The following is a 72,089-nucleotide window of genomic DNA, read 5'->3' on the forward strand; positions in this document are numbered from 1 at the left end:
CCTACCACTACCAGTACTCCCTACTCATAGGGGGGATGCCTACCACTACCAGTACTCCCAACTCATGAGTGGGATACCTGCCACTACCAGCAGTCACCACCCATAGGGGGGGATACCTACCACTACCAGTACTCCTCACCCATAGGGGGGAATACCTGCCACTACCAGTACTCCTCACCCATAGGGGGGGGGTACCTACCAGTACTCCTCACTCATAGGCGTTGCAGGACAAACACACCACCCCTACCATCACGTCAAGATTGTATATTGTATGTCAACTGCCTGCAACTGTGACATTGAAAGGGAACACATAACGTCCTCCCATCACCGTTGTAACCAACAGGTGAATGTGAAGGTAAAACACACAGTTGTCACCGTAATAGTGTTGTAATGGGGGTCTAAACACCCCCTCACTACAGTGACCAAAAGGTGATTATGGTGTTCAATAATCAAACACATCATAAACATCATGGTAATAGGGTCTAAACACACCATCACTACAGTGTCCAAAAGGTGAGTGTGGTCTCAAATTCTGCTGCCATTTCAACACACCAGGTATCATACATGGCATGTACACAACAAGCAATGTAGTGGCTGTGTTCCAAACACACACAGATCTGTTGACGGATAGTTTGTTGGGTCTCACAAATATACACTCAGACATGTGCAGACAACCAATGCCCATGGGGGCTGCCAATGCTCCTGTGGGCAATAAGACCATGTAAGAAGTGAGGATCAGAATGCACACACATAGATCTGCAGGGACAGAAACACAAATTAAGGTATCCTGTGGAGACTGTAGATGTGAGGTGACACAGGCAGCAATGGGACATACCAACCAGGATGAATGTGCTGACTAATGATGTAGGAGACACAAGGATAGCAGTGGAGAACCACAACACAAGATACAGCTTGCTTATGGCACACAAAAGCCATACCAATGCATTGGTGCAGATGCGCAAACACAAACAGGCTGACTCTGCATCTCAAACACAACATGTATGTGTGTGTGTCAGTGTACACAGGCAGGTATGCAATACATGATGGTGTGCTGCGCTCAAATTACACATATGTCTACACAGTGCCATACAAAAGTAAATCATGAATTGACTATCCCTCTGTGGACAAGAAGGCATCGTCAGATGAGTGGGATCCCAACAGACCCAGGTAACACAAGCTGGGTGGAACAGCAACCAACACATGCAAGCGACAGACCCACTCTATCTGTACCCTCAAGGACCCTACATTGAGGTGACAGTAGCCTGCATCATAACCCCTCTGTGAAGACAATTTGGGATGTTGCCCCTACTGTGGAACCCAGTCACCTATGCACACCGGGTCATGTGTCTTGACACACCAACTACATTCACACTTACACAAACACAAATCACTGGCCATGGCCTGTAATCCAAGGTCAAAATGAAGGTACAGGCATAGCCATGCCACAACTCACATAAGGACACTCCCAACACCACACACCATGAACGGCACCAATGTGCATCTGAAAACCCCACATGGACCGGGGACATTGGACATGCACCATGACAATACCAGGGGTGGTAGGGGGACCCACGGTGCATCAACTCATCACACATGGCCTGTCAAACACCCCTGTGAATGTCTGCCACCCTGCACAGTATGCGGTACATGTGCCTTATGTGAAATGTATATGAATAATTGGGATCCCTGCCACAGTCCCAGAAAATATGAGGAACACATGGACACCCACAAAGAATATATGTTGAGAACTTAAAACCGTGCAGCTTTGCATCTGAGCAGTGGGAGCAGTCACACACACATACAAGTGACCCAGTCACAGAAACATACCAGAAAGGGAAATCAACTTGATGTTAGAAACACTAAACAGCCTTGGCCAATCCTACATATGTCACACTTGTGTATGCTCACCTCCCAGGCCCTAACAACAAACACACTGAGGGCTGACACGCTAATAGCTAGAAGATTCTCATGCACCCACTTTGCCACTGGATTCAAGCGAGCCTGGCTGAAGACGGCTGAAATGCCAGAAACCGGTCCTAGGAAGCTTGTTTCCGGTCCAGGGAAGGCATGGCTTGGCAGTTCGGGCTGGACTGTTCCCATGAGGCACAGGGTCAGACTGATTTGCATATGGCCATGTCTGAACTGGGGTGGCAGAGTGGGCTAAAGAACGGTGATGGATCAAACCCAGATCTGTTGACTGGGGGTGAGTGCTTGATTGGTTCTGATGCTCCGTCCGTCACCACCCCCTTTTGTACCGCCTTGTTCGCCATAAGTTGGCAGGGTATGCTCAGACGTGAGCCCCATGCTCACTTTGCCACTGGATTCAAGCGAGCCTGGCTGAAGACGGCTGAAATGCCAAAAACCAGTCCTAGGAAGCTTGTTTCCGGTCCAGGGAAGGCATGGCTTCGCAGTTTGGGCTGGACTGTTCCCATGAGGCACAGGGTCAGACTGATTTGCATATGGCCATGTGTGAACTGGCGTGGCAGAGTGGGCTAAAGAACGGTGATGGATCAAACCCAGATCTGTTGACTGGGTGTGAGTGCTTGATTGGTTCTGATGCTCCGTCCGTCACCACCCCCTTTTGTACCGCTTTGTTCGCCATAAGTTGGCAGGGTATGCTCAGACGTGAGTCCCTTGCTCACTTTGCCACTGGATTCAAGCGAGCCTGGCTGAAGACGGCTGAAATGCCAGAAACCGGTCCTAGGAAGCTTGTTTCCGGTCCAGGGAAGGCATGGCTTGGCAGTTCGGGCTGGACTGTTCCCATGAGGCACAGGGTCAGACTGATTTGCATATGGCCATGTCTGAACTGGGGTGGCAGAGTGGGCTAAAGAACAGTGATGGATCAAACCCAGATCTGTTGACTGGGTGTGAGTGCTTGATTGGTTCTGATGCTCCGTCCGTCACCACCCCCTTTTGTACCGCTTTGTTCGCCATAAGTTGGCAGGGTATGCTCAGACGTGAGTCCCATGCTCACTTTGCCACTGGATTCAAGCAAGCCTGGCTGAAGACGGCTGAAATGCCAGAAACCGGTCCTAGGAAGCTTGTTTCCGGTCCAGGGAAGGCATGGCTTAGCAGTTCGGGCTGGACTGTTCCCATGAGGCACAGGGCCAGACTGATTTGCATATGGCCATGTCTGAACTGGGGTGGCAGAGTGGGCTAAAGAACGGTGATGGATCAAACCCAGATCTGTTGACTGGGTGTGAGTGCTTGATTGGTTCTGATGCTCCGTCCGTCACCACCCCCTTTTGTACCGCTTTGTTCGCCATAGGTTGGCAGGGTATGCTCAGACGTGATTCCCTTGCTCACTTTGCCACTGGATTCAAGCGAGCCTGGCTGAAGACGGCTGAAATGCCAGAAACCGGTCCTAGGAAGCTTGTTTCCGGTCCAGGGAAGGCATGGCTTGGCAGTTCGGGCTGGACTGTTCCCATGAGGCACAGGGTCAGACTGATTGGCATATGGCCATGTCTGAACTGGGGTGGCAGAGTGGGCTAAAGAACGGTGATGGATCAAACCCAGATCTGTTGACTGGGTGTGAGTGCTTGATTGGTTCTGATGCTCCGTCCGTCACCACCCCCTTTTGTACCGCTTTGTTCGCCATAGGTTGGCAGGGTATGCTCAGACGTGAGTCCCTTGCTCACTTTGCCACTGGATTCAAGCAAGCCTGGCTGAAGACGGCTGAAATGCCAGAAACCGGTCCTAGGAAGCTTGTTTCCGGTCCAGGGAAGGCATGGCTTGGCAGTTCAGGCTGGACTGTTCCCATGAGGCACAGGGTCAGACTGATTTGCATATGGCCATGTCTGAACTGGGGTGGCAGAGTGGCCTAAAGAATGGTGATGGATCAAACCCAGATCTGTTGACTGGGTGTGAGTGCTTGATTGGTTCTGATGCTCCGTCCGTCACCACCCCCTTTTGTACCGCTTTGTTCGCCACAAGTTGGCAGGGTATGCTCAGACGTGAGTCCCTTGCTCACTTTGCCACTGGATTCAAGCGAGCCTGGCTGAAGACGGCTGAAATGCCAGAAACCGGTCCTAGGAAGCTTGTTTCCGGTCCAGGGAAGGCATGGCTTGGCAGTTCGGGCTGGACTGTTCCCATGAGGCACAGGGTCAGACTGATTTGCATATGGCCATGTCTGAACTGGGGTGGCAGAGTGGGATAAAGAACGGTGATGGATCAAACCCAGATCTGTTGACTGGGTGTGAGTGCTTGATTGGTTCTGATGCTCCGTCCGTCACCACCCCCTTTTGTACCGCTTTGTTCGCCATAAGTTGGCAGGGTATGCTCAGACGTGAGTCCCTTGCTCACTTTGCCACTGGATTCAAGCGAGCCTGGCTGAAGACGGCTGAAATGCCAGAAACCGGTCCTAGGAAGCTTGTTTCCGGTCCAGGGAAGGCATTGCTTGGCATTTCGGGCTGGACTGTTCCCATGAGGCACAGGGTCAGACTGATTTGCATATGGCCATGTCTGAACTGGGGTGGCAGAGTGGGCTAAAGAACGGTGATGGATCAAACCCAGATCTGTTGACTGGGTGTGAGTGCTTGATTGGTTCTGATGCTCCGTCCGTCACCACCCCCTTTTGTACCGCTTTGTTCGCCATAGGTTGGCAGGGTATGCTCAGACGTGAGTCCCTTGCTCACTTTGCCACTGGATTCAAGCGAGCCTGGCTGAAGACGGCTGAAATGCCAGAAACCGGTCCTAGGAAGCTTGTTTCCGGTCCAGGGAAGGCATGGCTTGGCAGTTCGGGCTGGACTGTTCCCATGAGGCACAGGGTCAGACTGATTTGCATATGGCCATGTCTGAACTGGGGTGGCAGAGTGGGCTAAAGAACGGTGATGGATCAAACCCAGATCTGTTGACTGGGTGTGAGTGCTTGATTGGTTCTGATGCTCCGTCCGTCACCACCCCCTTTTGTACCGCTTTGTTCGCCATAGGTTGGCAGGGTATGCTCAGACGTGATTCCCTTGCTCACTTTGCCACTGGATTCAAGCGAGCCTGGCTGAAGACGGCTGAAATGCCAGAAACCGGTCCTAGGAAGCTTGTTTCCGGTCCAGGGAAGGCATGGCTTGGCAGTTCGGGCTGGACTGTTCCCATGAGGCACAGGGTCAGACTGATTGGCATATGGCCATGTCTGAACTGGGGTGGCAGAGTGGGCTAAAGAACGGTGATGGATCAAACCCAGATCTGTTGACTGGGTGTGAGTGCTTGATTGGTTCTGATGCTCCGTCCGTCACCACCCCCTTTTGTACCGCTTTGTTCGCCATAGGTTGGCAGGGTATGCTCAGACGTGATTCCCTTGCTCACTTTGCCACTGGATTCAAGCGAGCCTGGCTGAAGACGGCTGAAATGCCAGAAACCGGTCCTAGGAAGCTTGTTTCCAGTCCAGGGAAGGCATGGCTCGGCAGTTCGGGCTGGACTGTTCCCATGAGGCACAGGGTCAGACTGATTGGCATATGGCCATGTCTGAACTGGGGTGGCAGAGTGGGCTAAAGAACGGTGATGGATCAAACCCAGATCTGTTGACTGGGTGTGAGTGCTTGATTGGTTCTGATGCTCCGTCCGTCACCACCCCCTTTTGTACCGCTTTGTTCGCCATAGGTTGGCAGGGTATGCTCAGACGTGAGTCCCTTGCTCACTTTGCCACTGGATTCAAGTGAGCCTGGCTGAAGACGGCTGAAATGCCAGAAACCGGTCCTAGGAAGCTTGTTTCCGGTCCAGGGAAGGCATGGCTTGGCAGTTCGGGCTGGACTGTTCCCATGAGGCACAGGGTCAGACTGATTTGCATATGGCCATGTCTGAACTGGGGTGGCAGAGTGGGCTAAAGAATGGTGATGGATCAAACCCAGATCTGTTGACTGGGTGTGAGTGCTTGATTGGTTCTGATGCTCCGTCCGTCACCACCCCCTTTTGTACCGCTTTGTTCGCCACAAGTTGGCAGGGTATGCTCAGACTTGAGTCCCTTGCTCACTTTGCCACTGGATTCAAGCGAGCCTGGCTGAAGACGGCTGAAATGCCAGAAACCGGTCCTAGGAAGCTTGTTTCCGGTCCAGGGAAGGCATGGCTTGGCAGTTCGGGCTGGACTGTTCCCATGAGGCACAGGGTCAGACTGATTTGCATATGGTCATGTCTGAACTGGGGTGGCAGAGTGGGCTAAAGAACGGTGATGGATCAAACCCAGATCTGTTGACTGGGTGTGAGTGCTTGATTGGTTCTGTTGCTCCGTCCGTCACCACCCCCTTTTGTACCGCTTTGTTCACCATAAGTTGGCAGGGTATGCTCAGACGTGAGTCCCTTGCTCACTTTGCCACTGGATTCAAGCGAGCCTGGCTGAAGACGGCTGAAATGCCAGAAACCGGTCCTAGGAAGCTTGTTTCCGGTCCAGGGAAGGCATGGCTTGGCAGTTCGGGCTGGACTGTTCCCATGAGGCACAGGGTCAGACTGATTTGCATATGGCCATGTCTGAACTGGGGTGGCAGAGTGGGCTAAAGAACGGTGATGGATCAAACCCAGATCTGTTGACCGGGTGTGAGTGCTTGATTGGTTCTGATGCTCCATCCGTCACCACCCCATTTTGTACCGCTTTGTTCGCCATAGGTTGGCAGGGTATGCTCAGACGTGAGTCCCTTGCTAACTTTGCCACTGGATTCAAGCGAGCCTGGCTGAAGACGGCTGAAATGCCAGAAACCGGTCCTAGGAAGCTTGTTTCCGGTCCAGGGAAGGCATGGCTTGGCAGTTCGGGCTGGACTGTTCCCATGAGGCACAGGGTCAGACTGATTTGCATATGGCCATGTCTGAACTGGGGTGGCAGAGTGGGCTAAAGAACGGTGATGGATCAAACCCAGATCTGTTGACTGGGTGTGAGTGCTTGATTGGTTCTGATGCTCCGTCCGTCACCACCCCCTTTTGTACCGCTTTGTTCGCCATAGGTTGGCAGGGTATGCTCAGACGTGAGTCCCTTGCTCACTTTGCCACTGGATTCAAGCGAGCCTGGCTGAAGACAGCTGAAATGCCAGAAACCGGTCCTAGGAAGCTTGTTTCCGGTCCAGGGAAGGCATGGCTTGGCAGTTCGGGCTGGACTGTTCCCATGAGGCACAGGGTCAGACTGATTTGCATATGGCCATGTCTGAACTGGGGTGGCAGAGTGGGCTAAAGAATGGTGATGGATCAAACCCAGATCTGTTGACTGGGTGTGAGTGCTTGATTGGTTCTGATGCTCCGTCCGTCACCACCCGTTTTTGTACCGCTTTGTTCGCCATAAGTTGGCAGGGTATGCTCAGACGTGAGTCCCTTGCTCACTTTGCCACTGGATTCAAGCGAGCCTGGCTGAAGACGGCTGAAATGCCAGAAACCGGTCCTAGGAAGCTTGTTTCCGGTCCAGGGAAGGCATGGCTTGGCAGTTCGGGCTGGACTGTTCCCATGAGGCACAGGGTCAGACTGATTTGCATATGGCCATGTCTGAACTGGGGTGGCAGAGTGGGCTAAAGAACGGTGATGGATCAAACCCAGATCTGTTGACTGGGTGTGAGTGCTTGATTGGTTCTGTTGCTCCGTCCGTCACCACCCCCTTTTGTACCGCAAAGCATCACAGACAGGGACATCTGTAGGGAATACAGGCTGTGTAGAAAAATGGAAAGTAACACACAGAGACATGCACACAGAACATACCCCATGGCCTCTGGCAATTACACAGAATGACACAGTGCCATGAGGTGACTCCACTCCTGTGGAAGGTCAGGTGTGCAAAAAGTAGTCTGTGCAGGACCCTGTCATGTCTGCCTAAATTGTGGTCAGTGAGCCAACAACTACAGCACACTGAAAGGTTAGGTTACATCAGACTGTGTACAGGTTGGTATGTAAGTCCTCTGCACATACTCAATTAACATATATGGCAATTTGCACTGACGCCACAGATGACTTGGTCACCATGTTTTGCAAAAACCTGCATGTCCAGTGTAGAAGTGCCCACTGTTCCAAGAAATGACTTTATGCACAAGTGTCAGCATGACATAGGTGCAACAGTGCAAACCACAGATGTGACACAGCAAAGGAATTGTGAGGCTCCTTGTGCCAAATTGTATGGATCATGACATACTCTAATTGCAGCAAAGAATTACATGGATACATACTGAAATAGGACTCAGATACCAGGGACCACATGGAGTCCATCATTGAAAAACAATTAATAGCTACATTGCAATTATTACAACTGCAACTCAGGATACACATCAACAACATCATGTACAGCAGATGCAAAACAACATTGACATGAAAATATGCTTTATTCATCTTCAAATAATTGATGTGGTGAAAACAAAGAGAACATAAAGGCCCATGGCCAATCCATTAATATTGTCCATTAGGTGTGCCAAAGAAATGAGTGCCCCACATTGCTTGCCTGCACTGCTACAGCCAGGGGACATCTCCCCTTGGAGGGGCATTAATAGGGTCAGGCCAGGCACCGCAGGGACAGGATCAGGGGATAGTAGAATGGGGCAGGTGAGGGGTGGTGGGTGCAGGAGTGTCAGTGGCAATTGCAGTGGAGGTGTCTGACACAGTGGGCACTATCACCACAGCAGTGCCCAAGTCAGACGGGGTGGAGGGGGTCTCCAAAGCAGTGCCAAAGTCAAAGGTAGGGTCTTGGGACAAAGGTGAAGTGGGCAGGACAGATGAGGGGGACACGGACTCCACAGCAGTCGCAGGAACAGGCTGAGGGTGTGAAGTGGGGGGTGAAGTGCATGTGGAAGGGGGAGGGCCTGATCAATTTGGGGATGGTGTATCTGTGTGTGGGGGAACCTGGGGCAGGGTGTGGCAGGGGAACTGTAGGAGTGGAGGGCTTGGGGCTTGGGGACGGAGACTGTGTGGTGGTGGTGTGTGTATGTGGAGGGGTCTTGCTCCTCCTGTTCCTGGGGGATTTGCGGATGGGGGCCTCAGTGTCCTTGCACCTGGGGGAGGGTGTCCGTGTGGCAGGGGAACTACCCTCTGTGCATGGTGACCGGCTCTTCCCCTTGTGAGTGGGATCAGATGGAGCTGTGGGGAAGAGCCAAGGTCACAGAGGAAGAGTTGCTGGGAAGTGGGTGTTGCAGGTGAGGCAAGGGAAGGGCTTTTGGATGGGAGAGGTATCTGAGGACCGTGGAGTGGTTGTGGATGCTTGTCTGTGTGTCTGTGCCCTATCCCCTGTGTGTGTGCTGTCAGTCCCCGGAGTGTGGGTGCTTGTGTGTAGTGATTTTGTCTTGCGTTGCTGTGTGCTGCTTGGATCTGATGATGTGCTTGCCTGTGCGTGTGTGAGTGTGCTCTGGGTAGGTAGGGTAGTGGGCATTGTGGATGTGGCCGATGTGGGAGGTGTGAGGGACTGTTGGAGGAGGGGCACTACTGCCATCAGCGAGGAGGCCATGGACTGAATGATCCGCTGTTGGGCAGACATGTGTGATGAGATGCCCTCCATGAAGGACACCAATTGTGTCAACAGACCGGTGTGAGCATGGAGGACACTCAGCATCAATGTCTGCCCCACATGGATCTGCTTAAGCAGGTCCACAGACTCCAGACAGCAGGGTAAATGGTGGCAGGGGGTGCGGTGCCTGGACTGAAGGAGACATGCCCCCTAATATGGGAGCCTCCCGACATCAGGGATGGGAGCAGCTGGGCAGGTGGAGATGGTGGTGGTAGCAGGGACAGATGTGCTAGCTGTTGTTTTGGGGCTGCTGACACCCGCTTTTGCAAGGGAGTCATCACTGGTACTGGATGCATCCTCGGCTGAGGTGGTTGTAGCTGAATGCTCCTCAGTGTGGCTCCCCTCCGTGCCACTGGGTCCCTCCAGCTCCTCCACGGAAGACACAGTCTGGCTCTGCCACTCCTCTTGGTCCGTGGAGCTGTCTCCTCCTGTAGTCGTTGATGCTGCTGCAAACAAAGAAGAAAAACATATTCACATTTGTGACCTGTATTGAGCTGACACATGACTGTAATCACAGCACATCACAGAGCAGGTCTTGGCATCATCTGATAAGCATAGCAAAACATGACTGACAGATATGTGAACCAGCCACTTGTCATCCTGCCAGGCAAACATGCCCCAAGTACCCATCCTGGGGATGGACACATCCGTCTGGTGCATGTATGATGTCCCTAAGCACATGTGCAAACATACCCCACAAAGGGCCACGTCTCAGATCTGCCAAGTGTAATGTCTCACTATGCCCATATCACATCTCTCTCCAGTGACTCTGTACATGTGTCCGGAAATGGGATGGCCAAAGTCACTGTTAACATGATGGATATTATTCCAATCCCAGATACCATGATGGCCACATGTCCTGATAGTCAATGCTACAACAGAGTGCATGCAGGACAACAGACACTACTGCAGTATCCTGATTTGCATGTGGCACAACATGCCACAGGCCTGTCTGGCCAATTAGTCTGTACTGTCTCCTGTCACCAGGGCAGTGCATACAGAGAACAACTTTGTGCAGTGTGTCACACCAATGCATTTTGCGGGAAATGCTAACTCTGTAGCTCTCAAGTACACATGTACAGCCTCTGCTACCCACATCACCAACAATCAGATGATCACAAGGTATCCACATTAGGCATTTGAGTTTGTACCAACACAAATCAGTAAACATGGACACATCTCAGCCTGTCGGGAATAAAGTGAAGCAGCTTGCACTGTAATTTTACATCCACCATTAGGCACACTCAAGTAATTACACCCCTATGTTTTGCCCCATGTGCTGATACACCAGCCACATATAAGGCTAGCCGTTACGAAGTTTGTAACACTCTGAAGTAAAAGGGGCCATGCCAGATCACAATGACACAGAGGCAGACACCCCATTGCACATGTCAGGATGCTCACATTGTTGGCTGACAGCCAGGATTGGGAGGTACAAGTGTCACATCTGTGCGGAGTTGGCATACCTGTCCTGGTCCATGTGCAACAGGTGATGACCAGTAACAGTAGGCATGTGGCTATGCATGTGTCACAACCATGACATTCCTTCATCAGAGGCACCAACATTCGTATCACATCATGCATGTGTGTCTGCTAAATACCTCCGACACTAACGGTGCCCCAGATCATATAACTTACGGTTGTGTAGCAGTAGGCGGTCCAGGAAAACCAATAGATCCATAGAAGATAAATTGAAAAACAAATGCATTCGAAAAGGGAACCCAAAAAAAAAGCAATAATGCAACTGAACAAAGAATGATCCAACGACGCAATCATCTCAATAACAGAAGCCACAAAATCTCGAAAATTTGTTAAAAGAAAAACGCAAAAATTAAACTATATAAAAAAGGCTCCAATGACACGATCATCTCAATAATGAAACCCTCAAAAGCCCGAAAAATAGTTTTTAAAAAAATGCTCCAAAAAACCCTAAAAATAAAAGGAAAATGTAAAAATTCTTGTTTTAAATAAACAAAATAAATGTTCCTTTTTTGTAAAAAAAAAAAAGGGTCAAGACCACCATCCGTTCACGATCGGGAAAACCTGTAAAAAAAAATAAACCCACCCACAATAACACGTAAAAAACAAACAGACATTAACAATAAACACATAATAACAATTAAACAACACATAACTAACACTGCATAACAATCTACTCTAATCCAACACTACGGCAAACACATAAAACACTAAGGGGCCGATTCCGATTCCGGCCGCAAAACGAACCGACCGACACGGACCCGGACCGAATACTGTACGACCGGTGCAGTACAATGCAACGCGAGTGAATTAAAACCGACACGTACGGAATACAAGCCGTACGACCGAGCCAGAGGGAAAATAGTGATCCGGCCGGAAAACCGACACGATTTGCACCGACTGACACGAACCCGGAATCAACCCGACCGACCTGTACCCGCGATGTACGCTTAGCGCAGTACGATGCAATGCGTGTAAAACTAGACTGACTCGCACGGAGACCAAGCCGCATGACCGACACGTACAGACAACCCGGCACACAAGCAATAGAGACCGCCGCGAACGACGCGTACCAAACACAGAAGACAGGCAGCCTGAACGAGGCGGAGAAGCCTGCACGAGACAACAGCAGCGTCTGTTTCCGTCACATGAACGCCTCCTTCATGCCTACAAAACACAAAGGAAAAAACACACAAAAAGGACCAAACAAGCAATGACTAAGCCAATAAATACCCTAAAAAAATGTATTGGACAAAGACACACCCACAACTCCAACTATATAAAGGACTGCAATCACTACCATCATCCCTTGCAAACAGGAGACACAGCCAGCAGCAAACACCAGTACACAGGAAACCACCGACACACTCACAACTCACCCATCACACAACTCACACACCATCAGCACCTCATACAAAAGCACACACACATACACACAGCAAAACCAACACCAACCCAACATCACTTGCACCCTCATACACACATCCCCCACCACCACCACTCATCACCATGCCTCTAAAGAAGAATCCAAAGTTCACAGATAGTGAGTTAGAAGTGCCGGTAGACGAGATCATCAGAGTAGAGCCACATTTGTTTGGTACATTGGTTCAAAGGACCCCCATCTCACAGAAAACCAAGACGTGGGCGAGGATTGTGGACAAGGTGAATGCACAAGCACTAACGTTGAGCACAAAGGACGATATCCAGAACCGGTGGTATGACGTGCGCAGGAGGGTCAAGAAACTCATCGAGAAAGATCACGCCTTGAATTAGCGTACCGGCGGTGGCCCTCCTGCCAAACCAGTCTACTTCAGGACCTGGGAGGAGAAGGTGCGGGACATTCTACCACCAGAGAGCGTCCATGGCCTAACAGACATCCCAGAGACTGGTGAGTACACAAACAACATACCCAAGATTGTGTGGCAAGGGGACAGTGAAACCATGCACCCCAAGCAAAGCTACACTAACCAACAGATAATCAACCCAAGATGTGTATGCCAGTCACACAAACATAATACCTGCCATCTCATAGTGACTGGGGACTGTGTCATGACATGCGCCAACCTACAAACAAATAGAGCAAGCCAGTGGCACTAAGCCAAATACATCCAGCCAGACAGTTTGCCACCACAAACACACCACCTCACAGTGCAGCTGACTGTCAGGAGGGAATAGTGGGGATGCAGGTGAAGTGAGTGTAGACAAAAGCATGATGGGGCCTGTAGTCACAGATAATGCTCCTCCTCCTGATTGGCCCATCAAGACCCCTCTGAAACATGCCCACATCACAGGGAGTGGAAAATGACTGACAAGATGGCTGACAGTGGCTCCTGCTGTGGGGAGCACAAGGCCCTGCTAGGGCTTGTGTGCCAATCAGAAGCAGGATACCACTGACTGACATCCTGAAAGACAACTTGCACGCCCTACAATGGAAGCACGTTTCATGATGGGAAGGAGGACTGACAGCCCTGACCATATTAATCAGCATGGGGAGACACCCCCCAACACAAACTCTACACAACTCACCGGGTACAATGCATTGACACACACCTCATTGAAATATCAGCAAAAGATACCCGTACTGGGTGCTGCTGTGTGAAGCACAGGGGCTCACTTGGGACTTGTAGCCAAACAAACACCAGGATTTCACAGTCAGCCATCTTGCCATTGAGATATTACCCCCCCTCACACGGAAGCAGAGTCAAGAGGGAGGAAGCATGGGCATGCTGGGAAGGGGGGTGTAGCCAAGAGTATGATGGGACTCGCAGTCACAGACAACCTACGCCCACCCACATGGCCCTGCAAGATCAAACTGAACCATACTCGCCTCACAGGGAGTTGGAAGGGACTGACAAGATGTCTGACACTGGGCTCTGTTGTGGGGAGCACAAGGCCATGCTGGGACTGGTAGCCAAACAAACACTAGGATTTCACAGTCAGCCATCTTGCCATTGATGTCACCCCCCTCACAGGGAAGCAGAGTCAAGAGGGAGGAAGCATGGGCATGCTGAGAAGAGGGGTGTAGCCAAGAGTATGATGGGACTCGCAGTCACAGACAACCTACGCCCACCCACATCGCCCTGCAAGATCAACCTGAACCATACTCGCCTCACAGGGAGTGGGAAGGGACTGACAAGATGTCTGACACTGGGCTCTGTTGTGGGGAGCACAAGGCCATGCTGGCAAATGGCCAACAACAAGATCAAACTCTGTCTGTGACAAGCTGGGAAAAAGCAGTGTACAGGCAGGCATCTGTATGAAAAGTAGAAAATGTCATGTTTGTGAACCAATGATGCATGTAGAAACATAAATCACATTGTGTGTCTCTTCCAAACACAGGTCGTGCTGGGCACCCAGCGCCAAATGACGAGGATACCCAGTCCCAGACTCTGGTGGATACTGCGCTCTCTGGTATGACTCTCTCACTGTCCTCTTCGGATGACGACGACCAACCTGGCCCCTCCGGTGTGAGCCATCATGCAGCACCAGCAGCAGCAACATCTGCCCCCCCTGTACCCACGCCTCCAGCATCTGGACACCGACAGGGCACCCCCGCCAACACGGACAGAACCAAGGCCAATCAACACCCACAGCACAGGGACACAGGACCCCCCTGAAGCTACAGCCAACACCACCAGCAATACCACCCAAGGGGTCCCAGTGTCACCTGTGCGTACTGCCGCTGGTCCTGCCCATGTGGAGAGGGGTGCTGGGAGGGGTGGGAGGCACAGGGCACGCCTTGCAGAGGGGTCTGGACTGCATGATGACCCCCAACTGGCACGCATCTTTAATGCATACCAGGATAGCACCGGAGGATTTGGCCAGGTAGTGGGGATCCTCAAGGACATGCAACACGGGCAGGTCGCCCACCATGTCCACATGGAAGCAAAGTGGGATGCCCTAACTGCGGTTTATTGGGACATACTACAATGCCTCCGCCAGATCAACACCAACCTGTCCCCGCCTCCCTGTGTGCCCACAACATCTGTTGCAACACCATCTGCCAGCACCACAGGGAGGGAGGAGGACTCTGGCGGAGAGTCCCCTGCACCACAGAGGCCTGCACATGAGGATCCCCCCCCGGAAGAAGAGGGGTCGTCCGAAGAAGGACATGTGAGAGGCAGATGTCCTAGCACATCCCCCAGGGCCTCCAAACCTGTTCTGGACAATGTTCTTTGTGCGCAACCCATTCACCTTTTCCAATCGCACACAACTCGCCCCCATTACATGGAGGGATTTATGTTGGGCCAATGTAGCAGACGACTGTGAACTTTACTCTGGACATTTCATCTACCAGCACTTCCAAATCCAATGTGAACTTTGGATTCCCAAATCACTGTACAGCACCCACCATCCTATGCACTTCACTCCCACATGTTTGTAAATAAACTCACCAGTACACCATACTTGCCTCTGTTGTGATTCCAACTTGTCATGTTCAGAGCGAAGTCGATCTGCTACACAACACAGTGCATGCCAATTACTGCAACAATGTGACCAACGTAAGGTGAGTCATGGGGATGTGACACATGTGAGGGAGACACACCACTATGGCAAGACAAAACATACTCACCATGCCCATGTTACTCATCACACACAATGATGTTGACCTGAAACACATTGGCATGCACAGACACAACACCAACCCCAGTCAGTGGTAACAAGTCCACAGGTGAGGTAAGCAGATGTCACTCAGATGTGGGAAGACAGACAACGCACATAGCAAAGCGTAGCACAGGTTCATAACACATCAGCAACACGTTTATTCCACACTAGTTGCACGGTAATTCTACGTAACAGTGGACACACGCTCACAATGTGTTGGAGAATGGAAGTCCAGGGATGTGTGGTACATCAGTTGATGGGAATTGTCAACTTCCACACTGGTGTTGGCTTCTGGGTGTTGCGGGTCAGTGTTGAACATACAACAGGCAAAGGACCCTGGGAAGGACAGACAAGATACAGTCAAAAGCACAGACGAACAGGAGAGAAATGCAATATACATGCACAAAGCATGTTTCAAAACACCTACACAAACACTAGTTAGCAGTACTACCCTATTGTGGAGTACACACCACCTTAATGGACACATCACAGCACGCATCCAGTCAAGTGGCACACAGACACACCCAGACAGCAACAGAGCTGGCTCAACACATTCCAGGCTACCTCCATACATTCACATAACAACACTGGAAACTCACATTCAGGTGAAGAAGTTGTTGATGATCTGGGAGCGGACGTCACCATCATCTTCATCATCACTGGCATCTTGGCCCAGGCCTGGATCCTCCACAGGTGCCGGACGTTGGTCGTGGTCATTGTCATCCTGGATGAGAGGCACCTCCTTCCGCACCACCATGTTGTGTAGCATGCAGCAGACCAGCATTATTTTGCACACCTTTGCAGGCTCATATGGGAGGGCCCCTCCGGTCTTGTCCAGGCAACGAAAGCGGCTTTTCAGGAGGCCGAATGTCTGCTCAATCACCCTCCTGCTCTGACCATGTGCCTCATTGTAGCGCAGCTCGGCTGGTGTCACAGGGTTCCTGAGGGGTGTCAGCAACCACGGCATGTTGGGGTATCCAGAGTCACCTACACACACAAAAATGAACAAGTAGCTGAGTTTTGTAGGAATGCGGAATACAACACTGACAAACACACACAATGAGAAACAGTCAGTACACACCAACAAGCCAGGCACGCTGAGCTGGCATCTGTGACATCAGCGTTGCAATGTGACTACTCCTCATAATGTAGGCATCGTGCGCCGAACCAGGGAACCGTGCACACACATGTGTGATCAAAATGTCAGCAAGACAGACCACCAGAGCATTGATCGAATGGTAGTGCTTCCTGTTCCGGTATGCCTGCTCATGTGCCTGTGGTGGTATCAGGGCAGCATGTGTCCCGTCAATGGATCCAATGATGTTTGGCATCCTCCCCAGTGTATAAAAGGCATCCTTAATTTCAGGGAGTTCATCTTGGCTCGGGATCTTGATATTCAGGTCGAGGAATTGCAACATCCCCTCCAAGACATCGCGTAGCACCCGACTAAACATCGTTTGCGACATACCACCAGCAGTAGCCACAGTGTACTGGAAGGTGCAGGGCTGCCATCACCTTCACCTCTTGGGTCACAGCTGTAGGGTATGTCCGGCCAGGTAGCAGATGTGGCGCCAACTGCTCCGCCAACTCCTCAATCAGTGGCCTGGTGAAGCGGTACCGTCTAATGCTGTTGCGTTCCTGCATGGTTGCAAGGTCTGGGAACGGCCGATGGACAGCTGGTGCCCTGCAGTACAGAGATGCACAAAGGAAGATTGTCAGTACATCCACCCATGTGGCCATGACCACGATCACTATCACATGCTAGTTCATAACATAACACAATGTACTGAGGTGTGTGCTGTTGGGCATGGACACATATGTCACCTACAAGACCACCACCTCACATATCAATTCCACATGTCCACATGAGTTCCATGTAGTGCAATGGGCTAATCATCTGGCTGTGTCACCCAACCTATGTGCTGCTGCAATGTTAAAAAAACCCACACCAGTGACAAATGAGGACTCATGTCTCCCAGGCATCACAGATCATTGCCATGCAGAAACCCAGAGTCCCTGTATTGCCACATCAACACAGCAATGGACATGGCGTAGCGCGTACACACCACAAGGCAAGCGTAAGTCCCACAGGTAGTGGCCACTGTTGTTCCTGCCTGCCCTACATGTACGTCTCTTAGACACACACCCCACCATGGTTGATGCATATACCACATGGATGTGGAGACTGTCACCCATTGGTAACATGTGATCAGACACATCTGAGACACAACATGCAGACAGCCTGTGGGTGCACATAAGTATTTCGGCTACAGGTCCAACTGTGACGTACATGCCATCACCCCCAGGACTCAGGGTGTATGTGACATGTCTTAAACATATCCAACCTGACACTGTGGCCTTCACTCATGCCCATTACTGTCCAATTAAACATCACAGTGCTAATGTGCACAACACACAAAGGACTCTGCCCCCATGTACAAGATAACAGCCTGGGAGTGGCTGTACAAAGTGCCAGACAAAAAAACGGCTGTGGCCCCCTCAAACACCCAGGGAATGCAGCCTCACATGCCGTGGGACACTGTGTGGCCAATGCTATAGTGTGGCAGGTGTGTGCAGGTGTCCATGGCCAGTATATGTGTGTTGTATCCGTATAATAGTCACACTAATGAGGTCCGATGCGGGTGACAATGCGTACGCATTGCACAGGTCATGACCGAGCCGTGCGTACGCCTTGTCATTGAATGCAATGGCGTCCGACGCGGGTGACAATGAGTACGCATTGCACGGGTCATGACCGAGCCATGCGTACGCCTTGTCATTGAATGCAATGGGGTCGGACGCGGGTGACAACGCGTACGCATTGCACGGGTCATGACCGAGCCGTTTGTACGCCTTGTCATTGAATGCAATGGGGTCCGACGCGGGTGACAATGCGTACGCATTGCACGGGTCATGACCGAGCCGTCCGTACACCTTGTCTTTGAATGCAATGGGGTTCGACGCGGGTGACATTGCGTACGCATTGCACGGGTCATGACCGAGCCGTGCGTACGCCTTGTCATTGAATGCAATGAGGTCCGACGCGGGTGACTATCATACACACGCGTCAGACAGGCATGGTCCGAGACAGGCGTACGCCTTGGCCATTGAATCGTATGGAGACGGGTGCATGTGTATATTCAAAATACGCGTTGTACAGTCAGTTGAACGAGCCGGGCGCACCCATTGGCTCAGGACTGTCATGGAGATGGATGTGGATTCAAAACTTGTACGAGTTGTGCACTGGAAATTCAGTTGGATGCCTACAACAATGTTGCAATTTCAAGTGTTCCATGAAGGTGAAGATTTGAACGATGCGGAAGGCGTGTACGAGTCGTACTTTTAAATGGATTGGCCAGATTCATAGGATGCAACCATGTTGGACCTATCACTTGGGACACATGGCACAGAGTCTGCCTCTGCAGCACAGATATAAGGCTGGCTGGCCCCCAGGGAGCTCACTTGCCTGCACTACATGCTACTGGACCACATCCCTGCTACCACTGCTGCTGTCTATGCATCCTCTGGCTCCTGCTATGGCATGTACACTGAAGAGGGCCCCAGCCTTCACTGAGGAGGAGAACCAGGCACTGCTGGACGGGCTCCTTCCAGAGTACAGAAAGCTCTATGGGACACCAGGGGAGCAGGTGAGTGTGCTGTCCACTGCCTTCCTAATTATGCATGTTGTCTGACTAGCAGTACTAGCAATGTGTACACCAGTGGCAAGCATTCTCACTGACTACTTTCATCCACCAAAGTGTGTAGGTACATGTAATGAATAGTTTTCCTGCTGCTAAAGTGCATTGTTGCAAGCTTAAACTATCCAGGCATTGTTAACATGTCAGACATGCATGTGAGTTTTCATTCCCCATGGTTGCAATACCTGTGTAATTTATTTCCCTTTGTGATCATGACAGGTATATCCAATTGTGTGCTGCCCAAATATGGGGCATGTGTGTTAATGTACTTTTCACTTTGTCATCCTCACAGGTTGATGCCCACCAGAAGCTGGAGATCTGGCTGACCATCGCCCGGACTGTTCGGTCTGTGGGGGTCTACAAGCGCTGCATCCGCAACTGCCAGAAGAGGTGGCAGGACCTTCGGGGCTGAACCCGGAGGATAACTAGAGTCCAACTGAAGCTGTCACCTCCACGCAGGAGGAGCGGACACCGGACCCTGACTCCCCACATGCTTCGGATACTGGCGATGGTCTTCCCTGACCTGGATAGGCAGCTGAAGGCCAGACAGCAGCAGGAAGGGGGTAAGTCCATGCCTAATCTGTGTACTATGCCTGACATGCAAATAACAGTCTTTTGTCCGGGTCACACTTCCACATTACGTAGGTCTTGTAGTCCCAAAATCAGGTCCCTCATCTGTGTGATGCACCCTCCTCATCTGTTCCACAGGTGTGGCCCCTACAGTCTGTTGCTAGTGTCACTAAGGCACTGTGTCCCTTCAGTCAGCTATGTTTCAGGTACCAGTCAGCATCAGTTCCCATGACTCTGTTGTGTGTTTCATGGGTGGGTCAATTGTTTACACAATGCCTAAGATCTGACATGTGAACTGTGTGTGCCCTTGAGATGTGTACCAATTGCTGGTCTGACTCGCAACATGTTTCTGGGGTATTCAAAACAAAACCATGCAGCAGAGGACTCCAATTTTTGGCCATCAGGAGTATGTAGATCAAGTATGTCACAATTGCTTAGCCACCTGACTACTGTCCGGGGAAAAACATTGTTTCACTTAGTCCTGCCCAGTCATGCCCCCTCAAGGGCATTCAGAAAAACTCTGTAATCCCACTCCTGTGTATGAAATTGCAGGTTGTGCTTAGTGACATGTGCCCTCAGGTGTGTGCCTCTGTGTCATTAGGGTGTGGCTTGTTGCTACGTACAACTGGGGTGTCCATGATTCAGAGGGTCAGCATGACATCTGCAATGTGACTGTGGGAGACAAGATCTGTGTGACATATAGGTGTGTGATCATCTGACAGCGCACAATGGTGTATGAAACTGTGTCCCTCATTCAGCTGGGTTACATGCATGGCAGACTGTGATGTATTAATGTACATGGATTTGTGTTTGCTGAGACTCATATGAATGATTTGCATGATGTGGGGTCTTCTGGGTCCTGGATATGTTTTTTGCATGGGATGGACAAGTGCGCCGCTCATCTGCAGAGTCAGATTTACCCCTGAGCGAGGATTGTGAGTCAGTGCATATTGTTGTTGTCTGGATGCCCTGCCCCTGTGACAGGAGACAGTGTTGACTGACTTTTAGGGCATCCCAGTGCCATGGCATTGAACTTGCTATGAGTGAACCTGTGTTGTGTTCAAGTGTGACCCATGCACCCCATTGTGGCCTTGCCCATCAGGACATGAGTACATCATAGTGTGTGTTGCTGGCATGCATCCCAAGCATGTGAAATGAGTCTCTGCCCATCCCTTCATCCGGACACCTGTACTGAGTCAGTCACAAGAGATGTGCTGTGTGTCTAGTGACATACTCCTACATGTTCACTTGCATGTATAACTAATGTGTGGGTGGTGCATGTTGGCACATTGGTGTGTTAGCATCCAACATGCAACGGACATATGTGTGAAAGTCAAGGAGGGATATGTGTTCCATAGTTGATGTTGAGAATGACATTTGTCTCATCCTAAACAGTTTTGGCACTTTGAGCTGTGTTCAGCTGATGATGCCAGGGCTTGCCCTGTGATGTGATGTACTCACTGTGGTGTGTGCAGTCGGTGCAGGTGACTGATGTTGTTCTCTTACTTCATATTCCTATCCAGATACATCCACGGCCACAGGAGGGGACAGCTCCACGGACCAGGAGGAGCCACAGAGCCTTCCAGGGACAGAAGGAGAGGAGACAGGTGGACCCAGTGGCACGGAGGGCGAGTTGAGCCACACAGAGGAGCCGTCAGCACCATCCCCCCAGCTGAAGGCCACAGCAGCTCTGAGGATGACTCCCCTGTGGAGGCGGGTGTCAGCAGCCACCAAACACCAACTACTGAGGCTGTCTCCGCCACCACCACCACCACCACCACCCCCCTCCCATCGGCTCCCATCCCAGAGGTCCCTGTGGGCTTCCGTGTTCGTGAGCATGTCTCCTTTGTGGCAGGCACCGCACCCCCTGCCCCTCTGTCCCCTGCTGCCCTGAGTGAGGAGTCTGTGGACTTACTTCGACAGATCCATGTAGGGCAGACGTCGATGCTGAAGGTCCTCATTGCACACACAGGTCTGTTGACACAACTGGTGTCATTCATGGAGGGCATTTCCTCGGGCATGTCTACCCTACAGAGGACCAACCAGTCCGTGGCATCCTCCCTGACGGCAGCAGTGTCCCTCCTCCAACAGTCCCACACCCCACCTACCCCTGCACCACCCACGATTCCTAGCACCCTACCTGTCCCAAGCACAGAAACCCCCAAACCAAGCGCTAGACATGCACACAAGCAAGTGCAAGGGACTGAAGACACGCTCACAGGGGCTTGTTTGCTGACACACACACAGTCATCCACAACCACTCCACGGTCCTCCGAGACCTCTCTCTCCCAGCCCCCTTCCCTTACCTCACCTGCAACCCCATCCCCCCAGAAGCTCTTCCTCTGTGACCTTGGCCTCTTCCCCACCGACCCTGCAGATCCTGATTACAAGGGGAAGAGTAAGTCCCCACACAAAGAAGGGAGTGCCCCTCACACCCGGACACCTTCCCCCATGGGCATTCAGACCGAGACTCCCACCTGCAAGTCCCCCCGGTGCAAGAAGAGCAAGACCCCCCCACCACCAGGCAGCTCCAAGGCAGTCTCCATCCTCCATCCCCCAGGCCACCACTCCAGAGGTTCCCCCGCCACTCCCTGCACCGGGTTCCCCCACACACAGATACACCATCCCCAAAATGCTAAGGCCATCCCCCCCTAGCACTTGCTCCACCACACCTGGTCAGACAGTTGGTGCCACTGATGTGGGGACCGTGTCCCCCCCTCCCCGCCCTGCCGACCTCACCTGTCCCCCATTCTGCTCCCATGGATGTAGGCACTGCTTTGGAGTCCACGACCACCCCGTCTGACTTGGGCACTGCAGTGGTGAGCCAATGCACTCCGTCTGACCTGCCCACTGGAGTTGTGCCGGCACCCACCCCATCTGACTTGTGCCCCACAGTTACTGGATGCATCCTCGGCTGAGGTGGTTGTAGCTGAATGCTCCTCAGTGTGGCTCCCCTCCGTGCCACTGGGTCCCTCCAGCTCCTCCACGGAAGACACAGTCTGGCTCTGCCACTCCTCTTGGTCCGTGGAGCTGTCTCCTCCTGTAGTCGTTGATGCTGCTGCAAACAAAGAAGAAAAACATATTCACATTTGTGACCTGTATTGAGCTGACACATGACTGTAATCACAGCACATCACAGAGCAGGTCTTGGCATCATCTGATAAGCATAGCAAAACATGACTGACAGATATGTGAACCAGCCACTTGTCATCCTGCCAGGCAAACATGCCCCAAGTACCCATCCTGGGGATGGACACATCCGTCTGGTGCATGTATGATGTCCCTAAGCACATGTGCAAACATACCCCACAAAGGGCCACGTCTCAGATCTGCCAAGTGTAATGTCTCACTATGCCCATATCACATCTCTCTCCAGTGACTCTGTACATGTGTCCGGAAATGGGATGGCCAAAGTCACTGTTAACATGATGGATATTATTCCAATCCCAGATACCATGATGGCCACATGTCCTGATAGTCAATGCTACAACAGAGTGCATGCAGGACAACAGACACTACTGCAGTATCCTGATTTGCATGTGGCACAACATGCCACAGGCCTGTCTGGCCAATTAGTCTGTACTGTCTCCTGTCACCAGGGCAGTGCATACAGAGAACAACTTTGTGCAGTGTGTCACACCAATGCATTTTGCGGGAAATGCTAACTCTGTAGCTCTCAAGTACACATGTACAGCCTCTGCTACCCACATCACCAACAATCAGATGATCACAAGGTATCCACATTAGGCATTTGAGTTTGTACCAACACAAATCAGTAAACATGGACACATCTCAGCCTGTCGGGAATAAAGTGAAGCAGCTTGCACTGTAATTTTACATCCACCATTAGGCACACTCAAGTAATTACACCCCTATGTTTTGCCCCATGTGCTGATACACCAGCCACATATCATAAGGCTAGCCGTTACGAAGTTTGTAACACTCTGAAGTAAAAGGGGCCATGCCAGATCACAATGACACAGAGGCAGACACCCCATTGCACATGTCAGGATGCTCACATTGTTGGCTGACAGCCAGGATTGGGAGGTACAAGTGTCACATCTGTGCGGAGTTGGCATACCTGTCCTGGTCCATGTGCAACAGGTGATGACCAGTAACAGTAGGCATGTGGCTATGCATGTGTCACAACCATGACATTCCTTCATCAGAGGCACCAACATTCGTATCACATCATGCATGTGTGTCTGCTAAATACCTCCGACACTAACGGTGCCCCAGATCATATAACTTACGGTTGTGTAGCAGTAGGCGGTCCAGGAAAACCAATAGATCCATAGAAGATAAATTGAAAAACAAATGCATTCGAAAAGGGAACCCAAAAAAAAAGCAATAATGCAACTGAACAAAGAATGATCCAACGACGCAATCATCTCAATAACAGAAGCCACAAAATCTCGAAAATTTGTTAAAAGAAAAACGCAAAAATTAAACTATATAAAAAAGGCTCCAATGACACGATCATCTCAATAATGAAACCCTCAAAAGCCCGAAAAATAGTTTTTAAAAAAATGCTCCAAAAAACCCTAAAAATAAAAGGAAAATGTAAAAATTCTTGTTTTAAATAAACAAAATAAATTTTCCTTTTTTGTAAAAAAAAAAAAGGGTCAAGACCACCATCCGTTCACGATCGGGAAAACCTGTAAAAAAAAATAAACCCACCCACAATAACACGTAAAAAACAAACAGACATTAACAATAAACACATAATAACAATTAAACAACACATAACTAACACTGCATAACAATCTACTCTAATCCAACACTACGGCAAACACATAAAACACTAAGGGGCCGATTCCGATTCCGGCCGCAAAACGAACCGACCGACACGGACCCGGACCGAATACTGTACGACCGGTGCAGTACAATGCAACGCGAGTGAATTAAAACCGACACGTACGGAATACAAGCCGTACGACCGAGCCAGAGGGAAAATAGTGATCCGGCCGGAAAACCGACACGATTTGCACCGACTGACACGAACCCGGAATCAACCCGACCGACCTGTACCCGCGATGTACGCTTAGCGCAGTACGATGCAATGCGTGTAAAACTAGACTGACTCGCACGGAGACCAAGCCGCATGACCGACACGTACAGACAACCCGGCACACAAGCAATAGAGACCGCCGCGAACGACGCGTACCAAACACAGAAGACAGGCAGCGTGAACGAGGCGGAGAAGCCTGCACGAGATAACAGCAGCGTCTGTTTCCGTCACATGAACGCCTCCTTCATGCCTACAAAACACAAAGGAAAAAACACACAAAAAGGACCAAACAAGCAATGACTAAGCCAATAAATACCCTAAAAAAATGTATTGGACAAAGACACACCCACAACTCCAACTATATAAAGGACTGCAATCACTACCATCATCCCTTGCAAACAGGAGACACAGCCAGCAGCAAACACCAGTACACAGGAAACCACCGACACACTCACAACTCACCCATCACACAACTCACACACCATCAGCACCTCATACAAAAGCACACACACATACACACAGCAAAACCAACACCAACCCAACATCACTTGCACCCTCATACACACATCCCCCACCACCACCACTCATCACCATGCCTCTAAAGAAGAATCCAAAGTTCACAGATAGTGAGTTAGAAGTGCCGGTAGACGAGATCATCAGAGTAGAGCCACATTTGTTTGGTACATTGGTTCAAAGGACCCCCATCTCACAGAAAACCAAGACGTGGGCGAGGATTGTGGACAAGGTGAATGCACAAGCACTAACGTTGAGCACAAAGGACGATATCCAGAACCGGTGGTATGACGTGCGCAGGAGGGTCAAGAAACTCATCGAGAAAGATCACACCTTGAATTAGCGTACCGGCGGTGGCCCTCCTGCCAAACCAGTCTACTTCAGGACCTGGGAGGAGAAGGTGCGGGACATTCTACCACCAGAGAGCGTCCATGGCCTAACAGACATCCCAGAGACTGGTGAGTACACAAACAACATACCCAAGATTGTGTGGCAAGGGGACAGTGAAACCATGCACCCCAAGCAAAGCTACACTAACCAACAGATAATCAACCCAAGATGTGTATGCCAGTCACACAAACATAATACCTGACATCTCATAGTGACTGGGGACTGTGTCATGACATGCGCCAACCTACAAACAAATAGAGCAAGCCAGTGGCACTAAGCCAAATACATCCAGCCAGACAGTTTGCCACCACAAACACACCACCTCACAGTGCAGCTGACTGTCAGGAGGGAATAGTGGGGATGCAGGTGAAGTGAGTGTAGACAAAAGCATGATGGGGCCTGTAGTCACAGATAATGCTCCTCCTCCTGATTGGCCCATCAAGACCCCTCTGAAACATGCCCACATCACAGGGAGTGGAAAATGACTGACAAGATGGCTGACAGTGGCTCCTGCTGTGGGGAGCACAAGGCCCTGCTAGGGCTTGTGTGCCAATCAGAAGCAGGATACCACTGACTGACATCCTGAAAGACAACTTGCACGCCCTACAATGGAAGCACGTTTCATGATGGGAAGGAGGACTGACAGCCCTGACCATATTAATCAGCATGGGGAGACACCCCCCAACACAAACTCTACACAACTCACCGGGTACAATGCATTGACACACACCTCATTGAAATATCAGCAAAAGATACCCGTACTGGGTGCTGCTGTGTGAAGCACAGGGGCTCACTTGGGACTTGTAGCCAAACAAACACCAGGATTTCACAGTCAGCCATCTTGCCATTGAGATATTACCCCCCCTCACACGGAAGCAGAGTCAAGAGGGAGGAAGCATGGGCATGCTGGGAAGGGGGGTGTAGCCAAGAGTATGATGGGACTCGCAGTCACAGACAACCTACGCCCACCCACATGGCCCTGCAAGATCAAACTGAACCATACTCGCCTCACAGGGAGTTGGAAGGGACTGACAAGATGTCTGACACTGGGCTCTGTTGTGGGGAGCACAAGGCCATGCTGGGACTGGTAGCCAAACAAACACTAGGATTTCACAGTCAGCCATCTTGCCATTGATGTCACCCCCCTCACAGGGAAGCAGAGTCAAGAGGGAGGAAGCATGGGCATGCTGAGAAGAGGGGTGTAGCCAAGAGTATGATGGGACTCGCAGTCACAGACAACCTACGCCCACCCACATCGCCCTGCAAGATCAACCTGAACCATACTCGCCTCACAGGGAGTGGGAAGGGACTGACAAGATGTCTGACACTGGGCTCTGTTGTGGGGAGCACAAGGCCATGCTGGCAAATGGCCAACAACAAGATCAAACTCTGTCTGTGACAAGCTGGGAAAAAGCAGTGTACAGGCAGGCATCTGTATGAAAAGTAGAAAATGTCATGTTTGTGAACCAATGATGCATGTAGAAACATAAATCACATTGTGTGTCTCTTCCAAACACAGGTCGTGCTGGGCACCCAGCGCCAAATGACGAGGATACCCAGTCCCAGACTCTGGTGGATACTGCGCTCTCTGGTATGACTCTCTCACTGTCCTCTTCGGATGACGACGACCAACCTGGCCCCTCCGGTGTGAGCCATCATGCAGCACCAGCAGCAGCAACATCTGCCCCCCCTGTACCCACGCCTCCAGCATCTGGACACCGACAGGGCACCCCCGCCAACACGGACAGAACCAAGGCCAATCAACACCCACAGCACAGGGACACAGGACCCCCCTGAAGCTACAGCCAACACCACCAGCAATACCACCCAAGGGGTCCCAGTGTCACCTGTGCGTACTGCCGCTGGTCCTGCCCATGTGGAGAGGGGTGCTGGGAGGGGTGGGAGGCACAGGGCACGCCTTGCAGAGGGGTCTGGACTGCATGATGACCCCCAACTGGCACGCATCTTTAATGCATACCAGGATAGCACCGGAGGATTTGGCCAGGTAGTGGGGATCCTCAAGGACATGCAACACGGGCAGGTCGCCCACCATGTCCACATGGAAGCAAAGTGGGATGCCCTAACTGCGGTTTATTGGGACATACTACAATGCCTCCGCCAGATCAACACCAACCTGTCCCCGCCTCCCTGTGTGCCCACAACATCTGTTGCAACACCATCTGCCAGCACCACAGGGAGGGAGGAGGACTCTGGCGGAGAGTCCCCTGCACCACAGAGGCCTGCACATGAGGATCCCCCCCCGGAAGAAGAGGGGTCGTCCGAAGAAGGACATGTGAGAGGCAGATGTCCTAGCACATCCCCCAGGGCCTCCAAACCTGTTCTGGACAATGTTCTTTGTGCGCAACCCATTCACCTTTTCCAATCGCACACAACTCGCCCCCATTACATGGAGGGATTTATGTTGGGCCAATGTAGCAGACGACTGTGAACTTTACTCTGGACATTTCATCTACCAGCACTTCCAAATCCAATGTGAACTTTGGATTCCCAAATCACTGTACAGCACCCACCATCCTATGCACTTCACTCCCACATGTTTGTAAATAAACTCACCAGTACACCATACTTGCCTCTGTTGTGATTCCAACTTGTCATGTTCAGAGCGAAGTCGATCTGCTACACAACACAGTGCATGCCAATTACTGCAACAATGTGACCAACGTAAGGTGAGTCATGGGGATGTGACACATGTGAGGGAGACACACCACTATGGCAAGACAAAACATACTCACCATGCCCATGTTACTCATCACACACAATGATGTTGACCTGAAACACATTGGCATGCACAGACACAACACCAACCCCAGTCAGTGGTAACAAGTCCACAGGTGAGGTAAGCAGATGTCACTCAGATGTGGGAAGACAGACAACGCACATAGCAAAGCGTAGCACAGGTTCATAACACATCAGCAACACGTTTCCACACTAGTTGCACGGTAATTCTACGTAACAGTGGACACACGCTCACAATGTGTTGGAGAATGGAAGTCCAGGGATGTGTGGTACATCAGTTGATGGGAATTGTCAACTTCCACACTGGTGTTGGCTTCTGGGTGTTGCGGGTCAGTGTTGAACATACAACAGGCAAAGGACCCTGGGAAGGACAGACAAGATACAGTCAAAAGCACAGACGAACAGGAGAGAAATGCAATATACATGCACAAAGCATGTTTCAAAACACCTACACAAACACTAGTTAGCAGTACTACCCTATTGTGGAGTACACACCACCTTAATGGACACATCACAGCACGCATCCAGTCAAGTGGCACACAGACACACCCAGACAGCAACAGAGCTGGCTCAACACATTCCAGGCTACCTCCATACATTCACATAACAACACTGGAAACTCACATTCAGGTGAAGAAGTTGTTGATGATCTGGGAGCGGACGTCACCATCATCTTCATCATCACTGGCATCTTGGCCCAGGCCTGGATCCTCCACAGGTGCCGGACGTTGGTCGTGGTCATTGTCATCCTGGATGAGAGGCACCTCCTTCCGCACCACCATGTTGTGTAGCATGCAGCAGACCAGCATTATTTTGCACACCTTTGCAGGCTCATATGGGAGGGCCCCTCCGGTCTTGTCCAGGCAACGAAAGCGGCTTTTCAGGAGGCCGAATGTCTGCTCAATCACCCTCCTGCTCTGACCATGTGCCTCATTGTAGCGCAGCTCGGCTGGTGTCACAGGGTTCCTGAGGGGTGTCAGCAACCACGGCATGTTGGGGTATCCAGAGTCACCTACACACACAAAAATGAACAAGTAGCTGAGTTTTGTAGGAATGCGGAATACAACACTGACAAACATACACAATGAGAAACAGTCAGTACACACCAACAAGCCAGGCACGCTGAGCTGGCATCTGTGACATCAGCGTTGCAATGTGACTACTCCTCATAATGTAGGCATCGTGCGCCGAACCAGGGAACCGTGCACACACATGTGTGATCAAAATGTCAGCAAGACAGACCACCAGAGCATTGATCGAATGGTAGTGCTTCCTGTTCCGGTATGCCTGCTCATGTGCCTGTGGTGGTATCAGGGCAGCATGTGTCCCGTCAATGGATCCAATGATGTTTGGCATCCTCCCCAGTGTATAAAAGGCATCCTTAATTTCAGGGAGTTCATCTTGGCTCGGGATCTTGATATTCAGGTCGAGGAATTGCAACATCCCCTCCAAGACATCGCGTAGCACCCGACTAAACATCGTTTGCGACATACCACCAGCAGTAGCCACAGTGTACTGGAAGGTGCAGGGCTGCCATCACCTTCACCTCTTGGGTCACAGCTGTAGGGTATGTCCGGCCAGGTAGCAGATGTGGCGCCAACTGCTCCGCCAACTCCTCAATCAGTGGCCTGGTGAAGCGGTACCGTCTAATGCTGTTGCGTTCCTGCATGGTTGCAAGGTCTGGGAACGGCCGATGGACAGCTGGTGCCCTGCAGTACAGAGATGCACAAAGGAAGATTGTCAGTACATCCACCCATGTGGCCATGACCACGATCACTATCACATGCTAGTTCATAACATAACACAATGTACTGAGGTGTGTGCTGTTGGGCATGGACACATATGTCACCTACAAGACCACCACCTCACATCTCAATTCCACATGTCCACATGAGTTCCATGTAGTGCAATGGGCTAATCATCTGGCTGTGTCACCCAACCTATGTGCTGCTGCAATGTTAAAAAAACCCACACCAGTGACAAATGAGGACTCATGTCTCCCAGGCATCACAGATCATTGCCATGCAGAAACCCAGAGTCCCTGTATTGCGACATCAACACAGCAATGGACATGGCGTAGCGCGTACACACCACAAGGCAAGCGTAAGTCCCACAGGTAGTGGCCACTGTTGTTCCTGCCTGCCCTACATGTACGTCTCTTAGACACACACCCCACCATGGTTGATGCATATACCACATGGATGTGGAGACTGTCACCCATTGGTAACATGTGATCAGACACATCTGAGACACAACATGCAGACAGCCTGTGGGTGCACATAAGTATTTCGGCTACAGGTCCAACTGTGACGTACATGCCATCACCCCCAGGACTCAGGGTGTATGTGACATGTCTTAAACATATCCAACCTGACACTGTGGCCTTCACTCATGCCCATTACTGTCCAATTAAACATCACAGTGCTAATGTGCACAACACACAAAGGACTCTGCCCCCATGTACAAGATAACAGCCTGGGAGTGGCTGTACAAAGTGCCAGACAAAAAAACGGCTGTGGCCCCCTCAAACACCCAGGGAATGCAGCCTCACATGCCGTGGGACACTGTGTGGCCAATGCTATAGTGTGGCAGGTGTGTGCAGGTGTCCATGGCCAGTATATGTGTGTTGTATCCGTATAATAGTCACACTAATGAGGTCCGATGCGGGTGACAATGCGTACGCATTGCACAGGTCATGACCGAGCCGTGCGTACGCCTTGTCATTGAATGCAATGGCGTCCGACGCGGGTGACAATGAGTACGCATTGCACGGGTCATGACCGAGCCATGCGTACGCCTTGTCATTGAATGCAATGGGGTCTGACGCGGGTGACAACGCGTACGCATTGCACGGGTCATGACCGAGCCGTTTGTACGCCTTGTCATTGAATGCAATGGGGTCCGACGCGGGTGACAATGCGTACGCATTGCACGGGTCATGACCGAGCCGTCCGTACACCTTGTCTTTGAATGCAATGGGGTTCGACGCGGGTGACATTGCGTACGCATTGCACGGGTCATGACCGAGCCGTGCGTACGCCTTGTCATTGAATGCAATGAGGTCCGACGCGGGTGACTATCATACACACGCGTCAGACAGGCATGGTCCGAGACAGGCGTACGCCTTGGCCATTGAATCGTATGGAGACGGGTGCATGTGTATATTCAAAATACGCGTTGTACAGTCAGTTGAACGAGCCGGGCGCACCCATTGGCTCAGGACTGTCATGGAGATGGATGTGGATTCAAAACTTGTACGAGTTGTGCACTGGAAATTCAGTTGGATGCCTACAACAATGTTGCAATTTCAAGTGTTCCATGAAGGTGAAGATTTGAACGATGCGGAAGGCGTGTACGAGTCGTACTTTTAAATGGATTGGCCAGATTCATAGGATGCAACCATGTTGGACCTATCACTTGGGACACATGGCACAGAGTCTGCCTCTGCAGCACAGATATAAGGCTGGCTGGTCCCCAGGGAGCTCACTTGCCTGCACTACATGCTACTGGACCACATCCCTGCTACCACTGCTGCTGTCTATGCATCCTCTGGCTCCTGCTATGGCATGTACACTGAAGAGGGCCCCAGCCTTCACTGAGGAGGAGAACCAGGCACTGCTGGACGGGCTCCTTCCAGAGTACAGAAAGCTCTATGGGACACCAGGGGAGCAGGTGAGTGTGCTGTCCACTGCCTTCCTAATTATGCATGTTGTCTGACTAGCAGTACTAGCAGTGTGTACACCAGTGGCAAGCATTCTCACTGACTACTTTCATCCACCAAAGTGTGTAGGTACATGTAATGAATAGTTTTCCTGCTGCTAAAGTGCATTGTTGCAAGCTTAAACTATCCAGGCATTGTTAACATGTCAGACATGCATGTGAGTTTTCATTCCCCATGGTTGCAATACCTGTGTAATTTATTTCCCTTTGTGATCATGACAGGTATATCCAATTGTGTGCTGCCCAAATATGGGGCATGTGTGTTAATGTACTTTTCACTTTGTCATCCTCACAGGTCGATGCCCACCAGAAGCTGGAGATCTGGCTGACCATCGCCCGGACTGTTCGGTCTGTGGGGGTCTACAAGCGCTGCATCCGCAACTGCCAGAAGAGGTGGCAGGACCTTCGGGGCTGGACCCGGAGGATAACTAGAGTCCAACTGAAGCTGTCACCTCCACGCAGGAGGAGCGGACACCGGACCCTGACTCCCCACATGCTTCGGATACTGGCGATGGTCTTCCCTGACCTGGATAGGCAGCTGAAGGCCAGACAGCAGCAGGAAGGGGGTAAGTCCATGCCTAATCTGTGTACTATGCCTGACATGCAAATAACAGTCTTTTGTCCGGGTCACACTTCCACATTACGTAGGTCTTGTAGTCCCAAAATCAGGTCCCTCATCTGTGTGATGCACCCTCCTCATCTGTTCCACAGGTGTGGCCCCTACAGTCTGTTGCTTGTGTCACTAAGGCACTGTGTCCCTTCAGTCAGCTATGTTTCAGGTACCAGTCAGCATCAGTTCCCATGACTCTGTTGTGTGTTTCATGGGTGGGTCAATTGTTTACACAATGCCTAAGATCTGACATGTGAACTGTGTGTGCCCTTGAGATGTGTACCAATTGCTGGTCTGACTCGCAACATGTTTCTGGGGTATTCAAAACAAAACCATGCAGCAGAGGACTCCAATTTTTGGCCATCAGGAGTATGTAGATCAAGTATGTCACAATTGCTTAGCCACCTGACTACTGTCCGGGGAAAAACATTGTTTCACTTAGTCCTGCCCAGTCATGCCCCCTCAAGGGCATTCAGAAAAACTCTGTAATCCCACTCCTGTGTATGAAATTGCAGGTTGTGCTTAGTGACATGTGCCCTCAGGTGTGTGCCTCTGTGTCATTAGGGTGTGGCTTGTTGCTACGTACAACTGGGGTGTCCATGATTCAGAGGGTCAGCATGACATCTGCAATGTGACTGTGGGAGACAAGATCTGTGTGACATATAGGTGTGTGATCATCTGACAGCGCACAATGGTGTATGAAACTGTGTCCCTCATTCAGCTGGGTTACATGCATGGCAGACTGTGATGTATTAATGTACATGGATTTGTGTTTGCTGAGACTCATATGAATGATTTGCATGATGTGGGGTCTTCTGGGTCCTGGATATGTTTTTTGCATGGGATGGACAAGTGCGCCGCTCATCTGCAGAGTCAGATTTACCCCTGAGCGAGGATTGTGAGTCAGTGCATATTGTTGTTGTCTGGATGCCCTGCCCCTGTGACAGGAGACAGTGTTGACTGACTTTTAGGGCATCCCAGTGCCATGGCATTGAACTTGCTATGAGTGAACCTGTGTTGTGTTCAAGTGTGACCCATGCACCCCATTGTGGCCTTGCCCATCAGGACATGAGTACATCATAGTGTGTGTTGCTGGCATGCATCCCAAGCATGTGAAATGAGTCTCTGCCCATCCCTTCATCCGGACACCTGTACTGAGTCAGTCACAAGAGATGTGCTGTGTGTCTAGTGACATACTCCTACATGTTCACTTGCATGTATAACTAATGTGTGGGTGGTGCATGTTGGCACATTGGTGTGTTAGCATCCAACATGCAACGGACATATGTGTGAAAGTCAAGGAGGGATATGTGTTCCATAGTTGATGTTGAGAATGACATTTGTCTCATCCTAAACAGTTTTGGCACTTTGAGCTGTGTTCAGCTGATGATGCCAGGGCTTGCCCTGTGATGTGATGTACTCACTGTGGTGTGTGCAGTCGGTGCAGGTGACTAGTGTTGTTCTCTTACTTCATATTCCTATCCAGATACATCCACGGCCACAGGAGGGGACAGCTCCACGGACCAGGAGGAGCCACAGAGCCTTCCAGGGACAGAAGGAGAGGAGACAGGTGGACCCAGTGGCACGGAGGGCGAGTTGAGCCACACAGAGGAGCCGTCAGCACCATCCCCCCAGCTGAAGGCCACAGCAGCTCTGAGGATGACTCCCCTGTGGAGGCGGGTGTCAGCAGCCACCAAACACCAACTACTGAGGCTGTCTCCGCCACCACCACCACCACCCCCCTCCCATCGGCTCCCATCCCAGAGGTCCCTGTGGGCTTCCGTGTTCGTGAGCATGTCTCCTTTGTGGCAGGCACCGCACCCCCTGCCCCTCTGTCCCCTGCTGCCCTGAGTGAGGAGTCTGTGGACTTACTTCGACAGATCCATGTAGGGCAGACGTCGATGCTGAAGGTCCTCATTGCACACACAGGTCTGTTGACACAACTGGTGTCATTCATGGAGGGCATTTCCTCGGGCATGTCTACCCTACAGAGGACCAACCAGTCCGTGGCATCCTCCCTGACGGCAGCAGTGTCCCTCCTCCAACAGTCCCACACCCCACCTACCCCTGCACCACCCACGATTCCTAGCACCCTACCTGTCCCAAGCACAGAAACCCCCAAACCAAGGGCTAGACATGCACACAAGCAAGTGCAAGGGACTGAAGACACGCTCACAGGGGCTTGTTTGCTGACACACACACAGTCATCCACAACCACTCCACGGTCCTCCGAGACCTCTCTCTCCCAGCCCCCTTCCCTTACCTCACCTGCAACCCCATCCCCCCAGAAGCTCTTCCTCTGTGACCTTGGCCTCTTCCCCACCGACCCTGCAGATCCTGATTACAAGGGGAAGAGTAAGTCCCCACACAAAGAAGGGAGTGCCCCTCACACCCGGACACCTTCCCCCATGGGCATTCAGACTGAGACTCCCACCTGCAAGTCCCCCCGGTGCAAGAAGAGCAAGACCCCCCCACCACCAGGCAGCTCCAAGGCAGTCTCCATCCTCCATCCCCCAGGCCACCACTCCAGAGGTTCCCCCGCCACTCCCTGCACCGGGTTCCCCCACACACAGATACACCATCCCCAAAATGCTAAGGCCATCCCCCCCTAGCACTTGCTCCACCACACCTGGTCAGACAGTTGGTGCCACTGATGTGGGGACCGTGTCCCCCCCTCCCCGCCCTGCCGACCTCACCTGTCCCCCATTCTGCTCCCATGGATGTAGGCACTGCTTTGGAGTCCACGACCACCCCGTCTGACTTGGGCACTGCAGTGGTGAGCCAATGCACTCCGTCTGACCTGCCCACTGGATTTGTGCCGGCACCCACCCCATCTGACTTGTGCCCCACAGTTGTGACAGCACCCACCACTTCAGTCAGCTCCACTGCAGTTGCAAGTGTCTCACCTGCATCCCCCACCTCTTCACTGCCTCCTTCTGCTGTGCCCTGATCCTGTCCCTGCGGTGCCTGGCCTGCCCCCATGTATGCCCCTCCGAGGGGATGACCCCGGTCCTTAGCAGTGCAGGCAAGCAAGGTGTGACAGTTGTCACTCTAGTTCACTCCTTGGCATTTTGACATGGACTGGCCATTGGCCTTTTGGTTGCACAGACGTTTAGCATTTCATATACTGAATTTGTCCCTCTAGTTCACTCCTTGCCATTTGGACATGGACTGGCCATTGACCTTTTGTTGGAACAGACGTTTCACTTTTCATATGCTGAATAAAGCTTTTTACTTTGTCCCTGTGAACTTGATTTAGCTGTACATCATGTTGATGTTGTTTTACATGCCCCTGCACCTGTAATGCTTGGTCTACACTGTTGCATACTGATGTGTTGATGTGAGGTACTCCCTGTGGTCCATGAGATATGTATCCTATTCTGGTGGGTATCCATGTCATCCTTTGCAGCTACCTGGGTGTGTCAGGATCAACTATTTGTGTACATCTCTCTGTGAGCATTTCATTGGCATGGTCACATCTGTGGCTTGCATCCCTGCACATATGATGTGCTTCCCATTGTCCAAATTGTCACTTCCACATACATAGTGCTCATCACTATAGGCCCTACAGGTGTGTGCATCACTGTAATAGGAGCAAATGGGTCCTCTGTGCAACTTGCTAGACATATGTTTTGTGTATGTGCAGATGACCTAGGGGAGACTCCCATACCCAGGCTGTTGTGACCAGAGCCTTCATTGTGTGGTAACTGATGGCTGACTGACCAAGTGTTCTGCACACATGAGTGGGACTTGTGGTGAATATGTTTGGCACAGGTGGGCTCCCACAGGAGTTGTGTCCCCTCAAGTTAGTGTGTTGTCCAGTGACATGGCCTGGGCCCATGGTGTGTGTTGTATGTGCGTGTGTGTGTGTCCACATCCCTGTTCATACACAGACAGGGTTCCCTTGATATGTACCTGTTGTTGATGCTTGCTGAGTGGTACTGGGTTCATCCCACTACTTTTCCAATGGGCTACCAGATGTGTGGGTGCATGACACAATACTGTTAATTGTTGTATCATCATTATGATTTGTCAGTTCTGAGTGTTGATGATGTTGTCAGACACAGATGGGACCCAGTCAGGGTTCCTCAAGGCACTTGTTTGTTCACAATATCATGTAGTTGTCCCTAGGTGGTAGTTTTCAGTGATTGAGACATTTGTATGTGTGTGTGACTGCTCCCACTTGTCGGGTTCATGGCAGCGATGCTGGCAGGTGTCAGCATGGGTGCCTTGTGTTCCTCCTTGGCATCTGCATAGTCCTGGGACTGTGGCAGGGATTCTGAAGGTTACATGACCTTTGAGGTCATGGCCATGTACCGCATACTGTGCAGTGTGTCTGTCATTCTCCAGGGTTGTAAACAGTCCTTGTGTGATGTGTGTGGGCACCTTAGTTCCTGGCAAAATTCCTGTGTTTGTCATGGGTGCATGTGCAATGTCACCTGTCCATGTGGACTTCACAGATACACATTGTTGCAGTTCAGGTGTGTGGTGTTGATGGTGGACTGATGTGAATGTTTGCATGGATGGTCCCCTAGCTCCCGTTTGTCCATGAATGAGGGGTCATGCTGAGTGATTTGTGTTTGTGTATGTGTGATGTACGTTTGTGGCACAGGACACATGTCTGGGTTTCCCAGTTTGTACGACATCTGCCTTTGTCATCACAGTGGAGGTGTCATGCATACTTGTGTCACCCCACTGTCTGTTCCCTGGGGGTAGTGGTTGTTAGACCCGGCCTCGTGGCATGGCCATCCCTGTCCCCGCACCACATATCCTGACCCATGCACTTCATGCAGCCCCCGAGCACACGGCCTAGCCGATCCTTCCCACCAGAACACACACACACCCGACCCGGACTTCCCTGTCCGTGGCCTTCCTCCTTTCGGCCACACCGGGCCCGCGTGCCCACTTCATGCACCATGATGGCCGCCCGGCCCCAGCGCGACCCTGGCCTAGAGGCGCCACTCCGGCTGGAGGACATCGCCCTCCCATTGGGATGAGAGAGGGAGGAGCAGTTTCCATCGCACCTCTGAGCTTCCCTGGGAAGGTGGGTTTCGATCAGCCCTCCGGCCTCCCCGAGGGCTGGCTCCACGCCTGCTGGGTGTCTGGGACTCCTCCCGACCCGGCCCTGAAAGGATCAAAAGACAATGGCAGGAAACCCCGACAAGCGACCCCCAGGTGACAAGACCCCTGCCTGCACAGACTCCAGACATCAAAGAGGAGTCGACCTATAACAAGGGGTACTCTGGGACTATCCGGGAGATTCGCCTTTGGAAACACCTGAGCCCTGCTGAGTGACTCGCGGCTCCCTGAAGATCGTAAGACCTCCGAACTTGTGCTTGAGGCCTGCTGAGTGACTTGCGGCTCCCTGAAGATCGTAAGTCCTCCGAACTTGTGCTTGAGCCCTGCTGAGTGACTCGCAGCTCCCTGAAGATAGTAAGACCTCCAAACTTGTGCTTAAGCCCTGCTGAGTGACTCGTGGCTCCCTGAAGATCGTAAGACCTCCGAACTTGTGCTTGAGCCCTGCTGAGTGACTCGCGGCTCCCCGAAAGATCGTAAGACCTCCGAACTTGTGCTTGAGCCCTGCTGAGTGACTCGCGGCTCCCACCGACTCTCCTGGTCCCGCCGGACCCCGACGACGACAAGCGTATCCCCCAGCTCGAGGATTGTGAGCTGTGCGCCGGGTACGCCCCTGCATTTGATCCATATCCCCAAAGACTGTCCCGCTACCTCCTACCCCCCCGAGACTCTGTGAGCCCGTGCTCTACTTGTATATATTTGCCTTGCTGATCATAAAGATCCTACGACTCCGATTTGATAAAGATTTGTTCTTAAGAACTCACGGTGTGGCGTCTCTTTGTCGTGTGGTGCCGAGTGTACAATCCTAGATACGAGATTCCTCCCCTGAGGAGTCTCCCGCCAGTGCCCGGCTACGATACCTCAAGGGTTGGTCTCAGGATAGTCAGGGCCCCCTCCTGGCTCCTCTGAGGTTGCCTTCTAACAGTGGTGTTGTGTGTCAGTCTCTTGCTGTGTTAGTTGGTGTTCATTCCAGCTTGTATCACATGTGTCTGTTGTGCTTCCTCTCATCTCCCAACGCCTGATTGCCCACTGAGGGTGTCCCAATGATAGTTTACTTTTGTATGGCACTGTGTCCACATCTGTGTCACTGTGGTTCAACCCCCTCATGTGTTGTGTAGTTGCCTGGGGATACTGAGACACACACACACACACATGTTGTGTCAGATGTGCAGTGTGAGGTTGCCTGTTTGTGATTGTGCATCTGCATCAGTGCATTGGTATTGCTGTCGTGGGCCATTGTCTGGATGCCGTTTCTATGATTTTGCCTGCTGTCCCTGTGAGTCATATCACATCATTGTGCACATTCATCCTGGTTGTTAGGTGCCATTGCTGGCATGGAATGGGAGTTTGTGATCTTACACCTACAGTCTACACAGGTTGTTTTGGTTAGTGTGTCTATTTTCGAGATGTGTGTATGCTTTGTGATGGTCACTTCTGCTCTTGTGTCAGGCACTGCTTTGGAGTCCACGACCACCCCGTCTGACTTGGGCACTGCAGTGGTGAGCCAATGCACTCCGTCTGACCTGCCCACTGGAGTTGTGCCGGCACCCACCCCATCTGACTTGTGCCCCACAGTTGTGACAGCACCCACCACTTCAGTCAGCTCCACTGCAGTTGCAAGTGTCTCGCCTGCATCCCCCACCTCTTCACTGCCTCCTTCTGCTGTGCCCTGATCCTGTCCCTGCGGTGCCTGGCCTGCCCCCATGTATGCCCCTCCGAGGGGATGACCCCGGTCCTTAGCAGTGCAGGCAAGCAAGGTGTGACAGTTGTCACTCTAGTTCACTCCTTGGCATTTTGACATGGACTGGCCATTGGCCTTTTGGTTGCACAGACGTTTAGCATTTCATATACTGAATTTGTCCCTCTAGTTCACTCCTTGCCATTTGGACATGGACTGGCCATTGACCTTTTGTTGGAACAGACGTTTCACTTTTCATATGCTGAATAAAGCTTTTTACTTTGTCCCTGTGAACTTGATTTAGCTGTACATCATGTTGATGTTGTTTTACATGCCCCTGCACCTGTAATGCTTGGTCTACACTGTTGCATACTGATGTGTTGATGTGAGGTACTCCCTGTGGTCCATGAGATATGTATCCTATTCTGGTGGGTATCCATGTCATCCTTTGCAGCTACCTGGGTGTGTCAGGATCAACTATTTGTGTACATCTCTCTGTGATCATTTCATTGGCATGGTCACATCTGTGGCTTGCATCCCTGCACATATGATGTGCTTCCCATTGTCCAAATTGTCACTTCCACATACATAGTGCTCATCACTACAGGCCCTACAGGTGTGTGCATCACTGTAATAGGAGCAAATGGGTCCTCTGTGCAACTTGCTAGACATATGTTTTGTGTATGTGCAGATGACCTAGGGGAGACTCCCATACCCAGGCTGTTGTGACCAGAGCCTTCATTGTGTGGTAACTGATGGCTGACTGACCAAGTGTTCTGCACACATGAGTGGGACTTGTGGTGAATATGTTTGGCACAGGTGGGCTCCCACAGGAGTTGTGTCCCCTCAAGTTAGTGTGTTGTCCAGTGACATGGCCTGGGCCCATGGTGTGTGTTGTATGTGCGTGTGTGTGGGATGTATGACGTTACAACGCACACTTTTACAACGCATGCACTTACAACGCATTTTTTACAACGCATAATCCATTACAACGCATGACATTACAACGCATGACACTACAACGCATTTTTAAAAAATACCTTTACAACGCATTACCATTACAACGCATACTACCTTTACAACGCATACCATTACAACGCATAATATTAAATTACATTTAAGGTAAGTATTAGATAGTATAGGGGTAAAAATTACTATTCTAACTCCAGGGGGTGCAACAGTAGGGTAAGTGTTGGATAGTGTAGGGGTAAAAATTACTAATCTAACTCCAGGGGGTGCAACAGTAGGGTAAGTGTTGGATAGTATAGGGGTAAAAATTACTATTCTAACTCCAGGGGGTGCAACAGTAGGGTAAGTGTTGGATAGTATAGGGGTAAAAATTACTATTCTAACTCCAGGGGGTGCAACAGTAGGGTAAGTGTTGGATAGTATAGGGGTAAAAATTACTATTCTAACTCCAGGGGGTGCATCAGTAGGGTAAGTGTTGGATAGTATAGGGGTAAAAATTACTATTCTAACTCCAGGGGGTGCAACAGTAGGGTAAGTGTTGGATAGTATAGGGGTAAAAATTACTATTCTAACTCCAGGGGGTGCATCAGTAGGGTAAGTGTTGGATAGTATAGGGGTAAAAATTACTATTCTAACTCCAGGGGGTGCATCAGTAGGGTAAGTGTTGGATAGTATAGGGGTAAAAATTACTATTCTAACTCCAGGGGGTGCATCAGTAGGGTAAGTGTTGGATAGTATAGGGGTAAAAATTACTATTCTAACTCCAGGGGGTGCATCTGTAGGGTAAGTGTTGGATAGTGTAGGGGTAAAAATTACTATTCTAACTCCAGGGGGTGCATCAGTAGGGTAAGTGTTGGATAGTATAGGGGTAAAAATTACTATTCTAACTCCAGGGGGTGCATCAGTAGGGTAAGTGTTGGATAGTATAGGGGTAAAAATTACTATTCTAACTCCAGGGGGTGCATCAGTAGGGTAAGTGTTGGATAGTATAGTGTAATATTATGCGTTGTAATGGTATGCGTTGTAATGGTAGTATGCGTTGTAATGGAATGCGTTGTAAAGGTAGTTTTTAAAAATGCGTTGTAGTGTCATGCGTTGTAATGTCATGCGTTGTAATGGATTATGCGTTGTAAAAAATGCGTTGTAATGGTAGTGCGTTGTAAAAGTTGCGTTGTAAAGGTTGTTCCCCGTGTGTGTGTGTCCACATCCCTGTTCATACACAGACAGGGTTCCCTTGATATGTACCTGTTGTTGATGCTTGCTGAGTGGTACTGGGTTCATCCCACTACTTTTCCAATGGGCTACCAGATGTGTGGGTGCATGACACAATACTGTTAATTGTTGTATCATGTGGTTGTTAGACCCGGCCTCGTGGCATGGCCATCCCTGTCCCCGCACCACATATCCTGACCCATGCACTTCATGCAGCCCCCGAGCACACGGCCTAGCCGATCCTTCCCACCAGAACACACACACACCCGACCCGGACTTCCCTGTCCGTGGCCTTCCTCCTTTCGGCCACACCGGGCCCGCGTGCCCACTTCATGCACCATGATGGCCGCCCGGCCCCAGCGCGACCCTGGCCTAGAGGCGCCACTCCGGCTGGAGGACATCGCCCTCCCATTGGGATGAGAGAGGGAGGAGCAGTTTCCATCGCACCTCTGAGCTTCCCTGGGAAGGTGGGTTTCGATCAGCCCTCCGGCCTCCCCGAGGGCTGGCTCCACGCCTGCTGGGTGTCTGGGACTCCTCCCGACCCGGCCCTGAAAGGATCAAAAGACAATGGCAGGAAACCCCGACAAGCGACCCCCAGGTGACAAGACCCCTGCCTGCACAGACTCCAGACATCAAAGAGGAGTCGACCTATAACAAGGGGTACTCTGGGACTATCCGGGAGATTCGCCTTTGGAAACACCTGAGCCCTGCTGAGTGACTCGCGGCTCCCTGAAGATCGTAAGACCTCCGAACTTGTGCTTGAGGCCTGCTGAGTGACTTGCGGCTCCCTGAAGATCGTAAGTCCTCCGAACTTGTGCTTGAGCCCTGCTGAGTGACTCGCAGCTCCCTGAAGATAGTAAGACCTCCAAACTTGTGCTTAAGCCCTGCTGAGTGACTCGTGGCTCCCTGAAGATCGTAAGACCTCCGAACTTGTGCTTGAGCCCTGCTGAGTGACTCGCGGCTCCCCGAAAGATCGTAAGACCTCCGAACTTGTGCTTGAGCCCTGCTGAGTGACTCGCGGCTCCCACCGACTCTCCTGGTCCCGCCGGACCCCGACGACGACAAGCGTATCCCCCAGCTCGAGGATTGTGAGCTGTGCGCCGGGTACGCCCCTGCATTTGATCCATATCCCCAAAGACTGTCCCGCTACCTCCTACCCCCCCCGAGACTCTGTGAGCCCGTGCTCTACTTGTATATATTTGCCTTGCTGATCATAAAGATCCTACGACTCCGATTTGATAAAGATTTGTTCTTAAGAACTCACGGTGTGGCGTCTCTTTGTCGTGTGGTGCCGAGTGTACAATCCTAGATACGAGATTCCTCCCCTGAGGAGTCTCCCGCCAGTGCCCGGCTACGATACCTCAAGGGTTGGTCTCAGGATAGTCAGGGCCCCCTCCTGGCTCCTCTGAGGTTGCCTTCTAACAGTGGTGTTGTGTGTCAGTCTCTTGCTGTGTTAGTTGGTGTTCATTCCAGCTTGTATCACATGTGTCTGTTGTGCTTCCTCTCATCTCCCAACGCCTGATTGCCCACTGAGGGTGTCCCAATGATAGTTTACTTTTGTATGGCACTGTGTCCACATCTGTGTCACTGTGGTTCAACCCCCTCATGTGTTGTGTAGTTGCCTGGGGATACTGAGACACACACACACACACATGTTGTGTCAGATGTGCAGTGTGAGGTTGCCTGTTTGTGATTGTGCATCTGCATCAGTGCATTGGTATTGCTGTCGTGGGCCATTGTCTGGATGCCGTTTCTATGATTTTGCCTGCTGTCCCTGTGAGTCATATCACATCATTGTGCACATTCATCCTGGTTGTTAGGTGCCATTGCTGGCATGGAATGGGAGTTTGTGATCTTACACCTACAGTCTACACAGGTTGTTTTGGTTAGTGTGTCTATTTTCGAGATGTGTGTATGCTTTGTGATGGTCACTTCTGCTCTTGTGTCATTGTACACTGTATGCATTGTCAGCCCCCAGGTGTGGTGCCTGTCTGCACATGGCTGAGAGTGTGTTATGTTTTCACAACACTGTTAGCCTCACCACATCTCCGTGGGAATGGGACACAAACACTACTTCACCCCAGAAGTGTTTATTGTGTTGGGAGCAGGGTTCATACCTGCTATTTATTATTTGCAGCTTTGACCATGATGACACTTACCTTTTGGTCACTGTGATGAGGGGGGGTTTAGACCCCATCACCACAATGCTCAACATCTGCTGCAGTTTGGAAGCCCAGACTTAACTTTTGTTCTACACAGTGAGGGGGTGTTCTTTTTTCATTGGCACAGTGCTATGGTGATGCTTGCCTTGTGTATGTCACACTCATGTGTTGGTCACACATGTGCAGTTACTTACATTGTATGCTCGTAGCCATAATCACTGTTGTTGGCATTTGTCACAGAGTACACACTGTTGTCATGATGTCATGTGGGATGTATTTTGCAGACATACCTGATGTTTGCGTATGCTCGATGTGTTGCGCATCACCCATGATATGGGTGTGGGTGGCAGGGTTGATGGGCAAGAGGTCCCCTGTGAGTGGGGGTGGCAGGGGTGATGGGCAACATAAGCCCTGTGAGTGGGGGTGGCAGGGGTGATGGGCAACATAAGCACTAGGGGTGTGGGTGGCAGGGGTGATGGACAACATAGTCCATATGGGTGGGGGGGCAGGGGTGATGAGCAAAAGGTCCCCTGTGAGTGGGTGTGGCAGGAGTGATGGGCAACATAGTCCCCATGGGTGGGGGTGGCAGGGGTGATGGCCAACATAAGCCCTGTGAGTGGGGGTGGCAGGGGTGATGAGTAACAGGTCCCCTGTGAGTGGGGGTGGCAGGATTGATGAGCAACAGGTCCCCTGTGAGTGGGGGTGGCAGGGGTGATGGGCAACATACGCACTAGGGGTGTGGGTGGCAGGGGTGATGGGCAACATAGTCCATATGGGTGGGGGTGGCAGGGGGGATGGGCAACATAAGCCCTGTGAGTGGGGGTGCCAGGGTTGATGGGCAACATAAGCACTAGGGGTGTGGGTGATGGACAACATAGTCCATATGGGTGGGGGTGGCAGGGGTGATGAGCAACAGGTCCCCTGTGAGTGGGGGTGGCAGGGGTGATGGGCAACAAAGTCCCTATGGGTGGGGGTGGCAGGGGTAATGGGCAACATACGTCCTGTCAGTGGGGGTGGCAGGGGTGATGAGCAACAGGTCCCCTGTGAGTGGGGGTGGCAGGGGTGATGGGCAACATAAGCACTAGGGGTGTGGGTGGCAGGGGTGATGGGCAACATAGTCCATATGGGTGGGGGTGGCAGGGGTGATGGGCAACATAAGCCCTGTGAGTGGGGGTGTCAGGGGTGATGGGCAACATAAGCACTAGGGGTGTGGGTGGCAGGGGTGATGAGCAACATAGTCCATATGGGTGGGGGTGACAGAGGTGATGAGCAACAGGTCCCCTGTGAGTGGGGGTGGCAGGGGTGATGCTCAACACAGTCCCTATGGGTGGAGGTGGCAGGGGTGATGGGCAACAGGTCCCCTGTGAGTGGGGGTGGCAGGGGTGATGGCAACAGGTCCCCTGTGAGTGGGGGTGGCAGGGGTGATGTGCAACAGGTCCCCTGTGAGTGGGGGTGGCAGGGGTGATGGGCTACGTAGTCCCTATGGGTGGGGGTGGCAGGGGTGATGGGCAACATAAGCCCTGTGAGTGGGGGTGCCAGGGCTGATGAGCAACAGGTCCCTATGGGTGGGGTTGGCAGTAGTGATGGGCAACAGGCCCCCTATGGGTGGGGTGTTAGTGGTGCTGGCCATGCGACCCCTATGGTGGGCTGTTGTTAGTGTCCAGGATTTTGCGGGTACGTGTCGTTTGTTTATGTGGTAGATGTCTGACTTACCGCCTGTGCCGTCGGTCCCTGAGCCGGTCATAGATGTAGAGTACTGGTATGACCTGCGCAATGGGATTCATGATGTGTTCGTGTCATATACGCTGCTTGATGCTCCGTCTCGTACCCGCTGCAAGCTGGTCCATCTTGTAGCCGTGTATTGATTTGTGGTGTGAATCATAGCTGATATGCTTGTTTTCCGGATGCTGTGATGTGCCGGATGTGACGACCCGTCTGGCAGGTAGGAAGTACGCATCGTACTTGTCATGCCGGAAACTGCTATGGATACTGCTTCCGGGCGACACGGTTCCTCTTTGGGAGTTATGGCTCGGACGGAGAATGGGGCTTGATTAACAGCCTACGTGTCGGTCGTGTTTTTGGCAGTTATGCGCATCGTACTTACTCTACAGGATGGACCGGCTCCGGGTACGTGTCAGTCGCACCGTAAGGCTACGGACAGCTGTCCGACCGGCTATCGGAATCGGCCCCTAAGGGGTTGATTAGGATGGCGGAAGAACTGCTACCGCCGGGCCGGCAGTGGCGGTCATTCCGCAATCGCACATGATTTACCCACCGCACAATTAGGATGGCCGTGGGTACCGCAGTGGAGGGAAAGTCCGTCCGCCGCTTTTCTGCCGGTAGCAATCATCGCCGGCACAATTATGATGCCGACGGAAGCCAGCCTTTCTGTGCTGGTTGAACCGCCATTGAAAGGCTGTCAGAGAATGTCTTCCGGGGCCTGTTACGGGGGGGTGGGTGCACTGGTGGGTGTATTGGTAACCCCCCTACATTTCACTGCACCAAGTGGCAGACACAGTGTAGTGCCTGCCACGTAGTGCACTAAAATGCACAACATGCTCTTTTTGACATCGCGGCGGTGCTGCTGTCAGCAGCCACCGCCGCAATGTTAAGGGTGCGGAATCCGACCATAGCGGTGGCGGTCCCATCATAATTGGATAAGCAGGACCGCCGCACACATGGCGGTCGGACCCAGTCGCCACTACGGTGGCAGGCGGATCAAATCCGCCCGCCATCCTAATGAGCCCCTAAACTACCAAAACAACACCTAACTACACCAAAAATGAACAAACACGGTTTTCACAAATCTACACTACTACTTCCTCGCCCTTAAACTAAACCTACCTTAAAAATTAATGAAAACAAACTTACCTGAAGCGACTAAACGCAGTTCCCAACCACGAGGTTCCGTCTTCCAAAATGACCTAAAACAAAACAGTTAGATAGAAAAGTGAAGAAAGTAGAAAAAAATGGCGGTCTAATAAAAATGAAAACAAACTTACTCCCCATAGAAAAGAATGGAGAAATAATATTAAAATGCAAAAAATCAATGTATATTTTCATATATTGTAAAAAAAAGTTACAAATGTTCCAAAAATACACAAACAATTGTAAAATCTATATTAAAATTATATTACCAAAAAACAAAAACTATATATTAAAATGTGTATTTATTTCATGTACTGTTATTAAAATGCATAATGAAAACATAAATGTGAAAATATATATTTGTAAATTATTTATTATATTAAAATGTATTTGAAGCAAATAATATTCAGTATACTAAATAATAAAATATACAAAAAATATGTAAAATACATAATATTTAATTTTATTAAAAAATTAAATTATATAAAATGTATTAAAAAATTGTTTAAAAAATAAATACAAATGTTTACTTTTGATCATAAAAAATAATAAATAATGAAAGTCAAATTGTTTAAAATAAATAAACTATTAAGATATTTACTTTACTATTATATGAATATACTTCAAATAAATGTACAATATTTCAACTATGTTTGAAAAAATATGTATGTTAAAAATATTGTTAATTTTCCAAAACTACATTAAAAATATATGTTAAAAAACATTGTTAATTTTACAATTCTACATGAAAAATGTATGTTAAAAAATATTAATTGTCCGTCATCGTAATGAGCCCCTAAATTATTATTCCAACTCCAAAACAAAATAAACTCAGGGAAAGTGCTAGATAATAAAACATAATAAATTACTATTCCAAATCCAAAACAAACTAAATTCAGGGAAAGTGCTGGATAATAAACCTAACTAAGAGGGTCATTACGAAGTCCACCCGCCATCAAGGTGGTGAGTGGGACCGACCCCCTTTATGGCGGCGGTCCCGCACGTGAAATTATGATGTGGCTGCCACCGCCACCGTGAAGGTCGCATCCTGCGCCGCAATAGTAAATATGCATGTAGTGCCTTTTCCTGCACTACGTGGCAGGCACCACGCGGTGCCTGCCACACAGTGCAGGGAAATGCAGGAGGGTACCATGGGTACCCCCTCAAGTGCACAACCATCTCCCCCAACACAAGGTGAGCCTGCAACGGGTCCCCATAACCAATCCCCGCCAGCCTTTCAATGGCGGTTTACCCGCCACGGAAAGGCTGGCTGCGGCCAGCATCCTAATCTGGTGGACGGTGCCTGCTAGACACTGCCACCATTTTACTGATGCTGACCGCTCTGCCCGGCAATCGTAACAATTGCCTGTGGCGGATCCGTGGCAGGTGGTCTTTGTGCCTTCTACGGTCGCGGTCAGATTCCCCTGCCATCGTAATGTGGCAGGGTGAAAATTGCTTTCCGATGGCGGAGGGCCTGCATCCGTACTGCTGGCGATGGCGGGCCTTCAGCCATCATAATGAACCCCTAAATTACTATTCCAACTCCAAAACCAACAAAACTCAGGGAAAGGGCTGGAAAATAAACCTAATTAAATTACTATTTCGACTCCAAAACAAAATAAACTCAGGGAAAGTGCTGCAGAATATAAATATAATAAATAACTATTACAACTCCAAATTTATAATAAATAAAAGAAAATATATATAAAATGTATATTTATAATACATTTTTAATTACTAAAATTAATAATATTAATAAATATTTGTCGACAATTGTTTTTGTAAATAAATTGCAAAAAATATAGAAATAAGAACTTAAACATAAACATAACCTTAATATTTTACATAATGTTTTCAAATTTAAACAACATTTAAAAACTACTCACTACCTTTATTCCCGATAAAATCAACATCACACTACTAAATTCTCTCAAAAAATTCTAGAGTTTCAAAAATGTACAAATAATATTTTCAAATTACTACCCACCCTAATTCACTATAAACACAGCAATCCACTACAAAAACTTTACAGATTTTAAAAAATATTTCTATTTTAATAAAAATTTTACAAATATTTCTCATACTTATCCCCTATAAATACAACATCCTACAACTAAGGGGTGCATTAGGATGTCGGGCAGTCGCACCACCGCGGTGCCGGCAGTTTGGAAAAATGATTTTTTCCACCCGCGAGCAGCGGTCCTCACGTCCGCCTTATTAGTATGGCCAAATATAGTCCATTTTCCCGACTGCCGCGGTGCGATGCGCATCGCCATCAAAGAGCACCCGCCACCGTGGCGGTGGGAGCCAATGGAGGCTCTCCGCCATGTGGAATGATGTCCGCCCCGCTCCACAAATTAGGATGACCCAAACAAGTAGACGCACCGCAGCGGAGATACTGCCCAACCAGAGACGGCTGAAGCACGACAGCGGTGCGTGAAACCAGAGTCCCAGTCCACACCACCCGGTCACGACCGCCATGGACCCAGCTCTACACGTTTTTCCAGTGCTGTACCAGCTACATCACTAGGAACTCATGGACTGCTGCGGACGCTGCCGCAGGTACGCAATAACACAAACACAACACACGGGCAGACACAGGGTCCAAATCCACATCAGACACCCTGGTGGGGACAGGGACACATCCACAAGGGCACCCACACATCACCCACCTGCCACAAAGTCACCCCTCTGCATCCTGGACACACAGCTACCGCGACCATGCAGTGTCACCGCAGCGGTGAACACAAGGAAATACATGAACACAATGCAGAAGGCAGGACCAGTGCCAGGCATGTGCAGGGCACAAAGACCACAGGGCCACACCTCCTCCCACCACACACTAGCACACCCCATGAAGGCACATGCCATGTGCCCCTCCTGTGCACCTCATGCACAACAACAAGCCAGGTCAATACACACTCTGCACCACACAACAAACAACCAGGGAGACAGACATTGCAGGAGTGGCTGCACAGGAACACACAGCACAGTAGCACAGGGCCAGGGAAACACACACACCACCACACCAACACACTCAGGGAAACTAAAATGAGGACAACCACCAAATTAACACATACAAGGAACTAACATCTAAATAGACACACAGCCTGCATAGTCACACATACATACCACAGACTGACACACAGCCACATACACACCCCACATGCCAACAGCAATGGAGCACAACAAATAGGAAAACCAAAGTGGGCTGCACACAAATAGAAGGCCATGGAGACACACAACAAGCATGTGTACATCACATGCAAGACAAGGAACAGAGAACAACATCCTCAGACTATCAAAGTACACATGGCTGGTACAGTCAGTGAGGACAAACCACAGACATCACAGTGCAACAACACAGGGAGACAGCAAGGCAAACCATGTAGAGGTACAAGGATGAAAGGAAGGACATGAAGTCAAACTGTGAACAGCCACACATATGTATACAACTACTTCACAGGAGTACACCAGCAGCACCACACACAGGGCCCATTGACACACCCCATGACTGACAAACACCAGTAGGAATCTACACACATACCCCCCTCACACCAGCAGCTCACAACACCAGTGTCAAACACACTGAAGGCTGGCAATACTTGCCAGGCAACACACACACAAACAATCACACACTCTGGGGGTATCCACAAACATCACACACACACACAGGGATGCCACAACAAATGTCTGCACAAAAACAACACACAAACACCTAACCCAACAGAAACACACACAGAACCACAACCAGAATAGACATGCCCTGTGCAGCTAAACTGGGGAAAGGCAATGGGAGCACAGACACAACAGGAGGCCACAACATCATCACTCAGGAACAATGCACAGACAATATACCACAACACACACAAGACGTGCACCATCACAGAACAACACAGCCACATCAAACAAACAACAGATGCACAGGCACAATATTCACACAGCAAACACAGCAGGACATGAGGGGATGCAAACCAGGCAATGACAAGGCAACAGACACACACAGCCCTGCATGCACAACAAGCAGTGTGTGCACAGCAAGCATACCAGCCACACACAGACATCAGTGACAGAACAGCAACCCACACAACACCATACAGCACAGCATAAAGACAACAGCACACCCAGGAAGTGAAGCAATAACAGAGACACCACACATACATCCAACACAACACCAACATATGCACAAGTCCGGGACACAAAGGTAGAAACAACTTGACCAGAGGACTGGGCAGCACACACAGTTGGACTGCATAGGAGCACCCATGACTGCCAAACAGCACCAGCACATCACATACAACCCATTGGGGAAATGCCCTGAGTGACACATTGACCCTGGACAAAGAACTGCACCACAAAGCACAGTGTCACAAATGAAGTGATGGGGAGGCCCACACACATGGAAACCAAGGGGACAGCTGACACCAAAGTGAAGTGTACTGCATGTCAGTAGGGGACATGGCAGGAGTGTACCATACACAAAGAGAGGGAGTGCAGACCCACAATTGGTAGGCATCTGAAGCACAGATAGGGGATGGTATGACAACACACACAACATGCCCCACTGGAGGCAAGAAGGCACCATGTGACAGCAAGGCATGAGAATACACAATCAAAATGGCAGTGTGGAACAGCAGGTCTGCACAGTCCCCACAAACAGCCACCAGACACATGGATGTGCAACAAAACACAACACTGACTCGCCAGTCACACACTCTGCATACTCACAAGTGACAAAAACAACAAGTAGGAGTCAAACAGAACTGCAAGGACATACCAACACACTGCACAGTGCGCTACATACAACTCACACATGTGCATACAACCACATCCACAGGGCTGAACAATCAAAACAACAGGCATACAACTCCTGGTTGACACATGTGTGTAGTTCACAATGCAGGGGCATCCACACATCAACACTCCCCACAAACTCACCCCCTTCACACTGCACACCACCTGACCATCCAAGAGCACACATGGAAAGTAAGCCATGGGACTAGGATGACTGGCCATTACAAAATGACCACACACATACACCACTGGGCACACATAAAAGAAGAACACACATACATGATGACCCTGGACAGCCTGTCTGCAAAACTGTGTGCAGAAACCCACTCTATGCCGGCAGTGCCCCCAACCTTACATGTATACAATATAGCCAACATGAACTAATTAAGTAAATGACAACTGCTGCACATTGTAAAATTACACCATTGCCCCCACAAGTATCTGATTCAGGAAGAACTGAAGACCCTGTCACCCCAGAATACTGATTCGTAAGTGAGCCCAAACTTTGACCATGTTGAAGTGGCGCGCACAGCATGTGGCACAGTAAACCATATACACACAGCAAAATAACTTTATTCAGTAAGGACAATGACAAAATAGACAACAGGAGCAACTGTCTTTATTCACATATTGCATAGATAGCACCATGACAAGAGAAGAGCAAAGCACAAAATGCAGAGCATGTCCATGAGAAGCAGCACAGGCAAGGCCAAATCTGCAGTGAACGACAAGTCCAGTGGTCAGGGCAGAGTGCAGAGCATGTCCATGAGAAGCTGCACAGACAGGGGGCAAAACACAAGGCCAGTGGCCAGTCCAAGGTGCAGAGTGAGTGTCGTACTTTAATATTTGGGACCGCGCAGGGGACAGGGCCCTACCCCTGTCTATCTTGGTATTAGCAAACCGCAAATGGTAAATGCGGCATGTACGAGTGCTTTATATACCGTTCTAGCTATGACTGCACTGCGTACACGTTATTCTGCTTCACTACGCGGGTTCCATTTTGGAAGCAGTGGCCATCTTGTCATTGCCCTCACATAGGCTATAATGGAGTAAATACGGGCCTCACAGTACATGGGCTTTCCCTCTGACTTCTCTGTGACCTGGGCAGCTGGCTCTGCTGCCCCAGGTCAAACCGGTCTCACGAGCTCCCCTTCCTCCGTCCACCTGTGATTAGCATCAGGGCTTGACCCGTCATAAAACCCTTTCATTCTATACAATCCCCCGGCTAATCTCTTCCACACCTGCTTGTTCCTGCTTTATGACTTGTTTCCCAAAACAGGAGATGTTCATGTTTATTGGGGGGTCTATTGACATCCGATGTGGGATCTGAACCTTACTGTGTAAATCATTGTGGGCTGGCCGAACTGGAATGTGGGATGGTCATCATGACTCTGCTTTTTCGTTTGTAATGTATACCTTTATATGGCCATATCGTAAACCAAGGAATGTGTGCCTGGAGCATGATATTTTGTACTTAAGGAGAAGCCCGTTCCTATGATTTTCAGCAGTCTCCTGAGAACATACACGCTGTTGTACTTCTAGGATACCTGTCATTGGTCTGCAGCCAATAAACGAATCTTTGACTTCACCCAGAAGACTCTGTGTTTCTGTAGGTCTGGAACAGGGTGAACCCAGAAGTCATAGGGTGTGTGCCCCTGCACCGCTGGGTCTAAAATACCCAGTACTTCAGTTTGGCGCCCAACGTGGGGCGATTTCAGCGGTACCAGTCCAAGCCAGAGGTTCGTGAGGAGCTTCGTGTGGAAATTCCGGAGGAAGGCCGCCACTTCATCGACCCCTGCATGTCGACGTGGTCCGAAAGTCTTTTCTGCGAGGTTCTCCGCGTCCCGACGGCTACGAAGGACTGCTGCCCTGATTAATCGACCTGTTTTGGACCCTTGACGAATCTGAGAGAGCGAAACAATCGAGAGAGTCTTCTGGTGACGCCATCGATCAGCAATATTCAGTTAAGTATAAGTGGAGCGTCTCCTATTTGTTTTTGGTATCCTTCGGGATCGTTTGATTTGGTAATTTGGTACTTTGGAGTTTGCAAACGCCAAAACCAGAGGACTCGTGTATTCACGAGGCTATCGTATTCGATAATCCTTTGACGTTTGGATCTAGACTAGTGAGCAAAGATGCCTGGTTCTGGACTATTTGGTAGATTATTCTGTTTGGGTTGTGGAAAAGATTTCCAGCTAGAGGAATCATGTCCGGTTCCTCCGGTTGGAACTCCAACTTATGAGCTCTATGTAAAACATGGCGTAGGCCCCATTGCATATAACGAAGTATGGATCCACTACACCAGGAAAGATGGTGTTTTAAAATGGCCCCAAAATGGTAGTTTTGATACCGATATTTTAGATAATTTGGAAATTAAATTGTTTAAGAAGAAAGCCCGGCCGGCGATGTTTGACTCTTTCCGCTTATGGCGAAAGGAAGCCAAACAAAAGGAAATTAAGTTAGCGAAAAAGAATAAGAGAGAGAAAGGTATGACAGTAATGCAAGCAGCTGTACAATTTAAAGACAATGAGGAGGAGCAGATGAGTGAGCAATTGCATAGGCAGCGCAAGTTAGGGATTGACAAATGTTACCCAGCTTTACCACATTCTAAGCAGAATGAGTTAGAAGAAAAGGAGAAAGATCCCCTGATGTCACATTTGTTGAGTTCGCCACACCCGTATGCTCAGAATGCCACGGCGCCTCCCCAGCTTGTAAATATGCCACCTCCAGTGAATATACTGCAAGCCTTGCCGCAACCGCCAGTTGCTTTGCAGCCGGCTCTTATCCATGTAGCGCAGCCCTCTCAAGGGCCGCCAGTTGTGCTTCCAACTGCCCCCGCACTTCCTGCGACTTTGCCTAATACAGCAGCTGCCTCTTCTGACACTCTTCCTTCCACCACTCCAGTACCTGTCTCTACATCCTCTTTTCTTCCCTCTGTTTTTCCCCCTGTTCTCGCCTCAGCTTCTCCTTCAGCGCGACAGCGCTTAGCTAATGTGGTTACTACATTAATGTCTCCTCTCTTTGAGTCATCTGGTGCGACTCCTGGTTTACAGCGTAAGCAATTGCGTAGCCAATTGCCTAACCCTGATGAGAAAAAGGTAATAGATAACATGGCGCGTAGATGGATTGTTTTTCCTTCACTGTATGATGTGGAATCAGTAGTCAACGTTTTCCATCAATGGGATGCCCCAAAACAGAGATATGTGTTTGAGAAAATGTGCGAAATTCTCTGTGAAGAATTGGAGGATAGTGGTAAAAATCCGAACCCGCAGGAGTTGTGTAGAGTGAGGTTCGATTTTGGAACTGGTATAATTGTGGACCGTGGGGTAGATAAAGCAGTTGCGGTTGTATTGTCCTTTAGGAATGATGATTGCCAACAATCATTGTTTGAACAAGATGTCCTTGTGGGGAAAAAGGTAAAAGCGCGACAATACCCTATGAGAGAAGTTCCCCCGGTATGGAAGGAAGCGGTTGCAGCTGCCGGTGGTAACCCCGCTGTGGCAGCGCATTTCCAGCGTGTTTGGGTGCATGTTCCATGGAAGCGCTCTGAGGTGTTAGCGCTTAAGCAGTCCTTGCCTGATCCCCGTAAAAACCCAGCAGGTTATTATAAAGAGTTATCACAGATGGCAGGGTCATGCATTATGAATCTGGCCGACATAGACATGTTGTTTGGTAATGTTGTTCCACAGCCTCTATGGGGGTCAATTCGTAATGTAGATCACAATGCAGAACTAGGGGATACATGGGCTAACATTGTTGCTGCTGATGCTAGACAAACGGGTGGTGCGAAACCAGAACAATTAGTAGCTGAACTGCCTGGTAGAATCATCACGTATATGAAGACAATAATGCCTGCGATGCGCGTAAATTGGGACAAGTTATCTGCATGCAAGCAGAAGAAAGATGAGACAGTGTCAGACTTCTTTACTAGGTTTGAAGAAACGTTTATTGATCACAGTGGGCAGGATATGAGTACTGAGGGTGGCCAACGGTTATTTGTGGATAAGTTTGTGCAGAATTTACTTCCTGACCTGTGTAAAAAGTTAAAAGATTCAGAAAGTTCTTGGGCTGTGTCTTCTTCAGCGCAAATACTGGCTACTGCACAGTATTATGAAAATAGAGATAAAGACGAGAAAGATAGAACAGAAAAGAAAACGAAGGAACTAAAGACCAAGGTCCTTTTACAGCAGGCCTATCCGCCACGTGGAGGTCAGAATAATTATAGGCAACCCCAAGGTGTCTATCACCAACCCCAACAGTTTCAGAGCAATCAGCAAATGAATGGGTATTACCAACCACGTATCCCTGTAGGTCCCAACCAATGTTCATACTGCAAAGAGGAAGGTCATTTTAAATATAGTTGCCCTAAATTGATGCAGCGTAACGGCAATATGTATGGCGCCAGAGGTAGGGGTGGTCAGCAAGCTCCTAGAGGCAGAGGGCGTGGAAATGCTCCCCAGAATGCGCGTCCTCTGCCGCCTCAAAGTACCATCAATAGCTTTGATCAGCAAGCTAACGCGATTAGTAATACGGCCCAGTATTATAATAATGATTATTATGCAGAGGACGGTGATGCAGAAAATAATGATTACTAGGACAGCCATAGACAGAGAGAGGGAGTTGTTTCAGTGCCAGTGGATCAGAGTGGACCGTATGTTGAGGTGACTACAGCAAATGTAACGGAGCCTTTTCTGCTAGACACTGGTGCTGCAAAGAGTTCAATCATGCATTCAAAACTCCCTGGTGCACCTTTGTCTGGCGATATAAATGTTTCGGTAGGTTTTTCTGGCGCCCCAGTTAGGAACCCGATTTCTAGTCCCATGTCACTTTCTGTTGGACCTTGCGAGCTGAAAGCACCCCTGATTCTGACAACAGGTTGTGGTGAGAATTTGCTGGGATTAGATTTGTTGAAAAGATTGCACGCTACACTGTATTGTTCTCCTTCAGGAGTACAACTTACATTAGGCAAGAAAGTGATTTCCCCAATGTATCTGTCTAAAAACACAATGTCGCCTGAATTGTCATCCCTTCCGGATGCCCTTTGGGCTACTGGTCCCAATGATGTGGGCCTCTTGGAGATACCGCCATATGTGGTGACTTTAAAGGCTAATGTCAGACTGCCACGTATTCCCCAGTACAAGATCTCTAATGAAGGGCAGAAAGCATTGTTAGACATTGTCAGCGACTTGATTAATAAGGGTGTGATAGAAGAGACAAGAGGCAACGTTTGCAATAGCCTGATTTTACCTGTCTTAAAACGAACGGACCCTTCACAGCCACCTGTTTACAGATTTGTGATCGATCTCAGAGAGGTTAATAAAATTGTTGTGCCACAGTTTCCGGTTGGCCCCGATATCACTGCCTTGTTAACGATGATTCCAGCCTCTGCTGCATGGTTTTCAGTGATCGATTTAAAGAATGCTTTCTTTAGTATCCCAATTGCAGAAGAGAGCAGGGACATTTTTGGTTTTAGTCTGGGAGGCCGAAGCTTCCGCTTCAAACGCGCTCCCCAGGGCTACTGTGAGAGTCCATCCATATACAGTCAGGCTTTGAAAGCGCAGCTTGATGCACTTGTTTTACCTAGTGGCGCTATCCTGATTCAGTACGTGGACGATTTACTAATCGCCGCGGATACTGAACAAATCTGTAAAGAAGCCACATTGTCATTGTTGCGCCATTTATCCACTTTCCATCACAAAGTGTCTCTCTCTAAGCTGCAATATTGTCGACAAGAAGTGACCTACTTAGGTCATCTCTTATCGAAGGAGGGAAGGAAACTTACCCCAGAAAGAATTCAAGCCATTGCACAGTTGAGTGTGCCAAAAACACAGAGAGAAGTACGTGCTTTCTTGGGCATCACTTCATACTGTAGGCATTGGATCCCTAGTTTTTCTTTATTGGCAAAACCTTTGTTAGCCTTAACATGCAAAGACACACCGAATCCTATCCCATGGTCTGAAGAGTGCCAGAAAAGTTTTGTGGAATTGCGTAATGCATTATGTTCAGCACCTGTGTTGGGTACCCCTGACTACAGTAAGCCTTTTACATTGTATGTTCACGAGAAAGACGGATGTGCGTTATCAGTGTTAACACAGCCTTTTGGCGACAGACCGCGCCCATGCGCATATTTTTCATCCACCTTGGACCCTGTAGCAAGGGCATTGCCAAGCTGTCTGAGAGCGACAGCTGCTGCAGCGATGTCTATCCGACAATCTGCTGGTTTGGTAATGGACAATACATTGATTGTTATGGTTCCACATGCTGTAGACACATTATTAAATAGGACCAAGACACAACACTTGACTAGTGCGCGATTATCAGGTTATGAACTTACACTGTTAGCAAATCACATACACATAAAAAGATGCAATACGCTGAATCCAGCCACATTGTTGCCAATTCCAGCAGACTCAGATGAGATTGAGCAACATGACTGTCTGTTCAGAACAGAAGAAGAGACGAAAGGGAGAGTAGATCTTAAAGATACTCCCCTGACTGAGTGTGATGGCACTTTATGGGTAGATGGTTCATGTTTCAAGCTCCCTAATGGTGACACGACTGCTGCATATGCTATCACGACTTTGCACACGGTCGTGGAAACTGCACGAGTGCCACATAATTCGGCCCAAGCAGCAGAATTAATCGCCCTCACGAGAGCATGTGTGTTGTCTGAAGGAATGAGAGTGAATATATACACAGATAGCCAGTACGCCTTTGGCGTGGCTCATAATTTTGGGCGATTGTGGAAGGAGCGTGGGTTCCTGACGTCGCATGGAGCTAAAATTCAGAATGGCAAGTTGGTGAATGATCTCCTTGAGTCACTGACCCTACCGTTGCAAGTTGCGATCATGAAATGCAGTGCGCACAGGAAAGTCACAGATGATGTTGGACGTGGGAATGCGTTTGCTGATGAGACCGCGAGAGAAACAGCACAGAATGTGAAGACTAGAATGTATGTTGCAGGCCCCGCAAGATGGGTTAATGATGTGGGAATGTGTGAGAACACAATAGAGAGTGTGAAGTCGCTTCAAGCTGAAGCCACAGAGGAAGAGTTAAGCAAGTGGAGAGAAAGTATGGGTAAGTTGGATGAGAATGGTTGTTGGATTGATCTGACAGAACATAGGCGATGGTTGTTGCCTGATGCATATGTGCTTCCAGTGGTTACTATGGCACATGGAATGGCACATATCAGTACGAAAGGTATATGCAAGTTGTTGGCTCCAGTATGGCAGAATGCTGGGATTCCCAAGTGTGCAGAGAATGTGGTCAAGAATTGCATAGTATGTTTGAAGTACAACCCTGGTAGGGGAACCCCAACTCCAGCTGGTCACTTTGCACCCCCATCATGTCCATTTGAAGTTTTGCAGCTGGACTTTATTCACATGGAAAGATGCAACAACCTGAAATATGTACTGGTGGTTGTTTGTGCTTTCTCAAAATGGATAGAGGCTTATCCTCTGAAAGATAACACTGCCCTATCCACAGCCAAAGCCCTTGTGAAGGAATTTTTCCCTAGGTTTGGGATGCCAAGAATGGTGTGGTGTGATAATGGAAGTGAGTTTGTGGGTAAAGTGATGAAGAATGTGTGTGAAGGGCTAGGGATAAAGCAGAAGTTCCATGCTGCAAATCACCCCCAATCAGCTGGATTAGTAGAACGCTACAATGGAGCCTTAAAGCTCAAGCTGACCAAAATCCAGGCGAGCACCGGTCTTAAATGGCCTGACGCTCTGCCTTTAGCACTCCTGTCCACCAGAATGACCATACACTCACGAGTGGGACTTAGCCCTTACGAGGTTGTTTTTGGCCGTCCGGCCAATGTATGGGGTGTACCGAGGCCCATGAAGTTCAGTGAGATAGAGCATCCAGTGCTGCTCGATTACCTGTATGATTTGACTGTTAAACTGCGTGTTTTGCACCAACAGGTACATGATACTCTTCCCCAAGCCTCTGAACCTCCTGGACACCCTATCAACCCTGGTACGTGGGTGCTAGTCCGAAATTTCCAGCGCAAGAGCAACGACGAGCCTCGCTGGATCGGCCCTCATCTTGTTCTTCTTTCGACAAGATCAGCAGTGCGAGTGAAAGGGAAGAAACACTGGATCCATGGTACCCACTGTAAAGTAGTCCCCTTGCCTCTGCCATATGACCAGTGGGTCAAGGAGGGTATCGCCGACTCTGAGACAGACACTGTACCTCGTTTTGTACCATTCAGTGACGCACGCATAAGAGGCACAGTTTCAGACCAAGAGAGTGACAATATTCTGCAGGAAGCTGTGCCACCATCAAATCGATTGGACACCACTGAGCCTGAACTTTTGTTTCAAGACCAAACAGCACCTGGCCGTCTCCGCTATAATTTGAGACCTAGGCCCATGGACAAATAAAGATTTCCTCACTATTTCCTTTTTGACATTTTTTGCTCTCCCATCTGAAGGACTTTCTTGATTTTTGTTTTTCGAACCACCATCCGGGTTCTGCCGCAGGGTCGCGGTGCCAAGACTTTGGGGTACAGGCCGAAGACGCTAGGTCAACGGTTCTGGTTGGTCTAGGGCGTTTCCCTGGACTGACAGGCGTACTCCTTAGCAGAAGAAACTCATCCGCCGCGAGCGGCCCGAGTAGAGGATGGAGTTTTTTAAGATGGAGAGACCGATTGAGGAAATGAACTTTAACGCAAGGATGTGTAGAATTGTAAAAAGTAAATGTTTTGTCTTTTTGTGCCTTTTTACACTGTGTAGTATCATAATGTTTATTGTAGGATTTGTGTTTTTCTCCGCTCAAAAGCCCATTGAACCCACTGAACAGCCTATACCTCTTTCTACTGCCTCCTCTCACTCTTTTCACCCTTTGCCTGAGCACGAACAGACCAGACGATCAGAGTTCGTAAATAACTCGTTTATCCAGCTCTTGCACCAGCACCAACTAGTAATGAATACGACCAATTGCTGGGTGTGTGGGTTAATGCCACATACCATTAACAAGGGTATTCCTTATTTGGTGCTGCCGTACAGTTACAATGGATCGTCATGGGCATTCCAAACCATGTTTCTCTATGCTCTAGATACATACTCCCCTCGCCAACCGCGTTCCATCAGACCTATCACCAATAATAAGGCTTTGATGAAAGGAGTTGCCGATATGAGTAGGGATATCGATGCATACTCATCCATTCCCAAAGAAGAGCTGAGACCTTATGTAGGATGGAACGCGACGGGGTATAGTATTAGTCTGGGTGAAAGACAGCGAAAAATCTCAGCTCCAATCTGGGTCGTACCCCACATGGGTCGGTTCTGCTTACAGGGTAATGGTCAGAATCCTAGAGCTCAACTGGGAAGAAGTGACTGTACTGAAACGTACACTTTCCCGTCACAGTTTTCCCCTGCGTTTTTGGCTGCCAAGGGCACATATTTCATCTGTAATGACCGAGCATATACATGGCTGCCCCCTGATTTCTCGGGCACATGTTATATTGCGAACTTGCTACTGCCGACATTTACTGCTGCCTCTGACTATCACAAGACGAGAGTTGTGAGAGGTGTGATTAGTAAGGAGGATACTGCGGGTCAGGAAGCAGGAGACTTCTTCTTGGGTTTCCTGCCGTTTTGGGGACCTATGGTCAATAGTAGGAACCTGAGACAGCTGACTCGTGTGGTTGAATCCACTGTCAATGTAACGGCTGGTGCCCTTAGTAATCTGACAGCTGAGCTCCAAGTGGATCGCCTTATGACTTTACAGAACCGCATGGTTCTAGACGTTATTCTTGCAGACCGCGGTGGGGTATGCAAGGTCATCCAATCCAGTTGCTGCATTTTCATACCAGATAATGCTACAACAGTGTATCAAGCCATCTCCAAACTCCATAAAATATCTGAATCCATACACGTGGATAAGGGAGATTGGTCACTGGTGGGGTGGTTCTGGGAATTGATATCTGCCTGGGGTTGGAAAGTTCTGATGGTCATTGGAATGATCTTAGCCATTCTTTTCCTGTTCTGTCTGTGCATACAGTGTGCTCCTACGATATGTGGTCTCTGTGCTACCTTATGTGTAAGGAAACCTGTATCGAGGGACGAACTAAGTAATAGGATGATGCTACAGCAACATCTCCATGACTTTGTGAACATTGACCTAGACTCGGATTAAGATGAGTATAGTGATTGCCTATGTAAGGGCAAAAGGAGGGTCTGTCGTACTTTAATATTCGGGACCGCGTAGGGGACAGGGCCCTACCCCTGTCTATCTTGGTATTAGCAAACCGCAAATGGTAAATGCGGCATGTACGAGTGCTTTATATACCGTTCTAGCTATGACTGCACTGCGTACACGTTATTCTGCTTCACTACGCGGGTTCCATTTTGGAAGCAGTGGCCATCTTGTCATTGCCCTCACATAGGCTATAATGGAGTAAATACGGGCCTCACAGTACATGGGCTTTCCCTCTGACTTCTCTGTGACCTGGGCAGCTGGCTCTGCTGCCCCAGGTCAAACCGGTCTCACGAGCTCCCCTTCCTCCGTCCACCTGTGATTAGCATCAGGGCTTGACCCGTCATAAAACCCTTTCATTCTATACAATCCCCCGGCTAATCTCTTCCACACCTGCTTGTTCCTGCTTTATGACTTGTTTCCCAAAACAGGAGATGTTCATGTTTATTGGGGGGTCTATTGACATCCGATGTGGGATCTGAACCTTACTGTGTAAATCATTGTGGGCTGGCCGAACTGGAATGTGGGATGGTCATCATGACTCTGCTTTTTCGTTTGTAATGTATACCTTTATATGGCCATATCGTAAACCAAGGAATGTGTGCCTGGAGCATGATATTTTGTACTTAAGGAGAAGCCCATTCCTATGATTTTCAGCAGTCTCCTGAGAACATACACGCTGTTGTACTTCTAGGATACCTGTCATTGGTCTGCAGCCAATAAACGAATCTTTGACTTCACCCAGAAGACTCTGTGTTTCTGTAGGTCTGGAACAGGGTGAACCCAGAAGTCATAGGGTGTGTGCCCCTGCACCGCTGGGTCTAAAATACCCAGTACTTCATGAGTCCATGGGAAGCTGCACAGGCAAGGGGCACACAGCAGTGAACGACAAGGCCAGTGGGCAGGACAAAGTGCAGAGTGAGTCCATGAGAAGCTGCACAGGCAGGGGGTACACAGCAGTGAAGGACAAGGCCAGTGGGCAGGACAAAGTGCAGGGTGAGTCCATGAGAAGCTGCACAGGCAGGGGGCACACAGCAGTGAACGACAAGGGCAGTGGGCAGGACAAAGTGCAGAGTGAGTCCATGAGAAGCTGCACAGGCAGGGGCAAAACAGCAAGGCCAGTGGCCAGGGCAGAGTGCAGAGTCTGTCCATGAGAAGCTGCACAGGGAATGTCTGCGACTGTACCTTTCCATGGTCAGCAACACAGTCAGGGGGTGACAATGTGCAGTACAGGCCCACCTGTGTGAGAGACAAGTGTGTGAGGGTGACTAACACTCAGACTTGGCTGTCAGGCAGACTGGGAGCTATCAGTAGCTTGGCAAGCCGGAGGGCTCCGTGGAGGTGGAGTCATGCAGACGGGAGGCACAGTGTGGCTGGGAGATTGTGATGGGGTGCCTTTCCACTTCTTGGGGATTCTAAATGGCTTGCCTTACTGTGGACCAATGGGAAGTGGTGTGGGGACAACAGGCACACTCACCACCAAATCTGCATCAGGTGCAGGCACTGGCACCCCTCTGGTGATGTGCTGGACCCAGCGGAACTTCTCTGCCCCCTTCCCCTGTTTACGAGGTGTTATCCCTACAGTGCCCTCTGGTCCCTGCTTCACTGGGCTTGGAATGGGAGTTGCGGTAGTGGGTGAATCTGCCTTGGAGCCCTTCCTAGGTGTACCCTTGGCATGCACCACCTGCTTGGTGGGCAGAGACACTGTATGTTTCTCTTTGTGCGATGCTTTAGGGGCAGGAGAGTCCTTGGATGGGGATGCCTCTGAGGCATGTGTGCCTGAGGTCTGCTGCTTTGCTTTTTGTCCACTGGTGTCGCCTGACGGGTTTTTCTCCATGCGCTCAGACTTTGGTCTTCTGTAGGGATGGTGTCTGCGGCCGGGACCACTTGGGTTGCTGCTGCTGTGTGCTTCATGTGCTGTATCGTGACTTTGATGTATGTGGACCGTGGTCACTATCGTCAGGCGTGGCCACTGCCAGGGGGGTGGACAAAGGGACTGGAGGTGGACTGGGAGTATATGCCTGTTGAAGGGCAGACGTCACTGTTGATGACAAAGCCTGGACTGTCAGGTGCAGTCCACCAATGTCTGAATGTATGCCCTCCATGTAAGCAACTACCTGGGCCAATTTCTTGTTGTGGTCAATGAAGGCATTGAGGAGAGCTGTCTGGCCTACACACAGCTGGCGCAAAAGGTCCTCAGACTCAGCACTGATGGCAGCAGGGGGGGCAGGGGCAGCGCTGCCAGGGGTGAAGGACACTCTTCCTCTCATACTGAGGCAGACACAGGCAGCACCAGAGGCAGTGACTGGGAGGGTGGGCACTGGCCACTGTGTGGTGGAAGACGATGCAGAGTCCCCGTTCCCTGTGCCCTCATGGATGCATCCCCGCCGGCATCAGATGATATGGTGCTGTGCGTCTCAGGCTGGGATTCCTCCAGCAGACTCCTGTCCCCCTCTGAGGCACTGGTGACATTTGTGTCACTGGGCTCCTGTGCAGCTGTTGTGCTAGTTTCACCCCCACTGGTGTCCGTCTCCTGTCCCTCTGTGACCACAGGAGATGCTGCATGAGAGAGAGATGTAGGGTCAGGTCAGTGACAGCACCAGAACAAACATATGCAAGCAATGTATTACAAAAGATGACCAAATCACACCACCCTGTGCAATCACATTGTGCCAACTCACTATATAGACTCAAGCAGTGCGTGGAAACTGGAAACTCAGGCATGAGTGCGCCATGTGATGACCACACAGCACAACACCCTGCTTGTGGTTGTGTTCAACCAGACACACAACTATCTCTGAGCACACCTAGGGACATGATGGGGGCACACTACTTGTTGCCAATGACAGATCTGGATGGAACAGGAGGGGACAACACAGACCCAGACTACAACATTACAGTCCACAATGGACATTAGCCCATGCCACCCACCATGTTGTACTTTGTGGTAAATAGAATGGTGCACATTGTTGTCAGATGTGTAGGCCTCCCCAATTTGGGTGCATGCAATGGACGCATTGATGAAGGAAGTCAGATTGGGCACACTGTTGTTCCCTCCCATGGGATTCCCAAGACTACCCCAATGCAGAAGAAACCTGAAGAGCACAACTCAGAATGTAATGTGAATGCACAGCATCTAACTCACCGTTGTAAGTACAGGTATGGCAAATGCATGCCACCGGCACCCAGCCCAGCAGCCACTTACATGCCACAGCATCACACTACCAACATCACATAGGCCAGCGCTGGCACAGGCTCTGTACACATGCAGCCACTCCCAGCCAAAGTCACCCTCCCCAAATGCTCACCCCTGGCTTGCTGCAGATGCTCCTTCAAATGTGCATCCAGCTCAGGCTGTGTCACCGCCAAGATGCGTCCCATTAGTGTTGTCATGCTGCGCCGTGCCAAACGCCCAGTGCGAGGAAGCAGCCCCAAGGTCATCTCCGCCACGTTCTTTGCCAGCCAGCTGATGTCGTCCCACCTCTTGTGGCAGTGGGTGCGCCATCGGTTTGAGACCCCCAGAGCTTGAACCTTCGCTGCAAGGGCCCTCCACATGGCCTTACGTTGGTGTACCTTGATCTGCAGGCATGGGAGACAAGAGGGGGAAATGATCAGTAACACAGTGTTATGTACCGACATCTATCAGTATAGCAACAAGATACAGGCTCATCACAAATCCAACGAAATGTCGATCAGAGACTATAATACATCTCACATGGTACATCTGCATGTGAATGCATGCAGATGTGAGGGGGAACAAGTCCCTGCACATCTCACACACATGCAGGATGCCAGCACTGGAACCCATATGTAGCCTGCCCACATCTCCAGTCCATTGTTGGGTTGAGCAACACATACATATCAACCTGTGTTTGGGGGTGACCCACTGTGACAAAGACTGCGCAGCCCCAATGTCCCTGCCCTGTGAATAGATAACTGTGTCATGGATGTCACATTGAGGGTGGTTGTGTGCAATCTACAGTGCTGAGATGGCCCATAGCTGGAGTGCAATGTGAAAAGACTGATGTCATACTCTGTAAGTGAAGTGATGTGTCCTTGTCTTTGTAGACTGGGACTGTGCTGCCCAGCTGGGCTTACACTGAGATGGACTACAGGGGCACACACAGCCATCCAGCCAAGCAATCACTGTCCTGACTACAGCACAAACAACCTTCTGTGTCACTGTAAGGCTGACAACACAACACAGGTCACTCATACATACATATGCAGGGAGGCAAACCTGTGGCATTGGGTACACCCCCCACTGGAGACAGCATGTCAGGCAGTGCATGACACTACCCCACACTCCCAGGCACATACTACATCAGTCCAACTACATGTGTTGCCCCCCTGCCCTCCCTCCCACTGTTGACGACTTACCACGACATTTGGGGCACCATATAGCCTTGGGTACTGTGTGAGCACCTCATCCACCATGACCTCCCGCTCCTCGCTCGTGAAGGGACTAGCACGGATCTTCTCTGTCCTTGCCATCACTGTGGACATGAGACAACAGTGGTGGAATTGGGTAGTGAGGCAGCAGTCCCTGGAGGCAGCAGCAGTTGAGGGGTCTCTGGCAACAGTCCCTGGAAGCAGCAGCAGGGGTCTCATTCAGCAGTCCCTGGAGGCAGCAGCAGGTGAGGGGTCTCAGGCAGAAGTCCCTGGAGGCAGCAGCAGGTGAGGGGTCTCAGGCAGCAGGGTCTGGGAGCAGTGGAAATGTGAGGCTCACTTCCACACATATATAGCCCCCTGGGGTTGTTTCAAAGGTGCCAAGCTGCAGCAATTGGTGGTCCAGGTCTGCCTCTTTCAAATGCATCCAATGACCGCCCCCGCGGAGCACGCCTATCGCGATTTTCAAAATTGCATCATTCCACCGCTATCGAGCTTCCCATTGGCTCTAGGGCAAGCTCCATGGCGGCGACACACCGCAGGGGCCCGGTGTGCACTAGTGCGATGGTGCATCTTTCAAATGCATCCAATGACCGCCTCCGTGGTGGCAGAGCACTCCCACCGCGATCTTCAAAATTGCATCATGCCACCGCTATCGAGCTTCCCATTGGCTCTAGGGCAAGCTCCATGGCGGTGACACACCGCAGGGGCCCGATGTGAGCTACCGTGATTTTTGTGGTGGAGCATGCCAACTGCCATCTCCCTATGTCTCCATGCCTATCACTACCACATATGTGTGAATAGGGGTGCTGGTGACACACCGCCGGGGCCAGGCGTTAGCTACAGCGATATGGGTGCCATACATTGACACGAGGCACCGCCATTCAGGTGGGGGAGCATGCCAACTGCCATTTCCACATGTCTCCATGCCTATCACTACCGCACATGTGTGAATGGGGGTGCTGGTGACACACCGCTGGGGCCAGGCGGTAGCTACCACGATATGGGTGCCATACATTGACACGAGGCACGGCCATTCAGGCAGCGGAGCATGCCAACCGCCATTTCCATATGTCTCCATGCTTATCACTACCGCACATGTGTGAGTGGGAGTGCTGGTGACACACGGCCGGGGCCAGGCGGTAGCTACCGCGATATGGGTGCCATACATTGTCACAGGCTTCGGTTGAGCTCCGCACACGTCCGTGGCGGCTTGATGTACCTTCGTGAAATTTTGGACCACGACTCCCCTGACCTGCTTTCTAAAAACACTGAAGCGCCTTTCTGCGCCCCTCCAGTTCCGCAGCTCCGCTCCTGCCCGCGAGACGCTTGAACTAATCTCGAGTCCTCTGATGTCTCTCCTGAACACACCGTGACCTTCTTATCATTCTACCCGGAACCCTCCTTGACAGAGTCCCCCTACCCCGGGCCACAGCACTCCCTGAAATTTACGACCCTGGTCCTGAGGATGATCCGAAATTATTAAGGATCGAAACGTCGTCGACCTGTGCCCATCAGCTCCAAATCCTTTTGGCGCTCTTTGATCTTTTGGTTCCCGAAAATAACTCCTTGAGAACTTTCAAATGAACAATTGAAATTGTTACTTGGAACCTTGAATTTGTACATATTTTGTATATACTGTGTTGCGCCCCTTGCTATGGTTTTCTTCACGTTGTCACTTGCGCCGTCACACTTATGTCACGAGCACATTGTACACTTTTTCCCTTAGGGTTGTTTTGGTATTTGGACCGAACAGTGCTGTTATAATCTGTTGACTCTTTCGTTAATCTTCCCTTAATATATGACGCCCACGGGCGCATTAATCAAAATATTTGCAGCCTCTTTTTTTTCTCTCTGTGTGTTTGTAATGTCTTGTACATACGACTACAAATAATTCAATAATTCCTGCTGAGATATTGTTGCAATTACATTGTTATTACCCTGATCTCAGTTTGGTCTACGGGTTACACTCCTGTGGTTTTGTTTATACATTGACACGAGGCACCGCCATTCGGGTGGCGGAGCATGCCAACCGCCATTTCCACATGTCTCCATGCCTATCACTACCGCACATGTGTGAATTGGGGTGCAGGTGACACTCCGCCAGGGCCAGGCAGTAGCTACCGCGATATGGGTGCCATACATTGACACGAGGCACCGCCATTCAGGCGGCGGAGCATGCCAACCGCCATTTCTGCATGTCTCCATGCTTATCACTACCGCACATGTGTGAGTGGGGGTGCTGGTGACACATGGCCGGGGCCAGGCCACAGCTACCGCGATATGGGTGCCATACATTGACACAAGGCACTGCGTTTCAGGCGGCGGAGCATGCCAACCACCATTTCCCCATGTCTCCATGCCTATCACTACTGCACATGTGTGAGTGGGGGTGCTGGTGACACACAGCCGGGGCCAGGCGGTAGCTACCGCGATATGGGTGCCATACGTTGACACGAGGCACCGCCATTCAGGTGGTGGAGCAGGCCAACCGCCATTTCCACATGTCTCCATGCCTATCACTATAGCACATGTGTGAATGGGGGTGCTGGTGACACCCCGCCGGGGCCAAGCGGTAGCTACCACAATTTGGGTGCCATACAATCACAGTGGCCATCTAGCAAACATCAACAGTGCACAGTGCCCACATGGTCAATGGCACATCATTGTGCACACAATGCCAATGCTCCATTTACTCCACTGATTGCTACACATGCCAGTTTTGTGTGTTTGATTTCGTAGATTGTCCTGTACTCACTCACATGTCACTTATGGATTTGATGGTAGGGTAGGCAGGGCAGTGTTGTTATGGCCTCAACAATGTGTACACATGTCAATGTGTTGAGGTGCAGTGACAATCACAGCAATGCTCGTCTCAATGAATTATGATCTATTTTGCATTGCCTCTCATGTCTGCTCATGCACACATTCGTCATTCCTGCGCAGACGGTGGTCATTGTGTGGTGGATGTGTGCCAGGTTCTAATGATGCATTAGGGTGTGACAGGTACAGGAGCTAGGTATGCAACAGTGGGTTTGGTTTGTTGCACATATGCTGAATGCTATACTCCCAGGCGTGCCCATGTGAAATGTGGCCATCTCCCTATATGCATTCACATTGACCAAGGTAGTGTTTGAGGTACTTGTCTTGTGTAAGTTGACAGGTGTGCCCTTTGTGTAGCTGAAGGTGTCCCTAAATGTAAGCTGGTCTGTTAGTCAATATTGATGTCAGTCATTGTTGTCGTTGTGTCATTCAGAAGGTGATATGCTGTGCACATCTCATGAGGTATTGCATTGAAATTTGTCCACTATCATCTCAAATAGGAGGAGGCCAAATTTTATTTGTCACTTGATGGTGTTGGAGGACATGGAGGATGTTGCGATCATCCGGAAATGCCGTCTGGATAGAGCCACCCTGAAAACCATTTGTGATCTGTTGGAGCCCCACCTGCAGCCTCGCCGGACATATCCAACAGCTTTCACCCCTACTTATAAGGTGATGGCGGCCCTGCATTTTTTTGTCACTGGATCGTTCCAAGAGACAGTGGCCAGCGCTGGTGGGATGTCACAACCGATGTTCAGCATGGTGCTGCGTGATGTACTTTCCGCCATGATGATATACAAGGACAGATACATCCATTTCCCCAAAAGTGCTGAATTGCCAGCTGTGAAGGGAGACTTCTATCCCCTTGGACACATTCCCAATATTGTTGGTGCCATTGATTGCACCCATGTCAGGCTTGTGCCACCACAGGCAAGTGAATCACAAGCATTACCACTCCATAAATGTGCAGGTGGTGTGCCTGGCAGATATGATCATCTCCGACGTGTGTGCCAAATTGCCAGCCTCGGCCCATGACTCCTACATCCTGTAGAACAGCATTGTGCCCCAGCTGGTGGCTAATCTGCTTCCCGAGCATGCATGGATTGTGGGTGAGTATGCCTAGTCGTATGGCATGCTGGGTGTGTGTCCTGCTGCCCTCAGCGACATTGCAATGTCTATTTGTGTTTGTCATACCTAGGTGACTCTGCATATCCCAACCGTCCCTGGTTGCTGAGCCCACTGAGGAATCCCAGGACCCCAGCTGACATCCGCTACAATGAGGCCCATGGGAGGACATGTTGTGTGGTGGAGCGTACTTTTGGTCTGCTCAAGTCACGTTTCCGCTGCCTGAACAAGACCGAAGGTGCACTGGCATACTCGCCGGGAAGGTGTGTCAGATTGTAGTGGCATGCTGCATGCTCCACAACCTAGCCATTCGCAAGGAGATTCCCCTGCTCCTGGATGATGGTGAGGACCCAAGGCCCCAGCCTGCAAACCAACCTGTGTCCAGTGATGAGGACAGTGGAGAGGAGGAAGGTGTTTACCTGCGTGAATAGCTCATCACACGCTACTTCATTTGAAGGTGGGTGACAATGTGTAACATACCCATTGTCTGCTGATATTGCTGTTGTCGTGAAGGGGCATGTGAGAATTGTAACAGGAGCCAGTTGTAGACTCAGCGGTGGTTGGCAATGTTTCTGGGACAGGTCATTTGCGAACATCTACAGGACGTGTATGTTGACACTTGTTGCCCATTGTGACGTGTGCATGTTGGGTTATCCTGATGGTAGGGGTTGTGAGATGCCAGTGATGCCACACCCAGACCAGTGAAAGTAGTTCTGTTGTGTTTCCCTAGGTGCCGTCAACTTCTCCTTGTCTACGTGCAGCCCATGCTCCTGGTACATTGTGATCATGTTGAAGACTGTACATCCTGCAATAAAGATGGAGCAGACACGACAACATGTGTGTAAGGATATTTTATTTGCAATGGTGAGATGCGAGGGGGGTGTACATTTCCATTGGGGGGTGGAGCAGTGAGTTGACAGTTGTGGTAGATGAGATAATCGAGTATTCACCACATTGATGTGGTGACGCAGTCCAACAGACAGATGCCATTCGCAAGGCAGAGTGGGGAAGGACAGTCTCAAAAGTCAATGCAGTGGTGGAGAGGTGTTAGACCTGTCAGCCTTTCCTCATTTTTTTCCACCCTCTTTTTCGTTGGCCTTAGGTCTCCGAGCACCATCCCATTGCTAATCAATGCTAAGGGGCAGGTGCTCTCTTCTTCCAACATGGCTGCCACAGGCCCCTGCTACTGCAGAGTGGTCTTTTTAGTAGCACCCTAGTTGCCAGGAGCTGGCTGGGACCCTAAACATTGTTGCAACACCAGTCCCCCTTTCTCTCCCATAGTTAGAATAGGGAAGCTCCTGAAACCTTCCAGAACAGGGGAGGGGTCTGCTTTTTGCCGCCTGAGAGTGTGGTCACCTGACCTGGGCATATATAAGGGAAGGAGGGAAACGTTTTAGTTGGAGCATCACTGACCTGGGGGAACCTACGCAGGAGACTTAGGCGGTAGGGCCTAGTCAGGAACCTATACCACTGGGAGTGACAGGGCTTACGTGCTTCCTTCCAAGCTGAGTGAGGAACACTGGACTAGCCCACTGATCTGGCCCGGTGAGAGGGAAACCCAGGGACCATCTGCAGTGACCTACTGAGACTATCCTGCCTTCAGCCACCAACTCAACCCCCCCCCCAAGAAATCCCCTACCAAGGGCGCAGGAACCACCCTCTAAGTGCCCATAGGACTACTGGGAGATCAACCAGGTATTGTAAATGTAAATGTAAATGTAGTGCATTTATATAGCGCTCCACTCACCCCCGAGAGGGTCTCTCAGGCGCTGAGCACATACCGCTGTAGAGCCCTTCCTGGCCTTTCCCTGTGAAGTGCACACTCCTGGGCGCCCCCAAGGTGAAGCCAGGCATCCTAGCGCTGTTGGGGCCGTTGTGGAGATTAAGCAAGCTATTGCCCAGAGTTGCAGAGTGGGACCCATGATTAGAATAGGCACGAGGCGAGAATTATCGGGTCTGGGGAAATTGAGCCCAAGACCCGCTGAGGCGGGAATT

The sequence above is a fragment of the Triturus cristatus genome, chromosome 10 (assembly GCF_964204655.1).
Source record: "Triturus cristatus chromosome 10, aTriCri1.1, whole genome shotgun sequence".
Classification (NCBI taxonomy): Eukaryota; Metazoa; Chordata; class Amphibia; order Caudata; family Salamandridae; genus Triturus; species Triturus cristatus.